The sequence below is a fragment of the Curcuma longa genome, chromosome 10 (genome assembly GCF_044706935.1).
Source record: "Curcuma longa cultivar G26 ecotype Majalengka, Jawa Barat chromosome 10, ITB_CL_G26_1.1, whole genome shotgun sequence".
NCBI lineage: Eukaryota > Viridiplantae > Streptophyta > Magnoliopsida > Zingiberales > Zingiberaceae > Curcuma > Curcuma longa.
Genome location: NC_133870.1, coordinates 11,448,045 through 11,520,133, shown reverse-complemented (window position 1 = coordinate 11,520,133; position 72,089 = coordinate 11,448,045). Strand labels below are relative to the sequence as shown.

The window sequence follows — 72,089 nt, the reverse complement described above, 5'->3', positions numbered from 1 at the left end:
TCGAGTTGTTTCACTCGATATCGGTGAAATTTTTTGTTCCACCAGTGAATTGACACCAACACCAATGTTTCCAGAGGCATCGTGTGAGCCGCGAGGAATCTAGATTTTTTTTTAAAACATAGGTTTAAATAATAAGCTAGGTTAATCATTTTAATCAATTCCTAACTATAATTGGGATAATTTAAATAGACTTAATTAAAACCTCATAAAATTATCCTATTATTTTTTAAAAAATATTTATTTTTTATTTTTTAATATTTAGATTAAATTTTTTATTTTTAGTTAATATATTTTATATTTTAAAAAATATTAAAATTATTTCTGCATGGTAGTTTAATGGATCTATTTATTGAATATTTGCCTGAAAGTCAACCCTGGATGACAATCGATTAGTGTTAGTCCTTAGAGCCAATCATAAGATGATTGCCAAGGAAAATTTTGTATCATATTTCATTAATAAAAGGCAAAGTTCATGGTTATTGTAAAATAATATCATAAATATCTTATTTTATTACAAGAAATAAGTCCCTATTTATACACAAATATAGGGACTTATTCTAGGAGAACTATTATATAAAAAAAATATATCCCTAAATATTCTAACACTCTCCCTCAAGCTGGAGAATATAAATCATTTGCACCCAGCTTGTCTCTCAGTGACTTGGTGAATATATCTGCTAGTTGATCATGTGAGCTAACAAAACTAATAGATATTTCACCAGATATGACTTTTTCTCTGACAAAGTGACAGTCGACTTCAATATGCTTTGTCTTTTCAAGAAAAACTGGATTTGAGGCGATATGGTATAGTCTTGGTTGCCACATATGAGTAATTTGTGTAACCTCTCCAAATCTTAGCTCTTGAAGCAACTGTTTGAGCCATATAAACTCTTGACTAGCTATGACCATAGCTCGATTCTTGCCTCTGCACTAAATCTCCGGGAATACCCTACGACTCGAATATGCCCTTTGTCTTCGTATGATATATCGGATAATGCGTGCCACAACATCCCAATGTTTCTTGCATGGAGAGTTGACCAAGTGAGATATCCACAATATAATAGACATAGAAAGGTTAGATCGGATCTTGACTTTTGAGTTTAACTAATCATTTAGGTAACATCTTTGGATGACTTCTATCCCATAAAAAATATTTGAGTATCTTTTGTCTAGATGTCACTCATTACTATATGTATCTAAAATATTGTTTTAGATACATTGCCAACGTTATGAGAACCTATTGGATCACACACAAAGAACATGTTGATTTGGAGATAAGTTTATTTTAATTCGATTAAAATATGATGGACCTTAAGATTATAGAGTTAAGTTTAATCCGAGTTAGACTCAAATGAATTCAACTATTGGATTATTACCTTTCCGAAGTGCAATGGGAATATCAGACTCAAGAGATGGGAATCTCCAAAGAATGGCAGCGTAAACTCATTGATAAACCTGCAATGGAGATGTCTCCGGAGGTGACAGAGACTATTGGGTGTATTAAACGGAGATTAGGCCTAAAAAATGAAACTGAATCAAAGAACGTGACATCAGTAGAGATAAAATACCGACGGAGAGTAGGGGAATAACACTTGTACCCTTTCTGAGATCGTGATCTTTATGAGACCGGAAAGAGAGTTTGTCAATGGCAGGATCGAGAGCATGAGCAAAACATATAGAACCAAAGATCTTCGGTGGTAAAGGATGAGGAGACTGATGAGGATAAAGAACATGTAAGTCATGAATATAAGATATCAAGTAGGATGTATGTACTGAATTAATTGTCATGAGAATATTTTATGGTTCGTTATGAGTGTCATAAACTATAGTGACTATTAGTATAAATAGTTTTTAAATCTGAAGTCACTATTGGAGTTGTGTACCAAACGTCATCTGTAATAAGGTGGATTATAAAGTCGAACTGGGTATCCAATAAGTTATCCGGAGGGATGTGAGCGATATAAATGAGATCTATCTCTTCTATATGACAAAGTGATATCTGTGGGGCCTCCTGATTAAGTTGATTTGTATGGTCATGCTCAAATAAATCAATATGAGATATTATTTGGTTAAGTTCGAAACACAAAGATTAATAAGGGGATGATGGTTCAATCTAGATATCGAGGATGAGAAGGACCTTATACAAGATTAGACATAGAAAGGTTAAGTTTGACATTCTAATCATTTAGGTAACAATGATGTAGCTAGACACTCATTGCTTATGTATGAATATTGTTTTAGATACATTGCCACTATTGGATCACACACAAAGAACATATTTTGGAGATTGATTAAAATATGTCTAATTATAGGGTTAAGTTTAATTCGAATTAGACTCAAATGAATTCAACTATTGGATTATAGAATCGAGTCTCAATTAAACTCATTGGATTAGACTCAATCACTAAAGAGGATTAATGTTCATTAATAGAGATTAATGGAGCATTGATGAAAAGTAGAGCAAAAGGCAAAACCTTTTGTATTTATTGGATTAACTTTTGTATTCATTGGATGACCTTTTGTATTCATTGGATCAGTACAAAAAGTCATCTTTGATGCATTTTTATGGACGATCATTTTTCTAGTCTCCTCTTCTTTTCCTCTTGGCCAAACCATTCAAGTTGCTAGCACAACGAAAGTGGTTCTTCTTCGAAAGCTGAGTTCGTGCGATGAACGAAGGACGTGTTTGTGTGGATACCGAAGAGGCACGACTATTCTAATCTTGTTGATATCTGTCGAATCAAAGTTGCTGGTAGGATTATTACGTTCATATAACAAAGGTGACAACTATATAACAAACATGTATATTGTATTTACATAGATCTCTAGAGGGATCGATTTTTCTACTGTGTTTATTTTTGATTTTTTGCATAAGATTCCTACAATGGTATCAAAGCCGCTTACGAATGCGTATACATCGTTTTAGGTGTAACTAAATAAAAGAAAATGGTATCCGTCTGTTACTACATGACTTTTATAGTAACTATTAATTAACTCTCTCCATCGAACTTCTGTCCCTTAAGATTTATGGGAAGCTTAAATAAGCAATTACTGGCTAGAGAAAAAGTTCAAATGAATTAAGATTACATTATTTTATGCACATTGACTTGCAGTTGTAGATGGTGGCATGAGGTTCTATCAAATATTAAGCTGATATCTCCATATTTCTCAGTGAAAATATCTTATTAATACTGATTTAAAAACTATTACCACATCCGGTTAAGCCTTTTATCCTGCATACTGCCTTTCCTTAATATTCATGTTGTGCATTTATATTTTGCAAGGGAGTTGACTTTTTGATTTACCAATATTTTTGTATTAAACACCAATGTTATTTTTGTGGTTTAGATTCAACTTATTTATTAAATTATTTGTTTATTATATTTATTCTTTACTGCTCATTTCTTGCAGGTGCTAATAATTTGATACCCATTGAAATTGCCCTTAAGATAGCAGACAAAATCAAAGCAAATTAGAGGTTCTCTGCTTATATTGTAATTCCTATGTGGCCCGAAGGTAATCCAACTGGTGCTGCTACGCAAAGGATTCTTTTTTGGCAGGTTAGTATCCATGTACTTTAAATTGGCATATACAGTATCAATATATGGTGATTTTGCAAATCAACCATGCTATAATGGTTTTTGTTCATCTTCTGTTGTTCCGATAAGAAATGTGCTCTTGAATTCTAAATTGTTCAGTTCATTTTTCCTTTCGATGTATCTTCTGTAATGCCCCCTATTTACTTTCTTCTGTGGACCATGTTGGTATTTGCAGTTTAATTTAGTATTTGCTCAATATACAAACAATGTTGGGTCAGTCTATGTTGCATTTAATGGTCGAGTGAATTGAGTCCTGCAATCTAATTAATTTTTCTGGTAATAAATATGAAGAATTCCATAGAAGAAACATCTCAATGGTTTTCTGGGTCGAGAAATAGTCCAAGTTGACTGTTCTTCCTGTATGTCCTTCAGTATTACAAGAGAAAACTTATCCATATACTTTGCATCTCCAAGGCTAATACATAATATGATCTCTAAAGAATTACAAAATAGAACCAAAAATTGGTACACAACTTTTATACAGTGTGTTTTCTTGCTCAAGTATGAATAGAATTGTCCTCCCTATCCTGTTCTATGTCATATAGAACAAGAAAAGTGAGAGAGATGTTTAAGAAAAGATTCATTTAAACAAAAGTTAGCATGGCCAAGAAAGAAACTCCTGAAGGTGTTGTATCAATGAAGTCAACAAAGTGAAACATTCAAATTAGGACTAATGGGAGAAAGAAAATAATTGGTCATCATTTGTGTTTCTTTTAGGGGTCAGCTATACAAATCTTATCCGCATTAAGGAAGAAAATTATTAGAATGGAAAATTAACAGACTCAAAGATTAATGCAAGTAAGAGGAATAATTGGCGAGGACCTCAATTGGCAAAATGTATACAAAGAACATGCTTAGGCCAATATATTTAATTCAGCTCTAAATTATGCCAAATTGATGATGGCACAAACCATACTAGTCTATGATGGAATTTAGAAGGCTCCTTGTGAGGGGATTATAAAATTGAATACAGACGTGTCATTTAATACCTCCTTATAGTGGAGCTAGGATTGGATTGATACTGTCCCCGGGGCCATGGTGCCGCGGTAGGAAATCCAGGTTGTTACCTAGACACCCGCGGTTCGATCCCCAGCTACGACGTATTTACAGGAATTTTTCTCCAAATGGGGATCGCAATCAAAGGATGTTGGGCATCTGGGTTGGCCGCTGCGTGCGCTTCCCGATTTACCCTGGTGGCCGGTGGGAAACTTCCATGAGACCGGGCCGGTCACCCTCAGGGATTGAGTCAATGCGACTAACTGAGTTATCATTTTTTTTAGGATTGGATTGATACTAAGAGATCACTCTAGTAGATAGTGGGTGGTCGCATGCACTTACTCAATCCAACCTCCGTACTGGATGGATAGTGATGTGGAGGTAAACAAGGTTCCATGTGGCGAGCCCTTGACTCGGTCAATAGAGAGTACATGTAGGAGTCCCTTGACCCGATCAACATAGACTCCACATGGCGTGTTAACAACCTCCGACCGGCTGAGCCGATCCAACCGGTCCAGTCGATCCGATCTGCCGAGCACTCTAACTGGCCGACTTGTCGACCAGTCCAACCTCTTGACCTCCCAGTCTGTTGATCGGCCGAGCCTATTCGACCTGGCGAACACTTCAACTTCCCGACTTGCCGACCTCTTGAGTTGTCGATCTTTCGACTTCCTGATCTGCCAACTTTCTAAGTTGTTGACCTCCCAATCTCTTAGCTCATGAAAATTACGGGTGTTACAGTTTACATGATAATCCTTATGAGCTCCTCAAGGGGACATCATCAGCCTATATTTAGGACACAGATTCCTTCTATAATCAACAACCACCATGTACATAATACTACTTCCCAACTCATCGGGCCTTTTGATCTATCGCTCTAAATCTCACCTTTTGATGAATCAAATAAGTACATACTAAGTATATGTGTTTGTTATTATGTCGGGATTAAGAGCATGTACATCTATAGTAACAGAGGCTTTGTTCGATTATATAGTCAATATAAATCGAACAATTCTCAGATGGTCCTGCTCAATACACACTGAGTGTACTAGTATAATTCTATAGTCAAGACAGACTAAGACCAAATTACACTACAACCAGTCCAATCCATCTTGGTTGTGAACACTGTTTATAATCTATAAGGAACTGATAACATGGTCTTCTGTGTGTGACTCCGCATACCATGTTTATCTACAATATATATTAAATGGACACTTGCATAAAAACTAAATACAAACATTGACCAAATGTGATTCTCATTTCAGAATATTTATTTACATAGATAGCTAGGATTCTTGTATACATCCCAACACTCTATCCCTCCGCATCCACCGGAGTTCCGAGTAGAGGTCGATTCTCGCCGACGTGGTTGCGAACGCAGGGAAGGTCCTGTTCGGAACGACGATCATCTCCTCCACCGATGAAGCAAGGTAAGGATTTCAATCTCCTTCTTTCTAATCCCCTCTTCATGGACGGCAGGTGTTGGGCAGAGGACTTGAGCATCCGGATCTTGGTTTCTCTTGTCACATCTCGCCGGTTTAGTCCAGCTCCGGCGAGATTCGTTCCTGTTGGCGTGAAATCCACCAAAGTTATGTGCTTCTATTGTGTGCTGGTTAGATCCATCACTCTCCCCTGTTTCTCCTTTCCTTAGTTGGTGCCGGTGCCGATTGAGGGAAGTCATAAACCCTAACCCTAGTTCTAACTTGGTTTGTTGTTTTCTTTTCTGTTGCTAGCTGATAAAATCAAAACTCCCCCTAATTGCTGGTTTCATATGGATTTTGAGTGTTTTCTAGTTATGTGTGAATGTTGTGTGGTTGATAATTTGCTTGTGAATGAAGTTTGATTGGTTGAGATGAAGAGAAGTGTTGTAAGTCTTCAGAATATTAAATGATAGCACATCCTTGAATGTTTTAAGTTTGTAGAGTTGAATGAGATCTTGTTATGTATGCTTGACAGATTGGAACCTAGGTTGTGTGATGAACTTATAGTGTTGATAGGAACTCATGTTGAGTATTGAACTCGTGTTGTTTGTGAATTAAAAGGTGTGTTGTAGTGCATGTTTGTGAACCTGTTCAAGATGAGTGGGATTGTAACCGATTACAAAATATTATATGTTTGGTTGTTGAAATGAATTGTGAACATGTATGTTGTTGGAATCGGATTTGTTGGGTCATTGGTTGTGAATAAGATGTTGTATGATGTTTAGTTGTGTGGTTAATATGGCTAATATGGGTAACGAAATTGTGGTGGTTTGGAGTTTTGCTAATGCTCTATTTATTGGAACCGGTTCTATGATTGTAAGATGTTGGATTTATGTGCACATGTATTATGTGATTGTATGAGATTATAGATATACGTTGTAGGTATGTTGTTGTATAACATATGATGTGTAATTTAAAATGTATGTTTGTATATGTTGCACGATAAATTCATGTTGTATGTTTGTTGTCTATGTATGTATAGTTGTGTGATAAATCCATGTTGTATTCGATTAATGTATGTGTATTTGTAGAGTAACTTGTAGATTTGTGGAACTTATTGTATATTCATGTAAATATGGTTGTTGTTTGAATGTATCATAGATTTTACCAAATTGTAGGGTTCAATTATCAATAAGTGAATCTTGTAGATAATTAGGAATTAATAAAGTTCACAAATAAAAACCCCGCACCATGTGTCTAGAATAATATCCTATCATTGAGTCCAAGATGTTGGGTCCAAAAAGATGTTCGTATCTTCACAATTGTATGATATTGTCCACTTTGGGCCTAAACCCTAATGATTTTGTTCTTGGGCTCTCCCTAAAAGGTCTCATGTCAATGAAGATATCTTCCATCCTTTTAAACTCATGATCTTTTCCATGTACTTTAGATGTGGGACTATGTTTGCACCCTTGCAACCCAACAATCCCCCCCTCAAACAAAGGACCACAGGCCCCCCGTCTGAATTCTCGACCCACCAGGACTTTTTGCCCCTCGGTCTATCTGACCTACTAGGACTTCCACCTTGTCGCAACTAGGACTTTTTGCCCCTCGGTCCACCCGACCTACTAGGACTTCTCACCTGGTGTCTGGTCCTCTTGATTCAGACACAGGAGCATCCACTTCTTTTGTTTAAGGTTCAAACCACATGGTTAGATCTGGATCATGGCTCATCCGGCGGTTAGTCCGGTGAAGAGCGGTCTCGCTCTGATACCACTTGTTGAGTCCAAAAGGATGTTCGTATCTTCACAATTGCATGATATTATCCACTTTTGGGCCTAAACCCTCATGGTTTTATTCTTGGACTCTCCCCAAAAGGCCTCATGCCAATAGAGATATCTTCCATCCTTTTAAACTCATGATCTTTTCCATATACTTTAGATGTGGGACTATGTTTGCACCCTTGCAACCCAACACAAGAGAGACGACCCGGACCTCTCTATACTACTTAAGGCGATAGTTAGGAGTTTGGTAAATAAATAATTAATTAATTTTGATGGGTGTGAGTGACAAAACAAATAAGGGAATAAATTATATAAATAAAACATCCCAAAACACACCAACATCAGTATCGACTATAGAAAGACATTAACAGAAGATATAAGCGAGCGAGAAAAATATTATGAGATGGGAGTCAAAGGGCTCGGTGCATCCGAGATATGAAAAGCTACAGAAGAGTACTCTGATGGAGCAAGAAGGATGATATAAGGAGTGAGCTGGATGGGATTGGGGTATTTGAGGGACGAGAAGCCGGAAGGAAGCCTACGTAGGGTAAGTTGGTGAAATGAGTTGAGTGACCTGTATTCGAGACGAGAGTAGGCTCAACCATAGGAGGAATCAGGCGTAATCAACTGAGTTAGGAAGTTCAAGTGATCGAAACAAGGCTTTCGATCAATCAGACCTTGTGGTCGACTGAACATCTAGTTCAGTCGACCTATGCACAGGATAATCATTATCTATTTGGCAAGTTATCACTGAGTTGGATCCAGCGATCGAATACGGAGATCGAATGACCAAAAGTCATGTGGAAGCTAGGCGGGATCAGATGACCAGAGTGCGGGACCAAAGACCTGATGATATGTGACTAGTGATCTTGAAAAGTTATCTAAAGTTGATCCAGTTTCAATCAACTGGTATGTTAATCGGGCGACCAGAAGGATGTCACATTAGCAATAGGATAAGCGAATATTTTCTCATGGATGAGATCGACCTATGATGCGTAAGCTCAGATTGTCGTCTAAATGAGCACGTCAATTTAATTAATACCGAATCCCCTAACTAAAGTAGTATAGGGCAACTCGAGTCGTCTCCCAACGATTGTAGACGGTGTGTGGTAATTCTAGTGGTTATTACAATTGGGGATTTGGATTTTTTCTCTTTTTGGATTGGATGGGGGGGTTTGTTGTCTTAAGTTCTAATTCTAAACAATGAAAAGAACACTAAGTATCAAGAACAAATTGCATTAATAAAGTAAAGAGTGCAACAAGTAAATAAGTGCATGAACAAAGAAACAAGCAAGAGAAATCTAAGGACAAACAACATTCAAAACTGTAAGGGGAATTTTAACAAACACTTGACATGCCAAAAATCTAATCTATGCTTAGAAATGGAAGAAAAGTAAAGCTAATGATTCTCCCTAAGGTTCTCGCCGAAGGTGGATGCGAAGCGAAGCGGACTCCACGAATGATGCGCCGAAGGAAGGAATCTCCAACTTCGAAGCAATCCGGAGAGGATGTGGATGGATGAGATGACGTGAAGGAGAAGAAGGTCCTCTTGCTCCTTGATGGATGGAAGGTGGTCGGATGGAAGAAAGGAAATCTCCTCGCCTTCTTTTCCGGGGCAATGAATGGAGATGGTGGTGAAGAAATGAAGGTAGGTGGCGGCTAGGGCGAATCCCGAGGAGAGAATAGCTTTTCTCCACAAAAAATCAGCTTTTATACCCAAAACCTGCTCCGCGACACGGCCGTGCCTCATAGGCACGGCCTGGGGTAGGCACCCCCCTGTTTGAGGAGGCACGGCCGTGTCTCTTAGGCACCCCCTGGGCAAGACACGCTTCTGGAAATAGGCACGGCCGTGTCTCTTAGGCACCCCTGGGCAAGACACTCTTCTGGAAATAGGCACGGCCGTGTCTCTGAGGCACGGCCTGGGGTAAGCACCCCTGTTTGAGAGGCACGGGCGTGCCTCATAGGCACGCCCCAGAGTGAACACGCCCCTGTGGAAGAGGCATGGGCGTGCCTCTTAGGCACGGCCCCAAAATAGGAGGTTTTCTACAAGTGCATCACTTCCGTCCCTTTTAATCATGGCATAGAGGCCGAATCTGTCTGAACCCCCTGAATAAAAGTTGTAGATCTTGAAGTTATCTTCATTTTGGTAGGTGGTACAGCCCATGGTTCGATCGGAGCAAAAAGTTATGGCCATTTTAGTTTTAGTCTGCAGAGCAGTCCAGCTGAGGCACGGCCGTGTTTGGACCCTGGAAAAGTGAGGCACGGCCATGTTAAGAGGAGGCACGGCCGTGCCTCTTAGGCACGGCCTGGAGAAGTTTCTTTTCTGTAAAATAGGCACGGGAGTGCCTATTAGACACGGCCTAGAGAGGGTGACCTTCGGTAAGATAGACACGGCCGTGTTTAGGAAGTATTCTGTAGAAGTGGCATTGCGGGGCCTTTTAGCATGTCTTAGAGGCCGAATTTCGCTGAACTCTCTGAAGCAAAGTTGTAGATCTTGAAGTTCTCGTCATTTTGGTATATGGCACGTCCCGTGGTTCCATCTGAGTTGAAAGTTATAGCCATTTTAGTTTTGGTCTGCAGTGTAGTCCAGTCGAGACATGGGCGTGTCTTGACCCACGGGAAGATGAGGCACGGCCGTGCCTCATGAGACACGGCCTGGGCAAGGTGGGGCACGGCCATGCCTTGTGAGACACGGCCTGGAGAGGTGAAACATGTCAAAGGGCACGGGCGTGTGCCCAAATCAGAAGACCAACAAGCCTGGGCCGTGCCTCACTGGCACGGCCGTGCCAACATCCTCCCTCAGCAGCAGAAGAGGGCGTGTCTACCAGACACGGCCGTGCTTTGAAACAGAAGCCAGACGAGACTTGGCCGTGCCTCACAGGCACGGCCGTGTTTCCAACCTGAAGGAAGCATCTGCTGTTGGCCGTGCCCACCAGGCACGGCCGTGTGTCAAAACAGAAAGGTCTCAGCAGCTGGCCGTGCCTCACAGACACGGCCGTGTCCAGAAAAAGGAGAAGAGTCAGGCTGTGGCCGTGCCTCACAGGCACGGCCGTGCCTTCAAACAGAGCCAAGCCAAGTCTGGACCGTGCCTCAGAGGCACGGCCGTGCCCCAAAACAGAAGCTTGACTGCCTAAGGCCGTGCCCCAAAGGCACGGCCGTGCCTCCTCAACCGACAGATGCCCACACTGGGCCGTGCCTCCCAGGCACGGCCGTGTGAGCGGGGGCGTGCTGACTCGTGACCTGCATATAAATAGGTCCTCTTTAGTGACCTAAGAAAGGGGGGAGACCTTGGAGAGCCACCGGAGCTGTTCTAGAGCCACCGACGCCTGTTTCGGAGCGAGATTCGACGATCCATCCACCGATCCGACTGCTCCATTCCATCCTCATCCCATCTACGCAGAGTTTGCAGTCCGAGGAAGAAGATAAGTCTTATTTCCTGCACTTCATTGTTGTATCTCTGGATTAAGATGTATTCCTTCCTTCCTTTGGCTTGTAATCTCCACGCTATGGAGTAGTTCCCTAGATTCTAGGATGTAGGATAAATCAGATGTACTGGATGATTGTATTTTGGATTTGATTAATCTACCGTTTTCAATGATATAATTGTCTATTGCTTTGTGGATTTATGCTTATGTGATGAATGATAAATTGTGTGTGTATGAATCCATGAGGGTAGGGATTGATTGTGGATTGAGGAATCATTAGGCCGTACACCGGGGCGCTTCGTGACAGGAAGAATGCCTTGAACCGGGCGAGTTTCCGAGGGGTTTCTTAATTCATAGTTAATTCTTATGAGGGATAGTTAGCGGTCATCCGTTGTTGGGGAGAGGTCCGTAAAAAGATATCCTGTGACAGGGGATAGGGTTCTTTTAGTACTCCGGGGCGCCTGAGTGACACGGGAATGCCTTGAACCGGGCTTCTAGAACCATCTCAAACCGACAACGAGTGACGTAAGAACACCAATGCTTTATTCCGAGGATACCTGACGAGGTCGAATTGGATAAATTGGTTAACATCCCTACAATTGAACAATTATTGAGGAAAGGTAGAGGATCCAAGTCAATCAATCCATACTCTGAGGAGTCCGAAGTCCTAGGATCGTTTCACAATCCAGTGTCACAGTCGATTCCTTTCTCTGAACTCTAGGATAAAGTACTTTAGAACACTCCCATCTCCCCCACACAACTCATGCTCAGTTTTCTCTCCACCTTTTTGTGCGTAATACCCGCAATTTTCCTTAAATAATTCTTGGATAATAAGATAATGAATAATTGCTCCCAAGGAATTTAATTTCTATATGTGTCTTAATGATTTAATGGGTTAATTTCGTGTGGGCTTGCAAAAAGGTAAAATAAAAGAAAAATTAATGGAGGAGCTGGGGATTGATCCCTGGACCTCATGGATGGCAAGCCTAGTAGAAGCATGATTTAACCAAATGTGCTAGCAAGTTATCTTGTTAGAGACACATAGAGAAATAAATGTAAATGTAAGGATAAAGGGAAATAGGGTATATAAGGCAGTATATAATTATTCCTCTCTACGATATTTTAATAAATCAATCAAGATTTATCTTGATTTAGAGAGGTGGCCGAAACTTCAAAGAAGGAAAGGGAATTCGAAAGTTAAAATTCGAACAAATAAAGAATGAGGAAAGACTCTCCTTAATTGGTAAGTTTAAAATAATTTCTGCGGCTGAATTTTCCTTTCTCCTCAGATTTTATTTTATTTCCTTATTGGGGGAGTCATGGCCGAAATTATTAAGATGGGAAAACAAATTCGAAATTTAAGAATTTCGAAGAATAAGGAATAAAGATCTCCACGAATGGAAAGTTCAGAAAATAATTTAATCGGCTGATTTCCTTTCTCCTCGGATTGGATTCTTCTTTCCTTATGGGTCTTGGCCGAACCTTATAGAGGGAAGGGGATATTAAAAATTCGAACAAGAGGAGAAAAGAAGAGAGTGGTCGGCCAAGGGAAGGAGGGAAGATTAGGAAAGAGTTTAGGAGGGAATTTCATACCAAATAAGGAGGGGAATACAAGGAAACTTCCACCTCATGGCTCCCTCCACTTATATAACTAAACCCTCTCCCTCTCCTCCTATTCTTTCCCACGCCAACCTCTTCTCCTCTCCCTTTTGTGGCCGAAAATCTCCAAGAAGCCTCAAGTGGCCGGCGCCCAAGAAGAAGAAGCAAGAGAAGAGAACTCAAAGCAAGAGATCGGTAAGGATTAGCCTTATTGGTTTTCTCTCCGTCTCTTCTTGTTTTTCTATGTGACCGAACCCTTAGTATGTAGATAGGAAATTTGGGGACCAAATTTTTATTAGTGGGGGAGAATGTAAAATACCGAAACCTAAAAGGGGTTATTTGTAATTAAATAATAATAATAATAATAACAAGGAATAAATAAAACAAAAGGGATGAAAAGATTCGTCTCGTGAAGACGAATCCAACGAAACTGGTTTGAGTCAAATCAGAGGTCGTTTGGTTAGTAAACCAAGCGAACCAAGATTGAACCTAGGTTGCTACAGTAACCGGTTCAGTCGTATAATAAACCTTAGGTTTTTAAGTTGGTTTAGCCCGATTAACCTAGTTTAAACGGTGCCGATTGGGGATTAAACCGGGTTAGGTTACTATTTATTCCTCTTTAAACCTAAAACTCGCGATTCCCTACTTTGATTCCTCCGCGCGGCGCCCTCTTCTGCCCGACGCCGCACCTCCTCTTCTCTTCCTCCTCGCTGTCGCCGCCTCCCTCACCAGCCGAAGCCGACGCCGCCGTGCCTCCCTCCACCGCCGCCATCGACGCCACTGCTGCCGCCGGATCACCGCCGCCCTACCTTCCTCATCTTCTGCCGACGCACGGAGAAAAGGCCAGCCGCCGCCACCGCCTCCTTCCCTCCTCTACTGCTGCCCTGCTGCCGCTCGAAGGCAACAACCAGAGCTGCCGCCGCTGCCGTGCCTCCCTTTCCCTTGCTGCAAACACCATTCGCCGCTGCCACCTCCTGCTTTCCGTTTACAGCCTAGGTTAGTCGCCCTCCTTTGTTGATTAATTCTGCCGCCGATCTCTTCTATTATTAACATGGCATAGAAACCGAATCTAATTTGGTTGAAATAATGCACAATGAAGTAGTCTGTTAGAGTATTAAGTGAAAGAAACTCGGTCCAATTCGATCTTGAAATCTCGCTTTCGATGAAAAGGATTGAAGGTTGACCTTGTAGCAATATAGGTTGTCTGCTGTCATCAAGAGTTGACCTGTATTCAAATTCTATAATGTTGACTTGATACCATATCTATTCTAAACTATTCAATGAGTTTACATATTGGGGGAGGCATTTGGTTTGTAGCAAAGCCTCAGCATTTTATTAGAAAGGTAGTGTTATATTATAAAGCATGAAACTGATGGCTTTTAATAAGAAACTTCTGTATACCTTATGAAAGAGAATGCCAAAGTTCTCATAAATAAAGGGAAAATTTGGTTAATTAGAATTGATGAATTAATTATTGAGTTAGGTTAATTTGAGCTTAATTGTCTAGTTGGACTAAGATAGGTTAAGCGGAGTTGATAACGATTTAATAGATCATAACTATTATTGATAGAATTAAATTGATAATTATAGTCAGTGAGAATCATTTATTTTAAATTACAGGACCTTGATTGTAGATCCTGTTAACCGGAGAGGTTCTGATTTCAACGATTCGTCAATCAGGTGGGTACTCCTGTGTTTGGTCAGCACAGGTCATCTTTTCATAGTGCATGTTCATCTTGTTGCTATTTTATCTCTTCTGTTGTTTTCCTGTTATTTGACGTAGTTCTTTAGATAATACCTTTGATATCCATGCTTGAAACCTACTGTTGACCTTGTGATGATCTGATGTTAATATTGCTGACACTTGCCATTCATTTATCCTAGTTGATACCTTGTATGATTCATTGTTGATTCATGCTGTATAACCTTCAATGGATTCCTACTGTAGACCTAGATAACTCTTGTATGTTGATCCATGTTGACCTCCTTTAGATTATCCCTGTTAAGCATGCTAATTACTGTAGCTATTACATATTAGGAATGATCATCATGCATTCATGATAGTTGTAGATGTTGTTGTTGGCTTTTTTGTTGGCTCTGGCCCTGCACCATGTAGTGGTGTGATCAGTGGAAAGAGCCAACTTGCACTATTGTTGGGTGCAACCAGGACTGGCTATATAGCCCTCCTGCCACACTGCCGCTCCCCACCAGATTACGGTGGTTTGTGTGTTGGAGTCTGTGCAGTATGTCTTGTCTGGCCCCTCAGTTCACTGTGCTCTGGGAGGGTGACTGGGGAATGCAGAGTGCGGACAGTGACTTGCATTTGTTTGCTATGGTTGCTACGTGTTTTACATGCATTGTTGGTAGGATTATTGCATAGTTTATTTTATGCATCTGATTTCGACTGTTGCACTTGTTTGCTATGACTGTTGCATTTGTATGACATTACATACATGATATATATATATACTTGTTGCTTATTCAGTTCACATTAGGATTATGCTCGACTTCCATTAATTACTGCTTGATATATCCATGACTATTTCCATGATCCTTGCTGTTTCTTGTTGATTGGTTGCTATTACCTTCTCAGTCGATACTAGTTGTTTCTTATTTTATTCCTGCTATGTATCTTAACATGCACTTCTTTCTGTACCCACTGAGTATTTAATGCTCACTACCCAGACCCTGGGGTTATTTTGTTTTCTCCCCAGGTAACAGATAGGTACTTGGAGCTTGGAGATTCAGTCAGCTGGCGCTATCTCACTATCAGGGGTTTCTCGTTGGGTATTGTTGGTTTATTTCAGAGTTCATTGGCATTCATATGGTTGTAAACAGTTATGAACTGTGTTGGATTATCACTTGCATTCATTGTTCGGTTTTACGATGTTTTATTTCGTTGGTCTGACTTGTGGTGGACATTCCGTTGATTTTGCTTATTATGGACAATTGCAATTTTTGTTAGTGGTTACGGCCGTGTAGGCCTTATTTTGCATATGTGTGTGTAGTTGTGATATACATGGACGTGTATTCTTATTTCCATCCGCCTGTGGCTGTGTATTTGTGCATGTATTTACTAGGGGAATTGTCATAGTTACTAGGGAGATGCTGCCGAAATTTTTCGGACGGCCTTCTCGGGGCGTGACAAGGCCGGCGGCGACCGCGGAGGCAGGCCGGCGGCGGCGCGCGGCAGGCCGGTGGCAGGCGGCAGGCGGCAGTAGTAGGCTAGCAGTGGTCGCGGCGGCAAGCGGCAGCAAAAGGGCAACAGCCATGGCGGTAGGCCGGTAGGTTCCATAGATCGCAGCGGCAGGCCGGCAGCGGCAGTGCAGAGCGACGATAGGCTGGCAGCGGCCGGGCGAGCGACGGTAGGCCGGAAGTGGTTGCGTGAGCGGCGGCAGATCGGCAGCGGCCGTGCGATTTGATCGTGCTCGACTCTCGCACTGGCAGACGCACCGACGCGGTAAGAACTAAGAGGGGAAAGAGGAGAAGAACCGAAAAATTACTTGAGATTTGAGATTCGTCGCCGACTCACCGTCACGCCGTGGAATTCCTCGTCGCCTTAACGCCGTGGAGAAGTTGTCGCGCACTCCGCACTCGCGTGGGTCACGAACCAACGAAAAAAACCTAAACCCTAAAAAAATTGCAGGAAACAGGGCTGGGCTACAGCCTAGTATAGCCCATATTAAGATCCATCTTTGATTAATATGTAGCAGAAATAAACAACACAAGTACAAGAAATTATTTTTATGTGCGTCATAACTTCTGATTCCTATTCCACAGTCTAGCATCCTAGATAATATTACTATCTTTTCTACTTCTCGAATACCTTCCGGAGATAAAAAAATCTTTTACAAACCTATTCTTTTACGATCAACACATACAAATACAAAGATGTAATAGAGAATAAAAAAATATAAATGAAACACTTTACAACAATGAATTTTGTTTTAAGCGCTTTTGGTTACTTTGGATTGCCTTTTGAAGGTCTAGAATATAGTAGCACTTCCCCTTCAAAGTCTCTAAGAATCGATATCGAAATTCTCTACAAAATCTTTCTTTTATAGGGTTATTGTCATGATTAAAAATCATCGATTGTTTGTCACTATCAATTGATTGTTTTTCTAGAATTCAAATGTTACACTTGTAGAATGACTCTTTCAGTTTAGCATTAATCACAACAGTCAACTGCTATGCCCTATCAATCATTTGTTGGATGATCAGTCCAATCAAATCGACTTAGAAACTCTTTGTTCGTTCCAACAATATCATCAGTCAATTACTTTTATCCAGTAGTCAACTGATTACCATAAACTCCCTCAAATCCTTAACTTAAAGCTTTGAGGTCATCAATCAATTATCATTTTATAGTCGTTGACTAATACCACTACTTTCAGCCTTTTTAGGACTGGACTCTCACTTTGTTTAGTATCTAATTACCTCAATCTACCATGACTTCTTTTACATAAATCTGATCAATCTTGACATATCAAAATTTTCTTTGTCTAACATCCGATCAACTTTGACCTGACGAGATTTCACCATTGTCTAACATCCAATCAATCTTGATCTATCGAGACATTATTATTGCCTAACATCTGGTCAACCTTGATCTATTAGGACTTCAGGACTTCATTTGAACATTGCCTAATATTTGATCAATCTTGTCCTATTTGAACTTCTTAACTCATGCTCAATATCCAATTAACTTTGACTTACTAGGACTTCTACTTCATTGTCAAACATTTGTCAAGTGTCTTCAACCTGACTTGTTTGGTACTCTTTCATATCACTTGGACTTTGTACCTAACTCTCGCTAAGTCCTCCATGACCTTTTAAGACTTTTCTTTTCATATCAAAATCAATCATCGATCAAGGTCCTCCATGATTTGTTAAGATTTTATGATCAATATTTCAATCCACAGGTGATTATCCAAGTGCGGTACCAAAACTATAAATAGAGGAGTCAATGGAACCTCAATAACAACACTACTACACCTTAAAATACACATACTCTTCTTGTTTTTATGATCTTTTATCTTCTTTGGGTTTCAGGTGTTTGGGTCGGTTGGCAGTGACCACAATAAACACCATCGTATATTTATTTTTCTGCTTTGGTTGCATGAGATGGTTCAGATGAGCACGTGATTAATGCGTGAAGTGAAGAGGGGGTATAATAAAAATTAGATACATATTTTAGTAAATATTAAATTTGAGAACACAATTTGAGAATTAGGGAAAGTTAACTACATGATGATTCAATAAATTATTAAAAATCAAAAGAGTTCCTTTTTATTTATATTATCAAAAGGACATTTTTTAAAAAAATTATCAAAAGAACATCTCGTTTATAATTTTTAATCTTAAATACGCTGATGTAAACAAAAAAATAAATCCCAGTTAACTTCATTGACTATCTCTGGAGATGACCGATCCGATCCCACAAAAGTTTCCCACCGGCTATCAGAATAAATCGGAAAGTGCACGCAGTGGCCAGTCCAGACTCCCAGCATCCTTTGATTGCGCTCTCTATTAGAAGGAAAATTCCTGTAAATACGTCGTAGTTGGGGATAAAAATGATAAATCCCAATTAGCTTCATTGACTATCCCTGGTGTAATCCTAAATACCCTTATATATAAAAAATGATAAATCTCAGTTAGCCCCATTGACTATCTCTAGGGGTGATCAGTCTGGTCCCACGGAAATTTCCTACTGGCCACCAGAATAAATCGGAAAGTGCACATAACGGCCAATCCAGACGCCCAACATCCTTTGATTGCGCTCATTGGAGTTGCTTTGATCAAATCAGCTCTAATTGGAGTTGCTTTGATCTGCAACTCCAATTTATTATCTATTTTTTTGTTGTTTGAAGAAAAAAAAAGAAAAGAAAAGTAAATAAAAAATTTTAATTAAAAATCTGTTTATTTTTATTAGCTAGTTGCAAACAAAGAAAGCAGTTCCTACTTTAAATTGTTTTAACTAAAGGCTTTTCAAATGGTGCTATTTTATATAAAATTTAATAGTTTTTAATAGAAAGAAAATAGGAAAGAAAAACAAATAGAGAATCAATAATCTGGTGCGTTGCAGTTTAACCGCCATGCCACGGATCGTTTCCCCTATAAAGGTATCCGATTTTGTACATCGATTCGACGCCCTCGCCCTATCACTCTCGTCCTCATGTCTCAGCGGCGGCCGCCGCAATACGTCCTTCCAAGCGGCGCCGGCGGCGTCCAACGCTATCCTCTCCACTCCACCAGGAACCCTAATTTCAATGGTTTCGGCAATCCTCAAAACCAGGGTTACCTTCCCAGCTTTCCGCCAAACCCCTTCCAAAACCCTATATTCGCCCAAGTTCCCCTTCCCTACCTCCAAAATCCTGCTTTTGCTCAACCGAATCCTCCCGCCGATCTCAATACTCTTATCCAGATTGTCGACGCTGCGGCCACGAAGGCACACCGGGAGCTCGTTGCTGCTGGCCAGAGCGTTTCAACTTGGAAAGTGTTGCAGGCCACCCTACTTGCTCTAAATATCGAATCTTGGAGCTCCTTAGGTTTTCAAATCCAGGATGTTCCATCCCTACACAACCTGATAATCACAGAAGGGAAGGTGAGTTTCCTCTGCAAAAATCTGGAAAACTGAAGGGTGAAGAAGTTGTTTGTTACTTTTTAAAGACCACATGCACGCAGTTTCATGATTATTGATAACTATGCGATTAAATTTAAATTTTTGGCTGTTTGCATGTTTTATGTTTCTTAACATAGTATGCTTATCAGATAAATGCATTTATACATTGTTTCCTTGGTGCACGGAGAATCACGTCACTGTATGATTTGGAGGTTGCAATATGCAAGAATGAAGGTGTGGAGCGGTTTGAGGAACTTAGTCTGGGGCCGCTGCTTCATCATCCACTCATCGAGCACTATTTCTCAGTTCCTCCTGATGTGACAGAAATCTTCAAAATAACGACTGAGGAAATCATTTGTTTGTTACAAACTGTCATGAAGAAATCCAAGCATATATTGGTGGAGAAATTTTTGGAATGTCTTGAAGAGAAAATGCTGGTATCAAAGGAGAAGCTTTGTGTGCGCATACAGAATTTAGGGTATGTACTACACTTAATGCTCCTTAATGTTTTCAGTATATTCAAGTGGTGTGAAACTAATGACTCTTGGTTTGTGAAACTTATAAAGACAATCCAATGGTAGAAGTTAAATAAAAGACAATAAGCTTATTTAGTTGAAACACTTTTAGATGTGATACCTTTTTTGTTTTCAAGTTCTACGTGTTGTTTCTCTTCATCTTTAGATTAGTAGTGCTTCTTTAATTGACTCAACACACTAGACGGCTGAAACCACCTCTAGCTGAATGGAGCCTCAACTATTATCATTTTAATGATCAAATCTTTGTCTAAGTTGTTATCTTTCTCAACTGTCAAAACTCACATAAGAACTTATCTTTCACAGTTTGATTTCACCTCCAAGGCCATTTTTTGCTTGGTCTTAAGTCTCTTAGATGCACCAAGCTCATGACTCGCTCGCCATCCTTTGCTCTTTCTCTATGTAGTTTGCCTTCTTTTAGGATGCCTTAATGCTTCTTATTATGTGGTCCTTCGAATATCTTATACCGTCCTTCAAATATCTTGTACCGTCCTCCTCCGATCTTCAGTGTACCTCCAACACCAAGCCAATCAACTTGCTCCAACATCACCCTGATGCTTCTCATCCTCTGTTTGCATAGATGCTTCTTGCAATCTTCTTCAAACTTCATCAGACCTCCAAGCTATCGAGTATGTTGTTGGCTGCACTATGTCATTATCAACACTCAACATCATCAAGTCACAAGCTCCGTGAACTCCATGTGTGTTTGCTATGTTCCTCCATAACTTAACACACATATTACATATGGAAGGCTTAACTTAAACGCTTTGTTGAAACATCAAAATCTAAGGTTGAAACCAACCACTTAGAGCATGAGTGTACCAATAGTAGAACTTTCTTTCTACTGCAATAATTAAACAAACAATTTCCCTCTACAAATTTTGTATGATATGTCACCTTCATTGTGCATGCTAGGATCGCATACCACATACTTGTTCAGAATTGTTCACATTGACATCAAGAACAACAAGTAGGGATTTACAAGAAGATGGAAAAAAAGGAATTGCATTAAGAATTATGTACAAACAAATAAGAGAATATCCTTTGACTTCAAAGGAATTTCACGGGTAAAAATAAAAAAGGATTGATTTGACCCCGGTCACAGTCTATACTCGATTTCGTAATTTCATAATAGAGGGCCAAAGAGGAGGCATAGAAGAATTACAAAGAATATTCAAAATTTTCTTTTCAATATTGCTGTTACAAAAGTGGAAAACACTATGGGTGAGCCAATATTCTTGCAAAATAGATAGCTTTATAATAAAAAAAAGTTTCATTTTGACAGCAATGGAAAAAGCTACTGAATTAGTTGAAAAAACAAATTCAAAAGGAATTTAAGTTCAAATTGCAGGACTGACCAACAGAAAAGAAATTACACATGTTAAATGGATGAGAAAGGGGAGAGTCCCCTTATAAACAATTCATGCTATTGATCATTGTTCCTATATCGATTCAAACTATTTATAGAGGTATTAGGCATCAAATTTTGCATATTTTGTGAGGAGCAAGAATTTTATTTGTCTTTCCATTCTACTCAGTGCTAGAATTATTATTATTATTATTATTTTATATCTCAATTGATCTCTATAAAGCCTATATCACTAGTAATAACCATATGTCTTCCTCTACCCTGCATACACGCTTTGACTCTAATAGTTCATCTTGTTTAACCATAGAATCTATTGAACATTTTTGAACATATATGTATATAATCTTAAACTGTTTTTTTTTTAAATTTTATCATCTATCTTAGCTACACCTTATTGTTCTTGGGCAATACTATTTTTTATTTTAAATTCAGTGTAATCCATTCACCCTGTTACCTTAATACAACTTGATGGGCTTGTACATAATTTTATTTTGTCTCTATATTTTCTGACTGCCCAACATTCTATAGAGTATTGTATAGAATTTCATTTATAGCCAAAGGAACACAAGACTCACAAGATTCCCAAAGACTCTCCATTTCAATCATCCATGTTTCATCTATTGCTACATCTTGGTCAAGGTCTCCTTGTTTAGCAATTTATCAAGCTATAAATAATTGCCATAGAAATTTGAAAATTTGTATTTCATCTTAACTCAAAACTCCTGGTTTGAATTGTGCGATACCTTGTTTTTTCTTCTTCTGAAGACAGTAATTTGCTTGCCACTAGGTAAAACTAACTTTCATGTATTCCACTAAATTAGGGCATCCATTTTCTCATTATAATCTCCTTATAAAATATAGGTATAAAAGCAGATATGGTGCAGAATCTTGTGCCATGCTTTCTATCACAAGTAATCTCTCATTGTCGTCTATGTAAAGGAGTATCATATTGTACTGATAAGTGGCATGCTACAACATTCTTTGTAACATGAATGAATTCAACTAATGATATTCTGTCTAATATTTTTTTTAAAAATGCAATTCTCCACAAATTTAATTCAATTGATCAAATGATATAGTCTTATTTTTGGAAGCAAACAATTTAGGTGGTTGGAACTAAAGGAGAAATCTCATTTAAATTCATCAAGGTGCACACTAGATTAAAATGAGCAAAATCCATTTTTACCTATTGTTAATCAATAAACTTATATTTTTAGAAGTAAAAAAAAAGTGGAAGAAGGTTAAATGAGCAAAATTGCTCATAATTCACTGGAATAGCACAACTAAATTTTACTTTACTTGACTATCTAAATCCTATAGTTTACTATTAGAATTAAATAAATAAAGGAAGGGGTCAAATGAGGAGAACCCATGTAAATTTGTCTAGACATGCTTTGATGTGTATGTGGGCACAATATGCTAGAAAAATTGTATTTTTCTAGTTGAGGATCAAAACTCTTAACAAAACAGTACTCTAAACAAGAATAAGGTGTGTCAGTGCCGACTCAACATGTATAGAAGAAAGGCTCCTTTTGTGGAATACAAATTAGAAGAAAAGGTCCTTTTGTGGAACTCTTGAATGAGGGGGAGGACTTTATTGAGAAGGTGCTGAGCCCTAACACACAAACAAGGAGAAATTTATTATGAAGTTTGCAGGAGCTCTTTTCGTCAAAATTAGTATAGAAAGTTAGCTTGTAATTAGTATTGTCCTTCATAGCTTAGACCGAGACATGACAAGTGTCTCTGTGAAGGAAATGCTTTGGCTGTGTTTATTTGCATTTTAGTTTGAGAATTTCCAAGAAAACACAAATGGAATAAAAAACTTCTCAAGATCCATCCCTAAATAATGAACAGAACATAGAAAAGACAACAAAAGCTTAAGTTAAAGGGAGAACCAACGAAGCTTAATTAATAGGAAATCAAGTACTGAAAACAAAAGTACTCTTAATAATCTTGGCAAACATGCATACGAAGGGTGTGTTTCCTTTTTGGAAAATTTTCATTTTCTTTTTCTAGAAAAAAAGAGAATTTGAAAAATGAATAGAGAAAAAAAAAGATATTTGCTGCAATCCTTTTGAAAAGTGAACCAACAAAGCATAGATCCATCCCTAAATAGTGAACAAAACATAGAAAATACAACAAAAAATTAAGTTAAAGGGAGAACCAACCAAACTCAATTAATAGGAAATCAAGTACTGAAAACAAAAGTTCTCTTAATAATCTTGGCAAACATGCATATGAAGGGTGTGTTTGCTTCTTGGAAAATTTTCATTTTCCTTTTATAGAAATGAAAAGTGAAAAAAAGATATTTGCTGCAATCCTTTTGACCTTCCTATAAAATTACAATTATCATTTTTTGTTCTTGTCTATCAGAATATTGCAATCAAACACATTTCATACAGATTTGCCTTTCTTTGAGAAGGATATGCAGAAAATTGGAAATATTTTTCTAAAACAAGCACACCCGATAATGATGAACATTCCCATTTTGTCAGGATGTTTGAGCATGTCTTCTGATGAATTAATACCATGAGACTAACAAAAGGAAGTAAAAATATATTGTGAAAATGCAAATTTTCATGCCAATACCAAATTTCTTTTTTATTTCATGGAAAAATATTTTGAGTACTTGTAGATCTTGTACCAGCATTTAATAGACAAGGTCTCATACAAAAATAATCATCTGTGAAGATAACCTAATACATAACTAAATGTAGTAGAAACTAAACTTAGATGCTCAAATATCAAAGTGAACAAGAGCAAAGGGAGAAGAACTCTATTCATTTGATTTGAAACAAAAGAAATATGTTGATTTTTGCCTTAACTTAAATGTGGTGTTTCTTGCTCAACTTACTAGCCTCACAATGAAAAATAGGCAAGATGTTTATCCTCTTAGAAAATGAACCACCAAAACAGCATTGGCCCTAGTAACTGTAATTGATGCAATGGTAACAACATAGCGGGCCAGTGCAGATGGATTCAGAAGTTAGTAGATGCCATCTGACTCATGAACCGTAACAATCGCCCTTCGTGGAATGTGGTAGATCCTGAAAGGCACAGTTAGTGGAAAAGAATGTCACGTAAAAATTGTGATTTGATAAAATTTAGATGGAAAGTAAATCAACAGGAAACTGTGAACATGAAGAACAATACCATGAACAATGGAAGAACATGTATGAATAAAATCAGTACCCTAGACAGGAATTTGAGGGAGCCATTGATAATGAAACCATATGGTACTTATGAAGACAAAGTCAGATTAGAAGTAGGTTGTAAATACTTGTCAGGATAAATCATTCTCCAAATTGGGAACAATGGTATCAAGTAGGTGGTTGCAAGCAACACCAAAACAATGATCTGCATAAGGAAAGAAACCTGACAATTAGAATGCCTTCCTTTTATCCTTTTCAATCTTCAACATCCTGTTAGCCTTTATCTTATGCAAAATATTCTTGAGGGTCTGGCCATCTTGTTGAAGACAAGATTTTTTCTGCAAATTTATAAACTCAAGAAACATCCTTGAGGTATTCTTAGATTTTCCTTAGCATTAGAATGAATCATTAGAGAGCATGTGTGATTCCATGCTATTATAGCCATGCTATGGAGTCAGGCGACTTGCAAGATTTGTATATTCTTTTTGTCTAAATTAGTGTCATCAAGATGATGGAGTTCCTTTCTGAGTTGATAAGAAAAAAATGCCTATCATCGAAGTATGTAGTTTTAATTATGAAATATCTATTTTGGAATTGACCATCAGCTTCGAATCAGACATAGATGATAATCCCAGAGATCCACTCTCAAGAGGAAGAGGTGTTCAGTTTGGGTATACATAGTTAGGATTTTGAATTAAAACCATCATAACCCTGGGTACATGCGAAAGGGGAGAGAAAGGAGGTGGTGGACATTGTGGTGAAGTTACTGTGGCTACACCAGATTATAGGTACAATAGTCGAGAAGACTCTAGCTGTACTACTGCAGTAGTTCTGTAATGTTCTGAAGGGGCAGTGAAAGTAGCAACAATGATGCTTCTCCTGTAGTAGGAGAGGCCATTGTGGTTTGATAAGTGGGATGCACTCTATTAGCAAGTTGGAGTGACAGTGGCAACTATGATGCTTCTCCTGTAGGAGGAGAGGCCATTGCGGTTTGATAACTGGGCAGTGACAGTAGCAACAATGATGCTTCTCCTGTAGGAGGAGAGGCCATTGCGGTCTGATAATTGGGATGCACTCTGTTAGCAAGTTAGAGTGGAGGTAATAAAGATATCACTTTGGTGCACCTCATATAGTTTAAAAGATATCACTGTGGTGCACCTTATATAGTTTAGTAACACAAAGCAGAATAGTTTATATGCAACAATTTAATTTATTTATTAAAATAATATAAGAATTAAAACATTTTTTGATGTTTCTGGGTAACTTAAAAAGAAAAGACAAAATAAAAAGTAACGTCAATTTATTGGGCGAAAAAAATAGTGTTACTTGAAAACATTTCCTGTTTCTGACTGCAAACATCAACAAAAAAGCTGTTCCAAACATGCTTTCCATTTGGTACCAGCCAGCACCCCCCCTCGTCTCTTTTTGCCTATTGGCTCCTTCCCTTTATTGTAGCTATTATATTCTATAATTTCTACAATCTTACAGTTATGGATTTTTTGTCATGTAATTGTTTCTTACTATGATGTCATAAAGCATACATTTCCTAATATTTCTTCTGTGGATTGCTATTTTCTTGATTAAACTCAACAACATGTCTGCTTGATTGCTTATTGGCTGTTACTAATGAACTATCAGACCATTTTTAAGTAATTGCTATCCACAGATTGCATATAAACTATATTAGGGGAGCCATGAAAGATGAAAAAGAGGCCATCAACCAAGTGTGTGCTTCAATTAAACAAAATACTACACAGGCTAGGATGGATTCATCTCAATCCCAAAATATTACTACACAGAGTAGGATGGATTCAGCTCAATCCCAAAATATTCTTTCTGAAAAGAAGATTCTTGATGGGAGGTTTGATTTAATAGCTAAGCGTATTAATACCTTTGCATCTGAATGTGAAGATTTTACTGGCAAACACATCCGCTTCAACTCCCCTGATAGTGATGCTGCTAGTGATGATGAAATTGATGATGATGAAGATTCTAAGAATGACAGTGGACTTATGTGCAAAACTCAAACTTTTTATAGTAGAGACAATGGTAAGCATGTGAGTACTTGCCCTTATCCATCTACAACTGAAGAGATGGTGCGACTTGGGCTAAAAGTTGACTCTACTGACAAGTTAACTCCTGAGAGTACCACATCCATGAAAAGCAGAAGTAACAAGTCTCATGGCAAGAAAAGAAAGGCTGAGGAGGAGAAAGGTAACTCTTCATGTAAATTGCAAAAGAATGACATAATCAGGTTGAGGATACAGAAGCTAAATAGTATTGAGTTTGAGAAGTTCATAACAACATGGAAGGAGGCTTGTTGTGAACATTCTTTGGCTGAGGTACGCATAAACTTTTGTAGGTTGACAATTAAATTCTGAACTTCACATGTTGGTGAAATATGGTAGTTGTGATTGTAGCAAATCCTTGGATCATCCATTGTTGCCATAACTTTCTTGCCTCTCAATTTTGGATATGTGTTGGCACAAGATCATTCTGATCCTCCATAACCTGTTGGTTGCTTTGTTATGTAGTCCTATTTTCTTCATCTCTCATTTTTGTCGCGTTAATGGCCAGGTACCTTCATTTTCATAAATGAATAGACTTAGCCTTGGTATTTATTATTATCCGCAGGTTCTTGACATGATGGTAAACTTCTATGCCCCATATTCAAAGAAGAAGATAAAGAAAATCTTGTCATCTTACCCTGCAATCGGGTTGATTGGTATCGCTGTAAGTTTGTCCTTGATGATACTCTTTATCTCTATATCTGTTTATCCTTTTAGTAGATGTCTCATGGATTACTATTGCTGAGTTCTTATGGTAGATATGTTACGGATTGTATATGGGGATTCCATACTGAAATCCTAGTGAGACAATCTTACAGTTCATGTATGTGGGTATAGATTGTTTTAATAGTATAACCACTGTTCATCCTAGTTTGTACCTGTCTTGCACATGGTATTAAGAGATTATGCTAACCGACATGTCATTTTATGAGCCTTTTCTTGATATTAAACTGATCGCAGATCTCGTTTTTCAATAGTTTGTTATCAAATAACTCACTACTCTCGGGTCCCAAATATTGAAAAACAAATTACTACTTTGTAGTTTGATTGATCTTGAAACACAATGTTCCTCATTATGTATCAGTTAAACATACACAGCCAGTGGATTACTTGATAAAAGTGATAGTAGTGCAGAATCTAAGAAAGATGGTCCACAATTCACAAATGTCTTCTGAGTTTGACTAGGAAGCGGTAACAAACACTAGAAGTTGTTTAACATGTGAATTCATATCCCATGGATGCTATTTTCTTGGAAAGTTATTCCAAAAAAGTCAATAAGTCATGTTTCAATTACATTTAGAAAATGCTAAAAGCTCATTCTTGTATCTGGAATCATCATCAATCCAGTGCCATTTTTTTGGGCTTCCATATTTGTAGAGATTTGCAATCTACGGGATTTAAGTTTCTCAAAGGAAGAAAATATAAGAAAGGTCAATGGTTAAATAATATATTCGTGATAAGCATTATAAAAGGGGCAAAACAAGGTTTTAAGTTTTGTCTCCCATCTGATATGAGACGTGTGTCATTTTGATCCCATATTGAAATGTGGAATATTGCCTGAATGAGTTACCATACTGAGATGATCTCAATGGGAAAGTATTGGCGAAGGTTTAGCAAGACATCTTTGGTGGCTGGGAAGGACAAATAGCAACTTCCTAGCAGATCCTTGTTATCAAGGCAGTGACTCCTTTGTTTCTTTTTTCCCCTCTTGTTCCTTTTCTTCTTCCTCCAGTCTACCAAGTGCTAGGTCGGTGCATGCACAGGATGATATATGTATGTAACCATTCTGATCTTAGCTCAAAGCTGGTTCTAGTTTAGATATCTCAAACTTAGGGGAATACATAATTCTAACACTATAATGAATTAATCTAAACCCATGGGATCTTATGAACTTTAATGCTTGTGGAATACATAAAATACCATTGAATGGAAATTGTTATTCCATCACTTTTAAAATGAAATCAGAAGAAAGAGATATGAAGCATGGGGTTGTCAAGAGTTTCCACAAGTCTTATACCATATTGATTAAAATACCATTAACCAAACTTTGCCTGCAGATTGTCTCATTGCATTGATGGATAAAATAGAATGGACAGTTGTTAATAATTAATGTATAAAAACACTTCTATAATCTATTATGTTTTTTATCAGAAGGGAATTTGTGGATTATCGAGAATGTTGTTCTTGTATTTTTTGAGTAATCACATTCTTCGTCTTAATTTCATGTTATTTTTCATTATTGATTTTGTACATGCAATAAAGTAATGACATTTTATATCTTTGTGAACAACTCAAAAAGTGAGAAAGTAATTTTTTTTGTACGTTGTTTGCTTTATTAGGCTTTTATGTTTGCTTTCTACCCATATCTAATAGTGGAAGCCAGAATTTTTCATTGTTGTTATGAGAAGTTAATATTCTTAGTCTGTCTAAGAATTTTTATATTAAAACATGAATAAGCTCTTTTTGTTCTTCTTCCCCATGTATGCACACAATGATCGGGGTCATTTATCCTGTGTCACACTTTGAGGGATCCTTTTCTTTTCTAAAGGGAAATAAAACCCATATACGACATAACAATTTTATACATACGTTTCATAACTCTAAAAGTTTGTAAGAAATTTTGGCAGAGCTTGTTTCATTTTTTATATATTTACTGTGTATACAACTTTTATAATTTTAATATAATATAAAACTCATATCATGCACATTATGTTTGCACATCCTAATTTATGTTTTACAAATATTATCATAACAAATAATCATGATAGTAAGTGATAAAATCAACAATAATCATTGTAGGTTGAATGACATTGTCTAAGGGGTGAATAAACAAATCATGTATTTTTTGTAAATATATTATCTAATTAAACTATTAGTATTATGCACACGTATGAACAAGATATCAAAGTGTGAAATGTATGCAACAAAATAAATAAAAGAAGATTACGTGAACATAGGAAGTTTAACATGTTTTGGAACTCCAAAACAATGATCATGGTCCTGTCGCTTTTGGTGTGACAACCAAGGACAAAATTGCTAAACCACTTATTTAAACCAAGGCAATAGAGTAAACCCCAACAATTTGAGGATAAGATTTCATGAGGATGGAACATCTACTCAACTAGTAAACCAATAAGATTTCCACGAGGATGAATCCTTAACTAGGAAGATACCTTAATGTTTAAAAAGAATGAGAAAACGTGGGTAACTTCCATAAATGTGACCCCTTTTGTGTAGTTTTATTTTTTTTATAGATGCAATCCTCCACCCTTAATTACTTACAATGGACTTATGAACCTTATTAAGGAGTCAAATATAACACTAAAAATGCATAATATTTATGTTAATATTTTGCTTGTGATACCCATTACATGAATCAAAATTTAACATACCCTAAATGCATATTTGAATTGGAAATAAGACATATCTTCTATCTCTCCAAGTTTTACTTACAACCAAAACTGAAGGAATTGTGTGAACAAAGGTTGATAGACATGTTTAGTGGTTTGCAGTTCGAATGAGCATATGTGAAAGCCGATGAACTTTCTAAAAGGCTTATGGTTTGGATAAACATAACAGAGATCATCAAGAGGATTGGTTGAGTGAGTATTAATGAAGGATGGAAGATCATCTAGAAGTTTAAGATTGGAGGTGAATATAACCATAGGCCATTAAGATGTGATTGGAGGATTGAAATTTGAACGAGCACTAAAAAGGGGTGAAGGACCATCCTAGAAGCTCAAGATTTGAATGAATATAGGTTCAAGATTTGAATGAACACTTTTGAAGGCTAAGTATAAAGCTAAAGATTTGTATAAACATAAATAGTGGTGATGAAGATATCTTTAGAGGGTTGAGTTTTGAATAAGCACTAACAAAAATTGAAGGATTATCTAAGGAGCTCAATGTTTGAGTGAAGTAGGTTATGGTCCAAAGATCGAGCTTGAAATTTAAGCCGATCCAAACTTTTTGGTGTTTAAGCTTGTTTGATAAAGTAACCAAACCAAGTCATGCTGAGCCTAAAATGAATCAAGCTGTTGAAATGATTGTTCAAACTTGACTTGGTTTCTTTTTTATAATCTTGAGTTTGATTCAAGTTTGGTCTGAGCTTGGTTTGTTTAAATGTTATCGAGTTCTCAATTCAAGCTTGTTTGATTGTTTGAAACTTTTACATTTTTAAGCTTGTTTGATTGGTTATTAAACTTGATATTATAAGTTTGTTTGTTCATTTCGAAAGTTTATTTATTTATTTATTTATCATGTTGATAAAAGTTTATTAATGATCATGTTTACAAACTTTGTTCGTGAACAAATTCCCAAAGGACGCATGTGAAGTTTTAGAATTTCCAAAAGGCGCACTAAGGTTTTATTCTTCCCATAAGGCGCACCTAATTTTAATTTTACCCCTCTACATGCATGCAATCTCTCTTCTCTTTCCTCTCTCCTTTGCATGTATGCAACCTCTCTTCTCTTTCCTCTTAAATTAAATTAAACTAATTTAAACAGTATTTAAACTTCAATAAATAATCCTCTAAATTTATTTATTTTGAATTTTAATTTTAAAACTTAAAAAATATAAAAATAGATTAATAAAAAATTAAAAAATATTTTTATATTTTTTAATATCTAATTATAAAAGAATAAAAAATAAAATAAACTTGATAACAAGAACTCTAATTTTATTAATAAAAATAATAAAAAAATAAAAAGCTTTGGTGTTGGTTTTTGGAGACCTAGAGAAGGCTGACGTTGGTACCGGACTTTTAAAAACCAACATCGTAATTTAAATATCAACATCGCTGTGGTGTTGATATTTAAAAAACAGAACCATTGTGGTGCTGGATTTTAAACACCAACATTGCAGCTTAAACATCAACACCGTTATGGTGTTGATTTTTAAAATCCAACACCACTGTTGTGCTAGTGTTTAAACACCAGTGCCACTGTGGCGCTGGATTTTAAAAACCTATAGTGCTAGTGTTTAAGCTATTGTTGATGTTTAAAAATCAGCACCATAGTGGTTCTATTTTTTAAATACCAACACTACAATGATGTTGGTATTTAAGTTGTGGTACTGGTTTTTAAAAATCCAGCACCAACCCTCTCTAGGTCTTCAGAAACCAACACCAAAGTTATTTATTATTATTATTATTAATAAAATTAGTTCTTGTTATCAATTTTATTTTATTTTATTATAATTAGATATTAAAAATAGAAGATATTAAAAAATAAAAAATATTTTTAATTTTTTATTAACCTATTTTTATATTTTTTAATTTTTATTAAAGTTTTAAAATTAAAATTACAATTAAAAATAAAATAAAATAAATAAATTTAAAAGACTATTTATTAAAGTTTAAATGGTGCTTAAATTAGTTTAATTTAATTTAAGAGGAAAGAGAAGAGAGGTTCCATGCATGCAAAGGAGAGGACAGAGAAGAGTGGTTGCATGCATGCAGAAAGGTAAAATTGGAATTTAGTGCGCCTTTTGGGAAGAATGAAATCTTGCTTCACCTTTTGGGAATTCTGAAATTTTATGTGCGCTCTTTGGGAATTTGCCGACATTGTTCATTAAAATTGTTTACGAACAATTCACAATCTTTATTTATCAAGCTTGTTCATTTAGTTGAACGAGTTTTTTAAACTTGTTCATTTAATTGATCTTATGTGTATTGAATGAATATAAATAAGTTCTTACCAAGCCGGACACCAAACTTACGAATGTTTGATTCATTTACACCCCTACTCGTGGTGTTGTTTGGCGGGTAGAACATTAATTCCACCTGTGCAAACCGGCACACTACAAATTTAAATCGTCGGAAAGGAATTGGTTTATTCTACAGTTCAAGTGAATAGTAGTTACCTATTCGGATTCTTTCATATGTTCTTTTCTTTTGAAAGATCAAAAACTTTATCTATAGCTACAGAATGGCTGACTTAACAGGCGGGCTGAACTAGAGGGAGAGAATGATTTTTGTTCTTCAGAAACATGACATTTCCAGATATGAGTTTGAAGACATTTGGATATGAAAGCCTAAGCTGCTAACTTGCTCCTTTTGAAATATCTAGAATTCCATGCCTTCAGATATCGGTGTAAACTAGTGAACTCTTTAATTGTTGGCCGGGCGTTCAAAGCTCAATTCATTCAAGGAGAACATTTGTGCTTGTGAATCAAAAGAGGTTAGAGTTTGTGTTATCGGGACTAGAAACTAAATTTAGCTTTTCCTTGGGATACTTCATATGGAGAGGAAGCGACTGGACACAAACCCAATCGTAAATAGGGAGACACCACATTCAAATAGATGTCCTCGCATCTGGTCAGGGCTTTTGTACATTAAGAGCATGAGGGGTTAGTGGGGAGTCTACAATATTATAAATAGTCTTCGGGGTTGAAATCAGCACTATATATGGCTTACCAACTTCATTTGCATGGTTTACAATTCCAAGCAGTCCCACTAATATGTCCATTAAAAAAATCATAATCAAGATACCATTTCAACTCTCTTTGACATCAACCTTGGCAAACACTTCTCCAAAAGAATTTAAGGGAAGAGTAACAAATATCCTCACAAGTTAACATTGTCAACCATATCAACTTTCTTGAATCTATACATCTGTATTACATATTTACATATACCTTCATTAGCAAAGCAATCAACATCATCTTGACATTCCAATTGATTTGTTCAATTAACACAAAAAAGACAGCTACTTGCATCCTGTTAACCAACATAAAACTTTACAACCAACCATTTGAAGAGTCATTACTGCTATTATTATTTTTATAGCTTACCACAATTATCACAATTTTACTCAAAAAGATTGTTTTGGAAATCCGTCCCTCAACCTTAAGAACTCAAATATAATGTTTCACTTGCGCTTTCTCTTGAAAATATATTATCAACTTCCTCTAAATTCTTTACCCTAGATAACTCTAATAGAATAAGTTGTCTAACTCCATATAGCAAGGCAAAAGCCCAGAACACAATTCCCATCATTTGATGATGAATTAGGAAATTTAAATTTTAACAAGTCAACCCACTAGAAGTCACTGGATATAGCAGCTAATTGATTATAACTCCAGTTACCGAGAGTCAGAAACATGATTCGATGGTTGGGACTTGGGACTGATAATCACAAATAATCATTTACACTGCTATAGTAACAAATCTAGACAAGTCTTAGGTGCTCATTACAAATTGTTACTAAGATCAAATTCTGGTATCACTATTCATAAAGCAACTCAATTTAACTCACAAGGGTATGACTTAAAACAAGAGTTAATAAGTAAATTATATAAGAAGGTTACCCAAGTACATGAGCTGATAGCTTGGATCATTGATTACATGATAATAGCTTGCTTTGCAATTTACAAATCATGACATCACTCACATTTACAAATCATGACATCACTCACAAGTTAATATCTCTAACTGGAAAATTACCACTATTTAAAATGAATTTAACTTGTTCTATTGCCACTTCAATTTTGTAAAGAATAATATATTGTTCCCCATGTGCAACATAGAAAACATGCGTAACACTATAGAATGTTTTCCATGTAGAACAGTGCTATAATATTTACACCATTGTCCACTAGCTGCTTAAGTTATGTTTTTGGTAATACTCCAGTGATGGGTGCTAATGCATTTTTCTGGAAATGTCAATTCTTAGTATTTTTCTCACTTTGCTATAAAAGTTGATAATTGTGCTCCTAAGCTACAAGTAATTATTGGATGGATTAAAGATTCTCCAAATTCCCAGTACTATTAATTTTCTGATATGAATTCTGTCTTAAGCTATACTGTCATTAGCAAAGGTTCGGCTCCATTACATGTCTGTTATACACCATTGAAAATTTTACTCTTTTGAGTTTTATTTGATTTATAATTCTGAAATTACTATAACTGTTCTTATTAGTGGATTTTTTTCCTTGAAATTATCAGTAATTTGTACTTTGTAACTGCAGATAATGTCTATTAAGCATGGAACCGTTGATAGTATATATGATACTTTTCAAGCCTTTGGTCAATCTGAACTTAGCAACCCCAGCTGTGCATTCTCTACCGAGATGATAAATGTTGGGCCTACAAACAAAGAAAATGCTAGACTGAATGTTTCTGAGAGCTTTGACAGTAAGCATAATAATATTTTTGTATAGTTTTTCTACAAATGAATTTGTTTCTTTCAAGCATTTCTTTTCAAAAGCACGAGAGAGATGTTCATGCTTTTTTTTGTAATTTTTTTTTCTTCTTGTGAAACCAACGAGGATATAAAATGAGAGAGAACCATTGTGATATCATGAAAATGTTTAAATGGAGATAGGATTATCTATTGAGCAAAGGGCATAATTGTGCATGTTAAGCTTTAGGAAAAGTGGTACATTTTGGTACAAAAAAAGTCACCACATGATTTCCTAAATTAGAATTAGTGCTTCGTAGTTTGACAAATTATGTTTTCCTAAAAAAAACTGGATGAAATCACAATATTGATTATGAACCCTTGATACGTTGTAGTTTGTTTTTGTTTTGGTGTTGTTAAGAAATTTTAGAGGAATTAAAATGTTATATTTTTTTATTCATCAATCTCATACATATATATAGAGAATATCTAGACTAAATAGTATCCCTACAATCAAGATAAATCATATCATTATATTGTCTATTTTTATTTATATAATCTGTAATACTCCTCAAACTAGAGTATAGATATTGATCATGTCAAGCTGGTTACAAAGATAATTGACCCGAATCACATTTAAATTTTTTGTGGAAATATCTCCTAGTTGTTCTCTTGTCTTTACATACTCTATAGAGATTAAACCTTGTTGAATCTTTTTACGGACAAAATGATGGTCAATTTCAATATGTTCGCTCATAAAATACGAGATTGGAAGCAATATGTAGAGCCGCTTGACTATCACACTACAATTTAGCTAGTACTGAAGGTTTAAGACATACTTCAGTCAAAAGCTAATAAATCCACATTATCGCACACAACTTTTGCCATACCTCTATATTCTAATTTTACACTCGAACATGAGACAACATTCTCTTCTTAACTTTTGCTATGGCTCTATATTCTAATTTTGCACTCGAACATGAGAACATTCTCTTCTTACTTTTCTATAAAACTACATTTCTGCCAATAAAGACACAATAACTAGATGTGGACTTCAATCATTGTTGGATCTTACCCAATTAGCATATAAAACATTCAATCTTAGTATGACCATGATTGTTATTCAAGATACCTCATCCAGGTGTTCCTTTCAAATAACACAAAATTTGTTTCATAGGTGCCTAATGATTAATTGTTGGAGAAGCCATATATTAACTCACAATACTGACTAAACATGTAATATCTAGACGAGCCATAGTGAGATAATTTTACTTTCCAACCAATATTTAAATTCTTAAATAATTCACCATCTTTTGTGAATTATAGAGTAGAAGTCATTAGAGTATTACATGGTCTAACTCCTAATTTTCCTATCCTAGACGATAAGTCAAGTGCATATTTCCTCTTAAGATAAGAAGATTCCCTTCTACTTCTTGTTACCTCAACACTGAAGAAGTATTTTAAATCCCTAAATCCTTTGTATGAAATTGACAATGAGATTTAAGAGATGAAATACTTGTAATATTATTTCCAATAATGACAATATTATCCACATATATAACCAACAAGATGATGCCCATTGCAAATTGTTTGTAAATACAAAATAATCATACTTACATTTCTTCATTCCAAAAAGACTAAATTTATCAAACCAAACACGGGGACTTTGTTGCATACCATATAAGGATTTACGAAGGTGATAAACTTTCCCATACTCCCCTGAGCAATAAAGTTTGGCGGTTGCTGCATATAGACTTCTCTTGAAGGTCACCATGGAGAAAATTTTTTTGATGTCTAATTGATGTAAAGGCTAATTAAGAGTGACCACCATGGGAATAAATAACTGAACGAAAGTAAGTTTAACAATAGAAGAAAAAGGATCGAAATAATCCACTCTATATGTTTGGGCATAGCATTTAACAATAAGACAAGCTTTCAGTCGAGCAATAGACCCATCAGGATTGACTGTAACTATAAACACTCATTTGTATCCAATTGTCGTTTTCCCTACAGGTATTTTGACTAGGGGTTAAATACCATTGTCATTCAAAGCATTCAGATCTTCGATTATAGCATTACGCCAACCAGATGAGATAAAACTTCATAAACAGTTTTAGAAAAGGATATAGAATCAAGAGATGTAATAAAGAAACAGGAAGATGATGATAAATGATAATAAGACATAAAAGAAGACATTTGATAAGTACATTGACATTTACCTTTAAACCTGAGAATTGGTAGATCATCACTTAAGTCCAAAGCATTTATAAGTACAATTGCTAGATTATCACATAAGATTGGATTTACTAACGAAGAAGCTGGCGCAGGACATGGATCAGGAGGAATATGTTGCCAAGAATTGATATCACTGGACACCAAAATACTTGTTAAGATTAGGACAATAACATCTGTATCCTTTTTGAACTTGAGAATACTAAGAAAAATATACTTCAGAAATCTTAGATCAAGTTTTGTGACCTGAGGACGAATATCCCGAACAAAGCAGGTATAACCAAATTTACAAGGTTTAATAAGAAACAATGACTTATTTAGAAAGAGAACATGATAAGAAGTTTCACCATCAAAATGAACGATGGCATACAATTAATTAGAAATAAGTTGTGGAAACTGCATCAACCCAAAATCGTTTAGGAACTTGCATTTGAAATAATAAAGCTCTTGCGGTTTCAAAAGTGTCTTCTTTCTCAGCATCCCCATTTTGAGATGGTGTGTCTACACAAGAGGTCTGATGGACAATGTCATGTTGAGTCATGTAAGTTTAAAAGACTCTGATAAGTATTTCTTGCCGTTATCACTGCACAATATTTGTATTGGAACATTAAATTGAGTTTTAATCTTACCATTAAAGGCAGAGAAATAAAAGAATAACTCCGAACGACTTTTCATCAAATATAACCATATCATACGAGAATAATCATCAACAAATTAAGAAAATACTTAAATCTAGTTTGAGACATAAAATGACAGGGTCCCTCAAACATTTGAATGAACTAATTTAAAAAGAGCACTAGCTCGTTTATTGACTCTTGGATTTGAAGTAGATGATGGTGTTTACAAATTGACATGACTCAATATAATGAGGATAGACATAAAATTGGGGATAATATTTCTTCAATACTGGGGGAGAGAAGAATGACCCAATTGACAATGTGCTTTGAACGGGTTATTATCTAGAACAGGTAATGACTTTGACACTTGTGCATCAAGGATGTAGAGGCCTTTGGACTCATATCCTTTACCAATAATCTTTTTCATCATAAGATACAATAATCAAGAAAGAATGAGACACAATAGTTAAGAGTATGGGTGAGTTTGATTACAAAAATCAAATTAAATGACAATTGAGGTAAGTTTAAGACAATGTAATGGAATTGAAGGAGTTAGAATAATTGTGTTTGACTCAAGAATATAAGAGGTTAACCCATTTACTAAAGTAACAGTAAAAGTAGAGGTATGTGATTAAAAAGTGGAGAATCAATACCTCATTTGGGGGAGGAAACAAGACGTACTTGGTTTACTTGACTCGACGATGATAGAACTAGCATGGATTGAATGATTTTTGGTACCAAGAGAATTTATCATATTCATCAGCACAAATCATGATAATCTTCTTCTCAGTCATATTACCAAAGAGCCACAAAAACAAAAGAAAACAGAGAACTAAATTTTAAATACCAAAGAAACTCCTAACCTGTTACATGAAGAAGTCCCACACCTAGACAGATGTTAACTCAACCAGGTATGCGATGATCTTGTATGAAGCAAGGTGAATGGAATAGTGACAACCAAATAGATTTCTGATAACGAATGCACTTTCATGCGCTAATGTGTGGGACTGGACTAGAAAACTTGTAACGATGCATGTGGCTCACACGTAGAGATTCTGATGACTGCAATTTGGGCAATGACAGATCGATGATTCCTCCTATTCCAGCAGCGGCTAATAGAAAAGAATAGTCGGTATCGATCAATAATGGAAAAGAAGAGGAGGCTAGGGTCTGGAATGATGGCTAGGGTTTGAAGACATGATTCTGCTACCATGTTGAGAAATTTTGGAGGAATTAAAATATATTATTTTTTGTTATTCATCAATCTCATACATATATATAGAGTATCTAGACTTAATCAAATTCGTACAATTAAAGTAAATCACATCCTATAATTAAGGTAAATCATATCCCTATATTTCCTATTTTTATTTATATAATCTGTAACAGGTGTCAAAGTCTTGTTTTGCAATAAATTTGATGATTCTTTAGTTTGGCATCATTACTCGCACCTTTATCTTCAATGAGATGCTTGTGTATTACAGCTCCTTGATAACCTGAATTCTCCTTTTGAAGCTAGAATTTTATTAGCAAGTGTGATTCCTGGAATTATAAATGTGTGAAAGCTTCTCTCGACTTCTAATTCTTTTTTCTTTAACTTCTGCAGGTGTCACTGTAGATGACATAGTTAAGAAGATTGCTGATTATATGGAATTGGAAACTATTAATGGAAGCAAAAGAGATTTGCATACAGGGAACTTGTTATGGTCATTAAAGAAGCTTGGTGATTGTGAGAGATGGCTGCTAACACATTTTTCAGCCAAAGAATTCAGTACTATTGGTTATGGAAATTTCTTAGAATTTTTAGAAAGATATGCTTCATTGTTACCCCGTGAACTATTTGAAAATTTTGATGAGGGCTCTTCAGGTCCGTGTTCTATGTATGCTTCCCTGTGTGAGCAACAACTGAGTGGTTTGATATCTCTAGCTAATTATAATTGGATGGAAGATGGTGTTAGGACCAAAAATGATGTTTTTTCTCTTCTTAGCAAGCAATTTCCAACAGCAAACTTCAATGTATTGGGAAGTGACTTTGGAAATTGTATTTCAAATCTTAAGACGTGCCAGAAAGATAATGACGGTCCAGGTTGTGTCCTTTTTTCTGCAGCATTGTTGGGGAAGCAATGGACTAGCTTGGAATGCCCTGAGAAATATTCATCTCGAGCTACTACCTCGATTGACCAACAAAATTGTGCTCTAGTGACTTCAGCTTTTGAGAATGTCACTGACTGTATGCTTGCAGCTCCAATGTTGTCTGATCTTCTTTCTTGGTCGCACTGGGATCTTGTATATGCTCCATCATTTGGCCCACTAATAGAGTGGTTATTAAATGAAGCCCGAACTACAGAACTATTATGTGTGGCAACAAAAGATGGGAAAGTGATCAAGGTTGATGCTTCAGCCACTGTTGATAAATTTTTAGAAGATTTGATTCAACTCTCTCCATCTCGAGCGGCATTAAGTTTGTTATCTATAATATCTTTGTATAGAGGTACATGCCATGCTCCTGTATCCCTTCTAAAGTGCTATGCACAACGAGCCATGGAAGTTGTAATAAGAAATTTCATTGATTCAAGTGAAATGGAGATCACCAAAGAGAACCCAATAGATGCATGTTCTCTGCAAGATTTATCAACTTCTGTTGAAGACTTCAATATGGGTCCTTGTTCTGGTGATTTTCTAGCAACTTCTCAATCTAGACAGGATGGCATGCTTAGCCAACACATTTCCAAAGTGAATAATGCTTTTGCTGTTCTTGCAAGGTTTATACTTGATTGCCTTGGTCTTCTACCTCCCGAATTCTGGAGTTTTGCTGCAGATATATTATTTTCTGGACTTCAATTCTTTACTAGACATGCTCCTCTCATCATTTTGAATCAGTGTAACCAATCAGGTCAACGTTTCATGCTCCATGACATTGGATTAACACTTAGGGTAGCAGAATGGGTTCAAGATTACCATGATTTCAATTCATCCGCTGCAATGGACAGGAGGATCTCTCGACCAGATTCTAATTCTTTAGGTTCTGAATCTGTAATCGATAGGAGGCATCTGCCAGAGTTAGCTGTCAACCCTTCCATTAATAATAATGTTGCTAATCTTAGCATTAATAGTGATGTCATTTTCCCGGATAAGGGAAGTGAATCTTTTACTGGGGGTAAAGAGGACTGTGATAAGCTGCATCATGGCTTCCATAAAAAGTTGAAGGGGGAGTTAAGCATGGAGATTGCTAGTCCTGTGGTTAATGAGGAGTCTAGCATGTCAAATTACGAACAGATCCGCGAATCAACCCTTGTTATCGAGGAGATTCGCCGTGAGGAGTTTGGTTTGGACCAAAACCTTACTGATAATGAAAATTTTTTGTTAAAGAAGCAGCATGCTCGGCTTGGAAGAGCACTTCATTGCTTGTCACAAGAATTATATTCACAAGATTCACATCTTCTTCTAGAGCTTGTAAGTTCATGATATATGCAAGTAATTTTCTCTTTCTTATAGATTTAGTTGAAGATACATTTATCTGATCTTTCAGTCTTAAAATCCTAAACCCTTAAACACTAATCTGAAATGGAGTATAAATTGTGTTTGCATTATAGTTCCTTCAGCTGTACTAAACATAAATCTTCAAGTTTATGACATTTAGGGGTTCTCATGTAATTTTCCCATATATTTATTGTATAACTATTGCTAGCTATGATTAATCATGATTAAGAAATATATTGTAAAATGTTTGATAACTCCATTGATGAATTTTTGTCAAATTATTTTTTTTGTTATTAATAGTACCCCTCGTAGCTAATTGCAAATAGTAAGAACAAACACAAACAGGGCTTCATCATCTTAATCATTTTGAACCTCATGCTGATTAACTAGTTAATGCCATTCATGATGGGGTATTTCCAATTTTTTAAACTTTGCAAGGATTTATGTTGTTAGCTTGCAACTGATTGATTTTTTATCCTTTGAATTGATATAAGTTAGTTTGAATTTACTTGATCAGATGAACTATTTTCTTATCTAATGTATCTTCAATGGAAGTTTTCTATATAGGCTATACTTTACGACATTTTCTTGTAAACTGTTATCAAAATAACTTAAGAAATCTTATTCCAATTATAAGATATAATGCCCTATTTATAGTTAGTGTTTGGGGCCTATTCTAGGAAAAGTATTTATAAAAATAATGAATGTTTACAGCTAATACTCCCCCTCAAGTTGGAGCATAAATATTAATCATGCCCAACTTGTTACAAAGATAATCAACTCGGATCCCATTTAAAGTTTTTGTGAAGATATCCCCTAATTGTTCTCCAGTTTTTACATATCCTGTAGTGATTAAGCCTTGTTGAATTTTCTCACGAACAAAATGACAATCAATTTCAATGTGCTTAGTCCGCTCATGGAATACGGGATTCGATGCAATGTGAATAGTAGCTTGATTCAAGGTTTAAAATATCGAGCCGTGCCGGAGTTTCGGTCCCGGACCGGAACGATACAGTTTCGGTACCGTATCGTACCGTGCCGGTATAGTTTCGGTATTTTTAAAATATAAAATATATTAATTAAAATAAAAAATTTAATATAAATATTTAAAAATAAAAAATAAATTTTTTGATAATTTTATAGGATTTAATAAAGCCTATTTAAATTACCCCACATTATAATTTTGAACTATAGCTAGGAGTTGATTATCAAAATCCAATTAATACCTAAGTTAAAAAAAAAAAAAAAAAAAAAAACGCGACGCGGTGCGGCTGCGCGGCGTGTCGCGGCCTCGCGGGGCCCCGGCGGCATCGCCGGCCCCGGGTGGCGCCTCCGGCGGCGTCGCCGGCCCCGGGCGGCGCCTCCGGCGGCGTCGCCGGCCCCGGGCGGAGCCTCCGGCGGCGTCGCCGGCCCCAAAATTTCCCCGATCTCGGCACGCGCGGGCGAGATCGCGAGATCGCGACCCCGCCGCCGCGCCGGAGGTGTCGCGCGACCGCTCCGGCGAGGCCGCCGGGGTCGCACGACCACTCCGGCGCGGTTGCCGGAGTCGGGCAGCTGGGATGGGCTGGTGCCGGGCCGTGCCGGTGCCGGTCGGCGGGCGGAACGAAAAATTTCGCCCGTTTCGACCGGTTCGGCACGAGATTTTAAACCCTGGCTTGATTATCACATCATAGTTTTGCTAGTATTGAAATTTTGAGTCCTACTTCAGTCAACATTTGATATATTCACATTATTTCACACATAGACTGTGCCATAGTCCTATATTCTAATTCTGCACTGGATCGCGACACAACATTTTACTTTTTACTCTTCCATGATACTAAATTTCTTCCAATGAAGATACAATAACCTGAAGTAGACCTCCTATCCATTTTAGAACCTGCCCAATCTGCATCTGAAAAGCATTCGATATAAATGTGCCCATGATCTTTATATACAATACCTCGTCCGGGTGCGCCCTTCAAGTAATACAAAATTTGCTCTAATGCTGCCTAATGATGAACCGTTGGAGATGACATATATTGACTAACAACACTAACCGAGTATGCAATATCTGGACGAGTCAAGGTAAGATAATTCAACTTCCCAACCAACCTTCGATATCTCTCTGGATGTTCAAATAATTCTCCATCTGCTGTAAGATCCACGTTCTGAGTCATTGGAGTACTACAAGGTTTTGCCCCTAACTTTTCCGTCTCAGTTAATAAGTCGAGAACATATTTTCTCTGAGATAGAAATATACCATTTTTACTCCTCATAACTTCAACACCTAAGAAATACTTTAGCACCCCTAAATCTTTTGTATAAAACTGAGTGAGAATGAAAGATTTGAGAGATGAAATTCCTGCAGTATCACTGCCAGTAATCACAATATCATTCACATATACAACTAACAGAATAACACCAGCTCCTGACTGCTTGTAGAACACAGAATGATCAAACTTGCTTTTCTTCATACCAAACTTTTCAACAACCTGACTAAATTTTCCAAACCAAGCACAAGGACTTTGTTTCAAACCATACAAAGTTTTTCGAAGACGACAAACTCGCCCCATCTCCCCCTAAGCAACGAAACCAGGAGGTTGCTCCATATACACCTCCTCTTGAAGATCACCATGAAGAAAAGCATTCTTGATATCAAGTTGATGTAAAGGCCAATGATGAGTAGCAGCAAGAGAAATAAATAATCGAACAGATGTCAACTTTGCAACAGGAGAAAAAGTATCAGAATAATCCACACTATATGTTTGAGCATAACCCTTAGCAACAAGACGAGCTTTTAGTCTGGCAACTGACCCATCTGGATTGACTTTAACATTGAATATCCATTTGCATCCAATAGCTTATTTTCCTGGAGGTAGATCAACCAAGTCCCAAGTATCATTGTCATTTAAGGCTTTCATTTCCTCTATCATTGCATTTCTCCAACCGTGATGAGATAAGGCCTCACGGACAGTTTTAGGAACAGAAACAGAGTCAAGTGAAGCAATAAAAGAGCAGGAAGAAGACGACAAGCCATTATTAGAAACAAACGAAGAGATAGGATAAGTACACTGGCGTTTACCTTTTCGTAATGCAATAGGAAGATCATCATTCGGAGTTGGATCTGATGACGAAGTAGTAGGTGCAGGACATGAGTCAAGAGGTTGACGCCTGGAGTATACTTCAACAATAGGAGGCTTGACAAGAGCTGGTTTTGAGACAGGTGTGGAGGATATAACAGAATATACCAATAAATCATCATCTTCCTTTTGAGAAGTCGGGATATGTGAGGATGAGAAATAAGGTGTGTCTTCCATGAAAGTAACATCGATTGAAACAAGATATTTATTAATACTAGGACAATAACACCTATAGCCTTTTTGAAGACGAGAATAACTAAGGAAAATACATTTCAAAGATTTGGGATCTAGTTTAGTGACATGTGGACGAACATCCCGAACAAAACAAGTGCTACCAAATATCCTAGGGTTAACAGGAAACAATGATTTGTTAGGAAACAGAATTTTGTAAGGAATCTCACCATGAAGAACAGAGGATGACATACGGTTAATGAGAAAACATGCAGTAGAAACCGCGTCTGCCCAAAAAGACTTGGGAACATTCATTTGAAATAAAAGAGCTCGTGCTGTTTCAAGAAGATGTCTATTCTTACGTTCAGCCACACCATTCTGGGATGGAGTATCAACACAAGAGGTTTCATGAAGTATACCATTCTGACTCATATAAGATTGAAATAGACTGGACGTATATTCCTTGGCATTATCACTTCGTAAAGTACGGATGGACATATTGAACTGAGTTTTAATTTCCGCACAAAAAGCACAAAATAGAGAAAATAACTCAGAACGATTTTTCATTAAATATAACCAAGTTACACGAGAATAATCATCCACAAAAGTGACAAAATACCTAAACCCAGGTTCAGACAAAATAGGACAAGGACCCCAAATATCAGAATGAACTAACTCAAAAGGACTAATAGCACGTTTATTTATCCTTGGACTTGAACTCAGACGATGATGTTTTGCAAATTGACATGACTCACAATCTAATGAAGGCACGCTACTATATTGTGGACAAAGTTTCTTGAGCAATGGAAGAGATGGATGCCCTAACCTACAATGAGCCTCAAAAAGAGAAGTGACACTCGAGCAAGCAAGAGATCTTGGAACAGATGTGTCAAGAATGTAGAGGCCTCCAGACTCATGTCCTTTACCAATAATCTTTTTCGTCAAAAGATCCTGAAATAAACAATGATTGGGAAAGAATGAGATGCAACAGTTAAGAGTACGAGTTAATTGACTAACAGAGAGCAAATTGAAGGATAAATTAGGTAAATGTAAGACAGAGGATAAAGAAAGCAAAGGAGTGGGATTGACAGTGCCAGACCCACGAACGCAAGATGAAGACCCATCAGCTAAAGTAACAATAGTAGTGTTAGATTTGTGCGTGAAAGTAGAAAAGAGACTAGAATTACCTGTCATATGATCCGTGGCACCAGAATCAATGACCCACTTAGAGGATGAGGAAACAAGACATGTATTGTGGTTACCTGAATCAGCAATAGCAGTGACAGAGGAAGATGAAGTCTTAAGTGATTCCTGATATTGAGAAAACTTGGCAAATTCATCTGCAGAGATAAGCACTGATTTATCAGAGGGATCTTTAGTGGATGCAATATGAGCTAGATTTTTTTTTTGATTTTTGTACTGAAGCTTTCTGCACTCGAACTTTGTATGACCTGGCTTACGACAATAGTTACATATAATACCACTAGAATTTGATGTCTGAGTTTCAAAGTCCTGCGAGTCTCCTCCTTTGTTTCTATTGTGAATAGTTGATTTTTTTGACACATAATTATTATTGCGACTCACCAAAGCACCACTAGGTGGAATGAGTGTGGTATTTTCTGTACGGAGAATGCGGCTAAATACTTCTTGTAGCGAGGAGACCTCAGAACTAGATAGAATTTGTGATTTAGCAGATTCGAAGTCAGGTGATAAGCCAGCAAGGAAACTCATGATAGCCATCTGCTCCCGTTGACGTTGTTGAACCTTCACATCAGGACTAAAGGGTAGCAACATATTAAGCTCCTCATATGTCTTTTTGAAAGCCATAAAATAATTAATCAGAGGTTGATCTTGTTTTTCCACACGGTAAAAAGCTTTGCAAACCTCATACATACGGGTGAGATTTCCTTTTCCAGAGTATAAAAAATCTAGATAATCCATCAATTCTTTAACAAATTCACAGTGATTGATTAAACCAATTACCTCATTATCAATACAATTCCGAATCTGAAGGAATAAGCGAGCATCTTCTCTAAGCCAGGTCTGTTTTGAATTATCTTGTGGCGGGTCATCAGTCAAATGTCCATCTTTGTCAATACTTCGTAGATAAAGACGGACAGTTTTACTCCAATCCAAATAGTTTGAACCATGTAACTTATAATCTGTAATTTTAGACACCACAGGTACCATATCCATCATGATAGAAGGTTTATTTTCAGCCATAAGATTTTATTCACAAAAGAAGCCAAATAATTCTGATTTTTTTTCTGAAGGAAATCCAAAGATATGCTGTTCCCAAAGATTGAACGAACTCACAGAGAGATATACCTTACTGCGATAAGATGAAGAATAATTCCAGAGAAGCTTACTGCTGAAGCACAGGGAAGGGAAAAACCTGCGGTGCGACGAGGGACAGCTTCGCGAAAAATTAACGCGCGCACTGTGGAAGAAGAAGACTGCACAGCTTCGCGATTTGGGTTTTCCTTCTCCTCTGTGTGATCACGTGATGTCGATGCCACGGTTGCAAGCCCTCGGACAGGAAGTGGCGTTCTTCACGCGGCAAATCACAGCCAAGGTTAGGGTTTCGGCGTTCCAGGAGCAACTGCCGCTTTCGGTTGAAAGGGGTTCGATTGGAAAACTCAAGGCGCTCCAAGGATCGCAATCGGTTGAGAGGGACAAAGGAGAAATCGAAACCCATCGCGATCAGTCGAATTTGGCACTCCAAAAATTCGGGAGGAGGAAAAAAGGGGAGGTCGCTGTCGCTTGCGAGAGAAGAACTGCGGCAGAGCTAGGGGCGCTCGGGAGGAGGCGTCGACGAGGATCGCGTGCTCGATCACCTCGAAGATGTCAGCTTCGGTGCTGCGGAAGAAGGCCTCGGCCCCTTGCCGCGCGACGCGATCGGAATCGAAACCGAAAGACGGCGGAAGCAAGACGTCGCGCTCGCGCTAAGGAGAGATCGCGCTGTGTTGCAAACTTCGGGCGGCGTCTTCCGCGAGGTGGAGCGAAGAGTCGGCGCCTATAAAATAAAACCCTAATTTTCTAATGCTCTGATACCATGTTATCAAAATAACTTAAGAAATCTTATTCCAATTACAAGATATAAGACCCTATTTATAGTTAGAGTTTGGGGCCTATTCTAGGAAAAGTATTTATAAAAATAACGAATATTTACAGCTAATATAAACAAATACACATCATATTTGACTCCACTTTAACGTTTATATCATAGTTGTTAGAATCATATGACACGTATACATTATGATTTACATATAACCAATATGATTATTCATATGAATTCTAAATGAAAAGAACCATGGATGTTCAAGTTGATTAATATGATTGGGTACTTATCTCATTTTAAGCTATTCTAAAAATAAAAAGAAAATAATTAAAAGTTAACTAATTAATAGTTAATCTGACCTATTAATAAACTAAATTAAACTCATTAATTTGAATTCAAATTTGAGATCAATATGATTGGTCTCAAATGCATCAAAATGAAACTTTTTTTTATTAAAGGTAAATATATATATTATGGCGTAAAGTGTATAATGTTAGCCAAGGTTAGCTACTCATATCTGATGGGGTGTCAAATTAGAGTAGATGTCCAATCACCGATACACATGTACTTGTATCTTCTTGAATACTAACTCAACATCAAGACTGACACCCTCAAACATACTATGATTCCTTGCCCTCCATACCAAATGTATCATGGATAACATTGCATGATGTTGAGCCTTAATCAAGTTGTTGGTCACACGGAAGTGTCGCTTGAAAACTCTGAGCATCCATATGAAGCCACCATTTGATCTTCATCCATAGCACTTTGATTGGTCGGCATTTGAAAACCACATGCTCATGAGTCTCCTCCATAGGCCCATAGAAGGTGCACCTCCTGTCCTCCAAGTAATTTAGTCTATCATGCATGGGCAACTTTCTGTGTGCCAATATCCATAGTGTAAACGCATAACTTGTCTGTAAGTAGCTTTTCCACACCGTACTCGCCTAAGGCTTCCTTGTTTGAACATCTTTGAAATGATCATAAACTCTTTTAACACCACCCTATGCCTGACAAACCATTCTGTTAACCTCTGTCCAGTAACCTTTGGAGTACCAGCCAATTCTAAGATGTTGTCTCGGATCTGTAGGAGCGTCTTTATCAATGGAGTGTCTACGTGTTTGGCTTGCCACTCCCACAAGTTAGCCTACCTGAGGTATGTATGGTGTACCCATCTGATCCATAGCGTGTTCTGCTTCTCTTGGATCCACTATAATACTCTAGCTAATAGTGCAAGATTCTATGCTTTCAAGTCCCTGAGAGCAATCCCTCCCTCTTCCTTAGGCTTGCATAATTCTTTCCATACAATTGGAGAGTGCTATAAACTCCCTACAGAGGCTGTAGATGCAGTCTATGATACCACATGACAATGGGAGGATAAACATCCAGTAGCACTCCACCTCTTGCATGACTAAGGCAATGAGTTAGGCTTTTCCTGCATAAGAGAGAGTGTTCTTCGGTCAAGAGTTAAGCTTCATTATTAGTGAGTCCATGAGTGGGCTGTAATTTTCCATCCGAAGTTTCATTGAGGTTAGGGGATCCTGATGTAGTGTAATTTGATTGTTGAAATTTTATTTTATTTTTATTTCTTTGTCACTTACACCTCTTCAAAATTAAAATTTATAATTAATCAAATCCCTAATTATCGCTTAGGTAATATAGTAAAAGTCTGGGTCGTCTCTCACGGACTCAATGACGGAAGTTCTATCCTAGACACATGGTGCGGGGTTTTATTATTTGTTGATCATCCTTATTCATTCCTATCTATCCATAAAAATCTATTTATTCACAATTAAATCCTACAAACTACAACCAATCATACACCCTAATTCCAATATTAATCCTATTTCACATAAAATACAACAACTTTGCAAAAGTAAAAACATGTTCATTATTCAATTCATGACAACCACAACAATCATTCACTGATATAACCCTAACATGAACTAATTCAACAACAACATTCATAAACATATTCATTGCACACATCAAACATAACATGAATTCCATTACGCAACAACTTGTTCCATTTACAATAATGATAACTTATTACACGAATTCCATTCATACAACAAATTCAACATACAACTTATAACATCATACAGGATCATTCAACCAACATAAACCATACAACATGAATTCTACAAATCTTACAATTGGCCAACGTAATTAACCTGCTCATATTCAAGTATCACAACAACACAACCGATACATTCATCTTAGGAGTTACACTACAACACAACTTAAACATGTTCAACATAAATTTACAACAACAACATCAACTCAATTCAACACAAACATCATTGATAACACAAGTTCAACATTTCAACATGAATTCCATTCATTATACAACATACAACAATTATAACATACAACAATTTTAATATACAACATATAAAAATACAACACCAAATACCTTATTTATCCACATTCATCAAACAACACTTAGTTCATGTGCACATGACTCACAACAACCATTCAATCATAGAGCCAGCTACCATAACTTCATACTATCCATTTACACTTGAACAGACAACCATATTAACAATCAATTCAATAACTCGAGCATTTACAAAATTCGATCCAACCAACCACATTCCCAAATAACTTCATGCTATAAGAATCGAACCAAACAACACATTGACAATCCAGGAGAAACAGGGGGTTTTGATTCATTCAAGTTAACAAAACAACATCACCAAATAACAGAGTTAGGGTTAAAGTTAGAAATTAGGATCAGAGTTTGGGTAAGGGTTAAGATCAGAGTTAGGGTTAGGGTTAAGTTAACTCAAGGGGGTTCTTAAGATGAAATCAACTAACAACAGATGAGAAAAATTATCAATGGAAATTAAGCTAGGGTTAGGGAATTTGTTATCTTCCTGAATCGGCACAGAATAGGGCAATCGACAGCATTGGTGGATTTTGCGCCAATAGGACAGTGGATCTCGTCGGAGAGATCACTCACGGTGAGACGCGATCGGAGGAGACGAAGGTGATGGGGTCCCTCCTGTGCCCTTCTTCCCTGCTGAAATCACAGACAGAGCATCAGTAAACAAAGGATGAACACCCTTACCTTGCCCTTTTCCGATGACGGCGGAGGTCGAAGCTAACCGGCGGTCCTCTGCTGAAATCACAAACAGAGACCGGTGTGGATTCCCCTCAGCAATTGCATACAGGGTCCGGCTACCTCCGACGTTTCTGTGGAGGCGGACGCTATCGCAGGCCACCACTCACGACACTCGATCACAGCAGCAAAGTGCGACAGATAGGGAAGGGAAGGAGGATGGTCAGCACTCGTCGACTGCAGCTTCGGCTGCCGCTACTTTGTGCTGATCGGGAGGAAGCGAGAGGAAGAAGATCGCGACGGGAGCTCGGTGAGGAAGAAGAAGAAGAACGATGTCGCGATTGAGAAACAATAGTGATCGAGCCCCCCTTTCCTCTGTTGAACCGGCGAGCCTTTAACTGCGGGACTGAACCGGTCGAACTGAATTGAATCGGATAGATTGGGCCGGGCTGGCTTGAATAGAAATGAACCGGGTTGAGCCAAATGAGTTGAACCAACAATTTAAACCAAGCTGATTTTGAATCTGATCGAGCCAAATTGAATCCATTATGAATCAGACTCAAACCAGGGTTGATTTTCCTTCGAATTGGGCCTGATTGTGGCTTTTTGACTTGATTTCCTTGGCCCGATTTCAATTATTTGTAATTAGACTTCATCCTAATTTCCTGCAAAATTAAATACCGCAAATTCCGGGGAATATCCAGCCTTACCCTGCCTTTAGCAAGAGGCTGTTTCCAGGATTTGAACCCGTGACCTCTAGGTCACATGGCAGCAACCTACTGTTGCGCCAAGGCTCCCCTTGCTGCAAAATTAAATACCGCAAATTAATATCCAGAAATTATCTTAAATTAATGAAAAATAGAATGAAAACCTAAAATTCATCCAAGTTACAGAAATAAGCTCAAAACCCAATTTATGATATAAAATATGATCAAAACCATCCAAAATAACCCTAATTAATTCTGTCAAAATGCTACTTATCAGATCCCAAGGTACCTAAATGACATGGTGCCTTTTTGAAATCCAATGACTCATAAAATCCTCTCTTTGGTTTGCTCATCCACTCCTGCCATGTATATATTGGATTTGGTAGGATTGGCTTATAGGCCAGCCATTTCACCAAACCGTGCTAAGCATATAGCCAAAGTGGAAACTGATGGCACATCTCCTCGAGTTAACAACAACAGGTCATCTGCATATGCGAGATGAGCGATTCAAAGATGCTTACATTTTGGATGAAAATGGAAATCAAGCCTCTTGATGTGTTGGTGTAGTAGGCGTGCCAAATACTCTATGCAAATGCCAAACAAGTAGGGGGATAATGGATCTCCTTGTCTTAAGCCCTTTAGTGCCCATAAAGCGTCCATATATGCCACTGGAGGAGGTTGGAGGAAGTAGTAAAATAACATTATAACCTTCTCTTGATCAACGTGACCACCACTGGTAAACACCTAGCACTATCAGCCCCTGTAACCGTTTGCTGCCCCCAACCACCACTGATTTCGTTTTATTTGAAGAACACTGTTGACCATCACTGTCTGCTATTTTCCTTGGTGAACATCCAACATTGTCAGCCGCCACCTATTGTTGGCTGATTGGTTGACATTGCTGGTCACTGCCCTTATCTTTCCAAGTTTGGCTGGAGAGAGGTTTGGGAAGAGGATATAGATAGTATTTTTCTTTCCCTTCTTCCTTCTCAATAAAAATATCTTATTCCTTCTCCTCCTTCCCTTTCTCTCCCTCCTCTTCTCCCTTTCCTTTCTCATCAATGTGATCCCTCCAAGCAAACAGCCTAGATGCAGGTCACTATTTAGTGAATATCAATGGGGTAACCAAAGATTGTTTTCATTCATGGCATTCTACACCAAATAACTGGGACTTTACCCCCTTGATATTGTTGCATTTCAACTTACGATTTAGCTGGTACCACAAATTTAATGTGGATTTTTTGTGAATATGGATTTTGTATGCTGATCAGCATGGTGTCATGATAATGAAATGTATATCATTCTGTATGTCTCATCACTCAGTGCATGTCAAAAAATAGAGCAAAAATACTTGTCTTTGCTGATTTATATTTTGGCAGTAGTGCTTGGTTTGACTGGTAAACTTCAAGGCCCAGTATTTCTACCTCATGATTGTTATGGTTTTATTTGTGTGCTATGATCCCACCTTCAAAACTCAGTTCAGGATAATTGTGCACCTAATATTTACTATGATTCCCCCTTTGAAACTCAGTTCTTGATAATTGTGCACCTGATGCTTGTGCTTAACATGGCATTCTCTTGGTGCACTGTTTTGTGAATCATTTTGGTATAGCTTGATTTAACTTGCTTTAGCAATCACTTGCCATTTGGTCTTTTTGTTACCTTTACTGTGTTTGTTGCTTTTGACTATTTTAGTTGCCTTGACGATATATTTTGCTTGAAAATCTACATTTAAGATAATCTTAATTCCTTTCAGTAATATATTGTGGCATATATGCCAGTTTTTATACTGACATTTGTTTATATGCCACAAATTCTATACTGACATCTGATTAGAACTCAGGTACAAAATGCTGATGACAATGTTTACTCTCATAGTGTGGAGCCAACACTAGTCTTCATTCTTCAGGAGGCTGGTATTGTTGTTTTAAACAATGAGGTTGGATTCTCTGCAGACAACATTAGGGCGCTTTGTGATATTGGGAACTCAACCAAGAAAGGAGAAGCTGCAGGATATATAGGGCACAAAGGCATTGGGTTTAAATCAGTATTCCGGGTATGCTCTCTAGATTCATATTTGCTGTCTCATTATTTTGATTCCACATTTTTTAGAAAGGATAACCTTTATTTTTGCTCCTGAAATAGGAGGGCCTTTCATTTTAAGCAACATTGTAATAATGATTATTGTCTTGACTGTCCAACTGAATTTGAATATCATCCAATTTTTAGTACAGTGGATTTGTTACATTATCAAAGGATATTCAAGCCTTCATGTATGTTTGTTCACTTTCCCATAAACTATTGCGCTTCAATTCTGGTGTTTGCACTTCCTACACAATATAGTTAATACCTCAAATGAAGACATAATTGACATGTAGAAGCTCTCAGCCATACCAGATCCATTGAAAAGACTATCGGATATAGGTGACACTTAGATCATAGGAATGATATATGTGAAATTGCACTGGATGAATTCTTGAAATTCAGCAGCAAGGAATGAGCTTCCTCTTAAGTTCAATAGCAAGTTGTATATCAGCTTCCCCAACAACTTCCTTGGTTCCATACTCGGTATTTATTTTTGATAGGGTGAAATTCATCCTAGTGGAGGAAAATGATGCAATTCAAAATTATTAATTTTTTGAAAATATAATGGGTCAATGAAAATAATCAGTGCATAATACCAATTGAACTTGTAAAAAGTTCTTATTTTACTGTTTTTAAATTACTTTGGAGGAGGATCTAGTTTCGCAAAAAGGGGACAGTTGGATACCCCTTTTCTTTTCATTGATTACGGCAATGGATTATAGCAAAAGGGAGTCTAAAGATGATTCGGTTAGAATGGGATTTGAGCTATTTTTACTTCCTACCAAATATGGCAAAAGCAAAGGAAATCCTTAAAAAGATGATGATGCTCCTTCTGGTGTTTGACCTTACTACATTTGCGGTTCATGAGTTTTTCCAAAAGCATCAATTTAAGTCGGTTCTTTATGAGGTCCCCTATCTTGCTAAGCTTTCACCCCTTTTTTGTGAAATTGACTGTGGTGACATTTTCCTTGAGAGATCAAACATCTTCTTGAAGCTCTAATAAGCACTGTTGCTCCTCGCCTGAGCTAGGCCCACTTAGAAGCAAGCTTCTCTCACTACGCATGATCTACAATAATGTTAGAGAAAATTACAACACTAAATCTAACTAAAATGCATACCTTAAAAGAAAACATGATTGGTATGACTGGTAGCATAATTACCCCAATGACACTTACACCTAGAGGTTAAAGAACTTCAGAAAGTGAGCATAAATTGCAAAGTGGGTAAACAAAAGTGGTTTGCATGAATTTGATATCTTAATTAAGAATTCAAAGGAATAGCATAATCAAAGTTCATATTGCACTTTCACATTCAACTAACTTATTATAAGCATCATTATTCTTGAGGATAATATTAATATTTATAGTTAGTTATGGTCACTTAATCATTACCAAATAAATGCATCCTTAATTGTTACCATTGTCTAGTCTAATTATCCTATTGCAATCCAAATTAAACGACTCAACTTTCACCACTAAAACATTTATTAATCTCCCATCGTAAACCAAATATACCACATAAATACAAGAACAAACAACAACAACAACATCAACAACAACCAAGCCTTATCCCACTAAGTGGGGTCGGCTATATGGATCCTTTTACGCCATTGAGCTCTATCTCCTATTATTATATCATCATTTATATTTAAATAAATTTTATCTTGTTTTATTGTTGCTAACCAAGTCTTTTTTGGTCTACCTCGCTCTCGTTTGATATGCGTATTTGTCATAGTTTCACACCGCCTAACTAGAGCATTTATCGGTCGTCTAAGTACATGTCCGTACCACCTTAAACGTGTCTCACGGAGTTTTTCCTCAATAGATGCAACTCCAACTTTCTCTCTAATGCTCTCATTTATTATTCAGTCCATCTTCGTATGTCCACACATCCATCTTAACATCCTCATCTCCGCAACTCTCATCTTTTGCTCATGTGCTCAAGAACAAACCTAAAATAAAAATATAAGATCAAACTTTTATCTTGTAATTTTTCCTTGGTCGATGGGACATAATAGGACTTTCAATGATATAAACTACTTGAGCGAATCAAACCTAAATAATATAAGTAATTATTAATTCAAAATAGGTGATTGTTTAAGGTGCACGAGATTTGTTTGACAACATTGTGGTGTGTGCTGGTGTGGGTGATGATGTTGGGATGTGCATGGCTTTAGGCACAAACATGTCATGGCACAGGGAATAGAAAAGGGAGAGAGAGAGCAAGATGGAGAGTGTCCGGTGGCTTAGGCTTGCCATAGCTTTAGTGGTGGACAAGGCATGAAGGAGTGGGTTCATTGGCAGGGTACAAAAATGGAGGGAAAGGAGCAATGGTGGTGTCCACTTGTCTCGGCTCTGAGCAGTGGCATTGTTGCCCATGTAAGCAAAAGCAAGAGAGAAAGGGAGATGTTAGAGCATGAAATCACCAACTGAAACACATGGTTTTCGCTTGCCTATCAGTCTGTGGTCTATGCCTTTTGGTTCTTTCCTTAATATCTCTTTCTTTGCAGTTAAATAAATGCTGGTTCTTGCATGGTATGTGTGCCGACTTCACAACAAACTGTGCAGATTTAAACTGGATATACATATCTAATTACTTTTAAGATATTTTACCAATCAGACTGCAACTTAATTTTATCACCCTTGAAATTATCTTCTGGTCTTTAAACTTATTGTCATTATATTCTGGATTTACTAGACTTAGTTATAACTTTCTTGCTTCCTTCCTACTATTTTTTCCTGATTCATTTTATCTTTTAGTTCTTTGCTCAAATATTTATCTTTTGCATATCATTTGCTAGTCACATTTTTTATGATTTAATCTTATCTGCCTGATATGATCTATTTTGAATTTTCTAGCCTAATGGATCAAGATTCCATGGAGGTGCTATTCTTATCCTTCCTATGTTGTGAGATCAAATCTTTCTCCTTCACATGATGATCCAACTACTTGCTGTCGTCACAATTTTTTTAAAAATATTTAGTTGAATACAATTGATTTCTTTTGCTAGGTGGTGGAATTAGGACCTTTATTTGATTAACTGTTATAGGCTTGAATTGTGTTCCAAATGGCAAGAGAGTGCAAGCCAAAGTCAGTTGAGGTTTTGGAATAATCAAGATGCTTTTTTTTTTAATGTAAGAGGACAATGTGTAAAATAAGATGCATAATCACTGATCCTGAAAGTTTAAGTTATCAAGGAAGGAAATGGAAAACAGACATGAGAGGACTTTCATATGTAGTCTATCAATATTTTAATTTATTCGTGGCTTAACATACTTTTTTTTTAATCTATTTTCTTCAGGTAACAGATGCTCCAGAAATCCATTCTAATGGATTTCATGTAAAGTTTGACATCACTGAAGGTCAAATTGGTTTTGTATTGCCAACAATTGTGTCTCCTTGTGATATAGCGATGTTCGGACAGATGTTGTATGAAGGGGACCCACAAGTTGGTTGTACTTCTTGGAATACCTGTATTATTCTTCCATTTAGATCTAAGGAAGCAACAATGAACTCTATCATATCCATGTTTTCAGATCTTCATCCATCCTTGTTACTTTTCTTGCATAGGCTCAGATGTATCAGGTTTAAGAATGTACTCAACAACACGTCTCTTGTTATGAGAAGAGAAACAATGGGTAATGGTATCGTTAAGGTTTCCCATAGGAATGAGACAATGAGTTGGTTGGTGGTAAATAAAAGGCTGCAGGCAAATGTTATTCGCTATGGTGTACAAAGCACAGAGATTGCTGTTGCTTTCACACTGCAGGAGTCTGAGCCTGGAGAATATACTCCTTTCCTAGTCCAGCAGCCTGTATTTGCTTTTCTTCCTCTGAGAAACTATGGTCTTAAGTTTATTATTCAGGGGGATTTTATATTACCATCTTCTAGAGAAGAGGTTGATGGAGATAGCGCTTGGAATCAATGGTTATTATCTGAATTTCCAGCCTTATTTGTCGATGCAGAACGATCATTTTGCTCTCTTCCTTGCTATAATGAGAATCTAGGGAAGGCTGTTACAGTCTATATGAGTTTTGTTCCACTTATAGGGGAAGTTCATGGGTTTTTTTCTCATCTTCCCTATATGATTATTTCCAAGTTGCGCATGTCAAATTGCTTGTTGTTGGACAGTAATAGTTTTGATTGGGTTTTGCCTTGCAGAACTCTGAGAGGTTGGGATGAGCTTGCTCGCATTACTTTACCTGATAGTTTACTTCAAAAGCATCTTGGGTTTGGATATTTGAATAAGGACATCATTTTGTCTGATACATTAGCTAAGGCCCTTGGTGTTCAAGATTATGGACCTAAAGTGTTGATTGATTTCATCTCTTCCTTGTGTCGATCTAGAGATGGTATCAACTTGATGGGTCTAGATTGGCTATCTTCCTGGTTCATTGTTCTTCATTCAACTCTTTCATCCCCTTCAATTCATTCCACTGCAAATTCTCATATGGAATCAAATCTAATTAACACACTCAGAAAACTTCCAGTTATTCCACTTTCGGATGGGTCATATGGGTCCATATCTGATGGGTCCATATGGTTACCGTGTGATATCAGCAGTGTTGGATTTGAAGGCAAACAATATCAAAGTTATTTTCCAAGACTGTATGGCAAACTTAGGATTGTAAATCCATTGCTTTTCTCTGCTACTATGATCACAAATTGCTTGGAAGAGAAAAAGGTGGGCTACCTGATACAGATGCTAGAAAGAATTGGCGTTCAACAATTGTCTGCTCATGAAGTGATAAAAAGTCACATTCTGGTTGCCTTCTCTGATAAAAATAAAAACAGGGAAGTTGAAGATAGAAGTTGGATGATTGAATACTTGTCTTTCATAATGGTTCATTTTCAGTTCTCTTGTTCAAGTTGTCATTTGGAGAAGGAAGATATTATAACTGAGCTACGCACAAGGTCTCTACTTTTGACAAATGATGGTTATAGATGCCCAGCCCGTGAACCAATTCATTTCTCGAAAGAGTATGGAAATCCTGTCGATATTGGTAAGCTGATAGGGACATTAGATCTTCAGTGGCTTGAGGTTGATGCTGCCTATCTGAAGCATCCTAGTACCCATTTATTACCATCTGTGCCTAAAGTCTGGAGAGAGTTCTTGAAAGAGTTGGGTACCACTGATTTTGTGCAAGTTAATTGCACTAAAAAGCATGGGACTGATATTTTATTATCTGCTGGTACAGTTCTTGACAAAGAACATTTGATAGAAACTTCATTCATCAGTGACTGGGAATCAGCAGAGCTTGATCATATGTTAGCTACCTTTTCTTTTAACAAGTGTCGAGATAAGTGCATTTATCTTCTAGAGATTCTTGATAAAATGTGGGACAACTGTTACAGCGAAAAAGCCAAAAGTTTCTTGTTTTCTGAAACTACTGGTCACAAGAGACCTATTAGATCAACTTTTATGAATAATATATGTAAGATTGGATGGATAGCATCGAGCTTGGACTGTGAACTTCATGAAGCCAAAGATCTATTTTATGACTGTGAGGATGTGCGATCTGTTTTAGGTGACATGGCACCCTATGCTGTCCCACAGGTTGTTTGCAGTTATTTTAGTGTATTCAACTATAACATTTTTTCACTTGATCCTTCCTAACACATTCCTTTTTCAGATTCTTGAAATGATCCATTTTTGTTCTTTCCAATAGGTAGTTATGAATACATGCTTCAGTAATATTTGATATACACCAATTTTTTGATGTACAGTTGGCTAGCAATTTCTTTTTGAAGGAGATTGGATTCAAGACGCAGGTATCACATGATGATGCCTTCAGAATTCTTACAAATTGGAGGATGTCAAAGTCTTCTTTCTGTGCAAGGTACTTTTTCCTCGACTTACAGTGAATGCTCTTAACTATGATTAAGTTAATAATTTTATTATTATTCTAATAATTGTCATTCATGTCATACTTGAGCTCCATTTCAACAGTGAAAAGTACTTATTGCATTTAATCTAATGTTGATTTTATTTTGATTTTTATAATTTTTAATAAATTTGAAAAATCATAAAGGGAATCAATCCACCATGGGCCAAAGTAATAAGATCTTTGTTGTAGTAGTCCAAAAAAGTATTTTGTGACTATGTTAATAGGAGTTGGTTATATATATAATGTTAGCATAGTAATGATATTCCTAAAGCAAGACTAATCACAAATTATTTCTTCTTCTTTATATCCTCTTATCAGAAGATTGCATTATTTTCTCTTGACGAATCCAAGAAGACCGGTGTTTTCTTCTCTCAACAAATACTTAGGGCATGCCTACTTGAGGGGAACATAGCCCAAAGTAGAGCAAACAGAGGGGAAAGGAGTAAGGATGAAAAAGAAGAAAAGGAGGAACAAGGGAGCAATTCTTCTATTCCTTTCCTCAGATTGATGCTGTCCAAAAGTGGATCAAGGAGTAATGGGATCAATAAAAAGGTTGGAAAAGACTAATTTAATCTTGTAGGTCTTCGAAACAACAAAATGGAAGGCCACTTTTTTGACATTTTTCTCATTCCCTTCTCTCTCCTCTGAAGTATAGAGAACAAGAAATTCTCTCTCTTCCTTCCAATCGCGCCTCCCTTACTCAGATCTCTTATTTTCTTTCCCCCTTCCTCCCCTCAAATAGACACCCTTAAGATCTTGCACTCTTTTGACCAAACAAATGCAATTATACTCGCCCATAATTCTCAATCCCTTATGAGACTCCTCATATTGATATCACAGCATTCCATCAGTGCCTCAAGGTGTCACCAATGCAAATCTTTAATAGCAACTAACTATAACAAATAATTCTATCAAGATTATGTTGCCTTTTGAAAGATCATGCAAGAAGCATGAGGTGAAGAAGAGAAATTTTGTTGCACACATTTCTCTCTATTCTTCTTTTCTATAAGTGCCTCCCCTAAAAAACAGCAATGTTTTTCCCCTTAAAATCAATCTTCTTTTCCTCTCCTTGCACTAACCAATCTAAAAAAGGAGAAAAATTAGATTCTTTCCCACTCCTAACTTTGTCAATTCACCCAATGAAATCACATTGCCAAACCTTTCCCCTCTCAAAGACCCACTTTTTGTGAAGCCTTGTGGCTATTTGTTCACACTTATTTATCACACCCACACCTCTTCCTTCCCTAACAATGCGTGCCCCTTGTTCCTCTCTTTAAACCATGTTGCTCTCTCCCCCTTCCATGTTGCACAAGCCTACACTTTTGCTGCATCACAAACTAACCCCATTGCAAGACTTGTCCTTTATTTGCTTCTTTTTCATTCACGTGACTCATGTTGATTCTCCCCTTCTTCACTCATGCCTTCTCCTTGGCCCCCATCTCTCCCTCATTTGTGATCACGATCTCCTCAATTCACTTGCCAAATGGCGATATGGTCCTACCCAATCTCCAAAGTCATGATTTGCCATCCCTCCCTTTTGATGAATCATGATTCCTCCTCTCCACCTCCTCCCTATTCCACAAAACCCTAACTCATTCTCTTTTATTGTTCTGCCATTTGTCTTCTCTAGTTCTTAGTTGATACCTTGATGGAACACGAGGACACTCTAATACCACTTGATGCAACACAAGGGATAAACAATCTTACACAGACAATGAAAACTCAAGAAGAGGAAAATTTATTAAATTGAAAGATGAATTCAAGGTTTAGGGCCCCTTTTCACAACAATTAAAGACTTCTCTTCTTATCTAATTCTCCTAAAGCACAAGGTGTGACTTACCTGAATAAATATAAGAAACTTTTTGAAAAATTTAAATTGGGGATCAAACTAACTCTGAAACTAAACCCTAAATTTATCTAGTGCATTATGCTACCCGTCAACATAGGAGTTGCCCTAGAAATCAAATCATATTTCATTAACTTGACACATTAAATAAAACTTAAAAGCTAAAACCTTAATGATAAAAAATAAATCAAACATCATTCTATAAAAAAACTTGATTGAATTTGAAATCTTAAAAGAAATCTTGGCTAACTTATGAAAAATGTTTTCTTCTGAATTTTTTTTTTTTTGCAAGAAGAATCCCTCAGAGCAGAATAATTGAGTGCATGTGGAAGCAGTGATGTGTGTATATATTTTAAGAAAATAATTTGTTAGAAATGGGAACTACTGACAACTGTGCCACCAATTCAGGCCTAGATGGGTTAATAAACCCTTACCCCATAGCTATATATTCACTTAGTTTGTATTAGACTAGGAAAGATGTTTGGTGACTAGGGAAAAGATGAGTGAGTTACATTAATTTTGATTTATACATTTATTTTTTTTAATGAAGTTAGTTCTGCTTTTGAAGGAATATATTTTTTACCAAGTTGCTCATTTTCCATCTTTAGATTTGTACCACTAAGAAGTTGTTCCATCTAATCACTCTATGGAGCAATTTAATTTGTACCAATAGGTTATTACATGCTATTTCAGCCATTACAATCAGAGTTGGTCTACTTTGTTTATTGCAATGCCTACCTTTTTTGTTTTTCCTCATGCTAACATCAAGATGTTGCCTTGTCATTGTCTCAGTGTCAGTCAAATGTCAAAATTCTATTCCTTTATATCTGAGGGAGTTGCTGCTTCAAGAATGAACATGACTAAGGAATTCATTTCAAGTCATTTTATATTTGTTCCATTTCTCGATACCTATGGATCCCCTGATGGAACTTTTGGAACTTTTGTTTCATCAAAAGATGTATTTTGGTATGATCCTACTGGTTGTTTTGATAAGATAAGAGAAGTGCAGTGTGGTCAGAGGGTTGAGGTAGATTCTTTTCCATGCCAAGGTCTGTCGTCTGTTTATCCTGGTCTTCATGATTTTTTTGTACAAGTATGCAATGTACCTGAGGTTCCTCCATTTGGTACTTATCTTCAATTACTACAACTCTTGTCAAGTGTTGCTTTGCCTTCTCAAGCAGCTCAAGCAGTAAGTTCTCTCAAACTATCAAACTATTACAGAAGTTGTGGCATAATCAAACTTTTGGCGATAGTCTTTTCATAGATTGTTATGTCTCGCATTCAAGAATGTTGATAAATGCCATTATTTCTCTTTGTAGGTTTTTCATGTTTTCTTGAAATGGTGTAATGATATTAAGTCTGGACTGGTGAATTCTGAGGAAATTATCAACTTGAAGAATAATCTTCATAAATTAGAAAGTAAAGTACTTCCAACAATGCTGGATAAATGGGTTTCACTCCATCCTTCATTTGGTATCATATGTTGGGCTGATGATGATAACCTGAAACAGCAATTTATACATTCTAAAGGGATAGACTTTTTACAGTTTGGTCAGCTTGATCATGAGGAGAAAGAAATGCTTTCAGGAAAGGTTGCTGTCTTACTGAAAAAATTAGGTGTTCCTTCTATTTCAGAGGTATGTGATGTTTTTTCCCCCTTATCTTTCAGAGATATGTGATGTTTTTCTTTGAAGTTTAAGTTAACTTTATTTTTCAATCTTCCGTCATTGCTGTATTCTTCAGCTTGTGTCGCAAGAAGCAATATTTTATGGCACAGGAGATAGCAGAGGAATGATGTTCTTGATAAATAGGATCCTACGGTATGCCCAACGCTACATTCATAAACTGTATCCAGATATATATTTGCGTTTGAAGCAAACTGGATTTGAGAAGCTACACCAACTACAAGTTGTTGTTGTTGAAAAGTTGTTCTATAAACACACTTTGAAAGGATGTGATGCTACTTCAAATAAACGGGTTGAATGTAGCTGTCTTTTGCAGGTTCAGAACCTTTTTCAATACCCTTGTTTTATTATTTCGAATACAAAGTTTACTATGAATTCTTTCTTGCATGCTTAAATTTTTTTGTTTCTATTATGGCTACTGTTCATATTGCAATGCTTCTGGAATAGTTTAACTAATTGTTTAGTCTCAAAAACTGGGCTAGCTTGTAAAAAGATTCAAGTTAATCTTTTCAACAATCTGGGTTAGGTTGGATTTATTTACATATGTTTAAATGTTTATTTCTAGGAATTCCTAGTCTCTGAGATTGTTATAAAAGTTCAGAAGATTTACCTTACTTTGATTAAATAAAGTAAAATAAGGACCTATAAATTATTTTAAGAGCATGTAAATGTTTTTTAAATCAAGCAATCATAATCCCATTTACCAATTCAAGTTAAATCACGCAAAAGGGTTAAATGATCATGAATAAAATTTTAAAAACTTCAGCAAAGAAATTCTTGAAGACACTGAAATTGGGAGCTTAACCTGTAATATCAAATGTTGTTTTAGCGTGGGTGAAGGATCTTGTTGCAGAGTGGACCAAATTAAAGCTAGGATGACATAGCAAAGTTACTTGTTTTGCTAGTACTTTAATTTGGCTTATTTAGTGATACATATTCTGACGACGACTAAGAAGGATGAGTGAAACTAGCATGTATTCTTCCTCATATTTCTTCTTCTTGTCATCATCTGGTGGTTCACTCGGTTGGTCACTCATGAATCTTCATCTGCTGCCTGAGGTATGGTTGCTCCACTATGTGATTGCTGGCAAGACAATTGGATCACTTGAATCATCCATCCTTTGCCACTACTGGTTGATGTGTTGAATCATTCTCTGTCTCTGTTGCTTATCTCACACAAACAGGAAGGAACTAGATAGGAACTAATTAATAGGATCCTCCTGCAATCATGTGTTTACCTCTATCCAAATAAACTGGTTCACATTGAACTTACTTCAATTAAAAATGGTTCAGTTTGACAAACTAAAAGTCTAAATTGATCCCAAAGAAGAGGCTAGGAGAATAATTTATTAGGAAAGGACAGTTTTTTTTTCTTTTGTATTTCCTTAGGAAGCAGGAAAGAAGACGAGTTTCCCTTGTCATCATTTCCTTAGAGGGAAGAAAAGGTGGAAGCAAACTTTAATTTTAAATTTTACTTTTTATAAAAAGAGAAACTAATTTCAATACAAGATAAATAAAAAATTAAAATTTTATTAAATTAGGAAAGTTTCTATTAAGTACAGCTCCATCTGATTTGGGCAGAAGCCAAAACCTGCATGTCAGGGGAAATAATACCCTCACTGTTTTCTTCCCTCCATTTCCTTGGGTGGAGATAGAGGGAAAGCATGATTAGGAAAGATTCACTAGGTTGGTTTCACCATAGTTTCCTTCTGCCCCTAGAAACATGATCTAAATTCCACACATTGAGCATCTTAAATCCTTTGAACCCTATTCGAGTATTTAAACACAACCAAAATTGCATATGATGAATAAGGTATCTTTTCAAGCTGTTTCTATGTGATTATAAAATCTCTTTAGTTTCTGCAAGTAAATAGGCGAAGGGAAAGGAAATCAGGGAGGTGAAACCAATCTAGAGCTAGTTCAGCATGTTTCAAACAGGTTCGAGGCAACTGCAGTATTAGAGCTAGAACAGAAATCGGTACTAAAAATGCATCCTTAGCTCAACCATACCTGAGTTGATGACAATATTAGAGGCTGTGAGACCTCAAACATTTACCAAAAGTTCTAGTTTGATGGTGTACCATTAGCTTTTTTTCATCTTGAGCAAATAGTGGGATTAACTATATTTTGTGGGACTAACTATATTTTCTAGCAAAGACAACCTATTTGAAGGGGAGCCTTAGCACAACGTTAAAGTTGTTGCCATGTGGCCAGGTGGTCACGGGTTTGAATCGTGGAAATAACCTCTTGCAATACAGGGTAAGACTGCGTATAATAGATCTTTCCCTATGACCCTGTGTCGGTGGGAGTTTCGTGTATCAGGTTGTCCTTTTTAAAGATAACCTATCTGAACATGAACCCTCAATAATTTACTCGTTGAATCAATGGAAGTTCTTTTTGAAATGGTTGAATAAGAGTGGAACAAAAATAGCTTAAAGTTTTTTCATGTGCTTAGGAGAAGGATATGTTATATATTTTACAAATCGATTGATGAAAAACATGAGAAAGAAGGATTTGCATGGGATTATTATTAATTAAGAAAAACTTTGATATTACACAACTAATGGGATGTGTTTGAGAAAATTAAAAAGAGCAAGATCTAATATGAATATTATTATTAATGTGAAAAAGAATATATACAATAATCCAATTTGTGAATGTTAGAGTTGCTATATATGACATGATTTTCTTTTAACTAAGTTCACATTTAGGATTGGCTTTAAGTCCCTATTCTTTTACATCAGTACTAAGTTAGATGTCATATTCATAATAAACTTTCATAATGTATTTTATATTCATATTGTATTATGCTGATTGATGAGATATTAGATTGAATAAAGTAGAGACTTTAGCATTGTTTTAAAAGGTGACTGCCTAGGCGGATCCGGTAAGAAAAACTTACTCCTAGGTCACAACTTTACGCCTGTAATAAGTAATATTTTTTAAAATATAATGCTTATGAAGCTATGGTTTATGATTGGGCTAGAGTGATTGTTGAGCTAAGTTGAATGAAAAATTGATTGACTGTATACTTTGAGGTTTATCTTGAAAACTGTCAATGAAGAATGATGCCCTCTGACTAAACAATTGTGAGTTTGTAGAAGTGAAAGTCAAGTTCTTTTTCATAAAATGTTCTATGATATTAAAATTTATTTGTATTTTCAGGGGAATATTCTGTATGCTACTAATACTTCAGATTCACACTCCATATTTTTTGAACTGTCTCGATTCTTCTTTGATGGGTCAACTGATCTACACTTTGCCAATTTTCTTCACATGATCGTGACCATGGAAGAATCTGGATCAAGCATCGAGCAGATAGAATTTTTCATTATCAATAGTCAGAAAGTTCCTAGTCTACCTGATGAAGAACCCATGTGGACTCTATCTTGTATGACAGGCGAACTCAATGTTGATAGTATCTTGCCAACTCCTACTCCTTGTTTAAATGTTCACCAAAATGCATCCACATCTAGAAGGAAACCAGGTATCATTCCAAATTGGCCACCTACAGACTGGAAAACTGCCCCACGCACAAAATGTTCTATCTCTTTAAGGCATGGGTTTGGCTCATATGTGGCATCTGAGAGAGAAAGTAACAATTCTCTAGGAGTTACTGAACAAGCTGAAATTCTTTCTGATTGCATTGAAGTCGAAGAAGATTGGGTTGTGGAAGCAGGATTGCCATCAGAAAATGCATCATCATTGCAAGATTCAGAGATAATCAACAAGCAGCTTCTCTTGGTGGATTCTTCTGATCCTTTCAGTATGATTAATTCTGGACTGGAATCAAAAAATCAATTAGTTGATCCATCTGGTCCAGATTTGAGCTTCAAATATGTATCAGTTTTCCCTGAAACAGATAATATCCATTCGCAAGCACCTAACGACCCAATAATATCGATGACAGGCAGGGTTGGAGAAGCCATTGCTTATGACTATCTAACCACGAAGCTCGGTCCAAATATGGTGAGATGGGTGAATGAGCAGACTGAGACTGGCTTACCATACGACATGATAGTAGGGGAAAAAGAATATATTGAAGTGAAGACTACCAGATATGCAAACAAAAACTGGTTTGAAATAACAACGCGGGAGTGGCAATTTGCTGCAGAGATGGGCGATTCGTTTAACATAGCTCATGTCGTTCTTTCAGATGAAAAAAAACCAAGTATCACTATGTTTAAAAATCCTCTGAAACTTTGCCAGCAACATGCTTTACAGTTGGCAGTTTTTATGTCAAGGCAAATTAGGGATACAGCAGTCAGCACTTAAAATGAGGATTGTTGCTTATCTGATTTATTTCTTTTTTCCCATTTAAGAAGGCAACGCTGTAAATTTTGTGTATGTAATTTATCATTATGTTTTAAAATTTCCTTTGGTTGAATCTAATATTAAAAACTCGTAGAAGCAATCCCAATTTAATGTTTAGATGCCTTATGAGAGACTTGAAACTCTTGCAGGGTGATTTTGGTTGAGTTAGCCAGCGATAATGTTTGAAGGATCTAAATGTATTGTGGAAATAGGCAGACTAGATCGTCAAAAGTCGGTTACTTTGCCATTTATTAAAGAACAAAAAAGGAATGCAGTTGGGGTGATCTTTCCACTCATTTTCCAGAGAATTTCGAAGGCAAGTAAAAGTTTTGGCAAGGATAGAAGTTAGGACTAAATGGTTTTAATAGAGTTCTTGCTTGCACATTTGGGATGTGATTGGAGCTGAAATGTTGTCTTGACTATTAAGGATCAAATCTCACGAAAATTTATGATCTGTCCTCTCGGACATAACTGAGTTGGTTACGACAGAGCAGAGTTGTAGAAGAGGATAAAGATTTGAATCTCGACGAAGTCGAGACAATATTCTCCTTTGTTGTGGTCAACTGTAACTTCTCGATTTATTTCCTCACAGATGGTCTATGGAGCTGATCGTGTGGGACTGTTGGGGCGATGGATTTCACCTTTTGCAGAAGAGGAACATCTAACATTAGTTTGTATCCAAGCCATCATATTTGTTTTAGATCAATTGCACTAGAATGACAAACTCATTCCAAAGCATCATTCAAGAACTAGATTGCTACAATTGCGCCATAGGTGCAGGGGAGAAATCAATTATTTATAGGGGCAAGGCTACTCCAATACTAAGTCAACTAGGTAAGGGTTTTTCTTAATGGTTAGTTTAGGTTTCAATTGGAATTACTTGGCCATGTAGAGTTTACAGAGTATTTTGTAGGAGCAAGGGTATGTATGATATTTTTAATGTAACACTTAAGGATCAAATCTCGCGAAAATTTATGATCTACCATTTAACCAACCATGCGTCTCTTGCTTATGTACTTAAATTTATTTCCTTTCATATCTATGGGGTCGGCTCTAAGGGAGCCACTGAGGTGGCGGATCTATTTTTTTTTGGAGCACTCTTGATAGGGAATCAATATGGTTTAGGTCGACCTGATCAACTAATGTGTTAGGAGGGATTGGGGCTACAAATAAGGAACTAAGTGATTTGAGATTTTGATTGTGATTTTTTTTTCATGCGATAAGGGGTTTTAATTCATGCGAGTAACTCATTGGGGGTCATTTCAAAAATAATCTCCATGGCTCTTACTCGATTCTTAGTTGTTATTTAATCGACTAACTAAAAAGTGAAACTCTCAATCTCCATTAGACAAAAACTTAGGGTAGAGAACAAACAATGTTGAGAATACTAGCGTGAAATAATGTGTAAATATTTATATTGAAATAAAGAAAATAGTAATGGTGAAAACTTTTAGTCAACCATGTAATTTGGGCTAAGGAACTTTTTGTTAGGATCGAGTGTAAAGATAATCTCGAAATAGATTTGTAGAAGAAGACAAGGGTTCGAATCTCGATGAAGCCGAGCAATATCCTCCTCCATCGTGATCAACTGCAATTTCTCGATTTACCTCCTCACATATGATTGTGGGGTCGACCGTGTGAGATCGCTGGGGTGACGAATTCTACTTTTTTACAAAAGAAGTGTAAAGATAATCAATGACTTGAGAGGAGGTGAAATAATCTATCATGGATAATCAATTCAAATTTAGATTTTTAATAAGATTTTAAATATTTTAAAGACCCTGAATTACATATAAATGGTAGTATATAATTTATATCAATCATTAAAATATGCTTAATTTAACTTTCACCATTGTTTTCTGTCCATATTGACAATGAATTTTGATATATAATAGCATCTTAGGATTAAGCTTATGAAAACCTAAGTATTGAATTAGTCACAAATTAATTAGTTGACAACACTAATGTGCATCAACTATGCAAAATCTTGTCCCCGGGGCAATGATGCCGCGATAGGATATCCAGGTTGTCACCCAGGCACCTGCAGTTCGATCCCCAGCTATGACGTATTTGTAGAAATTTTTCTTCAAATGGGGAGTGCAATCAAAGAATATTGGGCGTCTGGGCTGGCCGCTGTGTGCACTTCCCCTATTTACCCTGGTGGCCGGTGGAAAACTTTCGTGGGGCCGAATCGGTCACCCCAGAGATAGTCAATGTGGCTAACTGGAATTTATCAGTTTTAAGTATGCAAAATCTTAGAACATTGCATGTAAGAGCTATCAAAGCTGAGTGACTCAACATGGTTGTGATAGTCTTACAGGGCTCCAAATAAAAGAAAAAAAAAGGCAAAAAGAACATAGATGGATTTATGGAGTTACTATGAGTACAACTTTACAAATTTGAAACAAATCAAAGCTCTTTAAGGGAAGCAATAACTTTTTGGCAAAAAATCTAAAAAGCTCAATGTATATATATATTTTAAATATGGCAAACTCAGAGGGTCATAAAAAAATGTAACTATGGTTATCTTGTACGAATCTAAAAACTTTACTGACCTACATTTGGAGGGGAAAAAAGCATGGATGGATTTAGGGAACCATTAAGAATGTAACATATACATTTAGAACAAATCTAAGTTTTTCAAAGTCATCAATGACTTTTTGACAAAAGGTCATTAATGATCCTAAAGGGCTCCAAATATGAGAAAAAAGAATATAGATGGATTTAGAAGACCATTAAAAGTGCAATGATATAAATATGAGCTCTTTAAGACTATCAAAGACCTTTTGAAGTTCTTTTAGACTATCAAGGACTTTTTGACAGAAAAACATTGATTATGCTAAAGGGCTCAAAATCTTGAAAAAAAAGAGTAAATATATGGATAAAATTAGAGGGTCATTAGGAGTGTTCATTTGGCATGAATTTTAAATCTTTAGAGTCACCAAACAATTTTTGAACAAATCTAAGTTTTTCAAAGTCATCAATGAGTTTTTGACAAAAGACCATTAATGACCCTAAAGGGCTCTAAAGGGATCCAAATATGAGAAAAAAGAACATAGATGGATTTAGGAGACCATTAAAAGTGCAATGATATAAATTTGAAATAAATCTGAGCTCTATAAGACTATCAAAGACCTTTTGAAGTTTTTTAAGACAATAAAGGACCTTTTGACAAAAAGTCATTGATTATGCTAAAGGGTTCAAAATCTTGAAAAAAATAAATATATAGACAGACTTAGAGGGTCATTAGGAGTGTTCATTTGGTATGAATTTTAATCTTTAGAGCCGCCAAACAATTTTTGTCAAGGTCAATAAACGCTTTTGGCATTAAATCATTGATGAGTCCAAAGGGCCCTTGGGAAGGAGAGTATTAGGAATGCAACAATGTTAATTTGGGGTAAATTCTAGCTCTTTAAGGCCATTAAATCATTGGTAGCCATTAGATAAAAAGTCATTATGAAATTAGGTTAACTAGTCCCTTAGTAAAATGTCTTTTAACCAATAAGGATGAGACTTGACTCTGGCATAGGAGACTGTCACACACCCACTTCAGAAAGTTACCCAAACTAAATGGTTTAGTTAGAGGCCTACCAAAATTATCTAACCTTGAGTCAACCATTTGTAATGCTTGCCAACAAGGAAAACAAACCAAATCAACCCACAAACCAATTAATCAAACTCAAACCAAGTCTATACTTGAACTAATCCACCTAGACCTGTTTGACTCACACAGGGTTAAGTCTATTAATGGAAATTTATACTGTCTAGTTATAATTGATGATTACTCACGATTCACTTGGGTAAAATTCTTAAAAAATAAAGATGAAACCTTTGAAACTTTTAACCACTTTTGTAAACAAACAGAAAATGAAAAAGGGGTTAAAATTAAAAGACTTAGGAGCGATAATGGTGGAGAATTCAAAAATTAAAAATTTAACCAATTTTGCTTAGAAAATGGGTACCACCATGAATTCTCTTGCCCTAAAACACCCCAACAAAATGAAATTGTAGAAAGAAAAAATAGAACATTACAAGAAGCAACCAGAACAATGCTTAATGAATTCAACCTACCTAAATACCTCTGGGCTGAGGCTGTTAGTACAACATGTTATGTACAAAATAGAATAACTATAAATAAAAACTTAGGAAAAACCTCTTTTGAAATCTATTATAACAAACAACCTAATATTAAGTATTTTAAAGTCTTTGGATGTAAAGTATATATTTTAAATACCAGAGAACACTTAGGAAAATTTACATCTAAGGTGGAAAAGGGTATCTTTGTAGGTTACTCTCTTACCAGTAGAGCCTATAGAGTTTATAACAAAACTACCCTAAAAATTGAAGAAACCACAAATGTAAAATTTGATGAAAAATCTAGCCCAAATGACCCTGATCAAACCACCTATCAACCAATTGACTTTGTTAGGTCCAGTACTAACCAAGATGAAAACCCAAGTCAAATTGAGGACCAAGACCATGATCTGATTGAACCTGAACCTAACCAACCAAGAACTGTAAGAGTTAGTTCAGCTCACCCAACTGACCAAATCCTGGGTGATCCAGAACTAAGGGTTCAAACTAGGTCAGCCTTTAGAAACCTTAGCCAAATTGCCTTGATTTCCAAAATTGAACCCAAATCTGTAGAAGAGTCCTTACTTGACCCTGATTGGATCATAGCCATGCAGGAGGAGTTAGCCCAATTTGAACGTAGTCAAGTCTGGGACTTAGTACCTTTACCTAAAGATAAAAAGTTTATTGAAACAAAATGGGTCTTTAGAAACAAGCTTAATGAACAAGGTGAAACAGTTAGGAATAAGGCTAGGTTAGTAGCTAAGGGGTTTAGCCAGGTAGAAGGACTTGATTATGATGAAACATATGCCCCTGTAGCTAGACTTGAGTCCATTAGGATGCTTTTAGGTTATGCAACCCATAAGGGATTCAAGTTATATCAAATGGATGTTAAGTCAGCCTTCCTAAATGGTCTAATTAAGGAAGAGGTTTATGTAGGACAACCCCCTGATTTTGAAAGTTTAGAACACCCTGATTATGTTTTTAAACTTAAGAAAGCCCTATATGGACTTAAGCAAGCCCCTAGAGCCTGTATGAAAGACTATCCAACTACTT

The 72,089-nt window shown here is 36.7% G+C and overlaps 2 protein-coding genes across 2 annotated transcripts in view; both read left to right on the top strand.

Moving 5' to 3' along the window:
- The window catches only part of LOC141836351 (phospholipase D beta 1-like), an 18,066-nt gene extending 14,512 nt beyond the window's left edge, over window positions 1–3,554 (top strand). Inside the window, exon 7 of the mRNA XM_074723818.1 lies at window positions 3,412–3,554. Within this exon, the coding sequence (XP_074579919.1) occupies window positions 3,412–3,476 (65 nt within the window). The 3' untranslated portion in view covers window positions 3,477–3,554. The remainder of the gene's footprint in view (window positions 1–3,411) is intronic.
- Window positions 3,555–18,999: 15,445 nt separating this feature from the next.
- Window positions 19,000–67,019, top strand: LOC141835921 (protein NO VEIN). The gene is made up of 13 exons (XM_074723325.1): window positions 19,000–19,428; window positions 19,596–19,924; window positions 26,167–26,842; window positions 27,135–27,233; window positions 34,539–34,704; window positions 39,146–40,992; window positions 52,988–53,200; window positions 56,531–58,786; window positions 58,957–59,069; window positions 61,756–62,152; window positions 62,283–62,600; window positions 62,707–62,964; window positions 65,814–67,019. The coding sequence occupies exons 1-13, from the start codon at window positions 19,000–19,002 to the stop codon at window positions 66,921–66,923; spliced, it is 8,211 nt and encodes a 2,736-aa protein (XP_074579426.1). The 3' UTR covers window positions 66,924–67,019.
- Window positions 67,020–72,089: the final 5,070 nt, after the last annotated feature.

What these genes read in the sequence shown, in the direction of transcription:
- LOC141835921 (XM_074723325.1), top strand. Translation starts at nt 19,000, where the DNA reads ATGTCTCAGCGGCGGCCGCCGCAATACGTCCTTCCAAGCGGCGCCGGC. An exon ending in TCGGGTTGATTGGTATCGCT is followed by an intron (nt 27,234 to 34,538) that starts GTAAGTTTGTCC and finishes TTGTAACTGCAG; the next exon opens with ATAATGTCTATTAAGCATGG. An exon ending in CACCCTATGCTGTCCCACAG is followed by an intron (nt 58,787 to 58,956) that starts GTTGTTTGCAGT and finishes TTTGATGTACAG; the next exon opens with TTGGCTAGCAATTTCTTTTT.